This window comes from Ranitomeya imitator, chromosome 4 (genome assembly GCF_032444005.1).
Source record: "Ranitomeya imitator isolate aRanImi1 chromosome 4, aRanImi1.pri, whole genome shotgun sequence".
Classification (NCBI taxonomy): Eukaryota; Metazoa; Chordata; class Amphibia; order Anura; family Dendrobatidae; genus Ranitomeya; species Ranitomeya imitator.
Window position 1 is genome coordinate 652,082,845 of NC_091285.1, and position 72,089 is coordinate 652,154,933.

At 46.6% G+C, this 72,089-nt stretch overlaps 1 protein-coding gene across 1 annotated transcript; it reads right to left on the reverse strand.

The window, feature by feature from the left end:
• Positions 1-23,175: 23,175 nt before the first annotated feature.
• On the reverse strand, positions 23,176-31,307 carry NEFM (neurofilament medium chain). Its single transcript, XM_069767032.1, has 3 exons — positions 30,190-31,307; positions 29,376-29,500; positions 23,176-25,411 (listed from the first exon to the last, which is right to left on the reverse strand). Exons 1-3 carry the CDS (start codon positions 31,225-31,227, stop codon positions 23,719-23,721), a joined length of 2,856 nt encoding a protein of 951 aa, XP_069623133.1. The 5' UTR covers positions 31,228-31,307; the 3' UTR covers positions 23,176-23,718.
• Between the last annotated feature and the right edge of the window lie 40,782 nt (positions 31,308-72,089).

Genomic DNA, 72,089 nt, shown 5'->3' on the forward strand with positions numbered 1-72,089 from the left:
ATGCCAACATCATTGCTGAAGCCAGTAACCTCATCACCCCCTCTATCACCTGAGAAGAAAGCAGTTATGCATTTTTTTAACTTTCATACAATCCCTTTAATTGAGGAACAATGCAAACAAAAATCCCAAACGGTCCTCCGCTCTTTTCTTGATCTGCATGCTATCTCTCGGACCCATGGTTCAGTCAATTGTGATGGAGTATATTCTACAGATATATTATACCTTTAAAAAAATTAAATAACTAAAGGAAATATCACTATAAATAAATTCATAAATACAACTAGCAAATCAGAATTGAGAATGTGCTGTAGGAAGCTCCACTGCAGTGACGTGGAAATACTAATATTGTTATTTAGATTGTCAGGGTGGACAGCAGTGTAAGCAGCCTCTTCTTACCTCAGCACCCCTGGTATCTCCAGTATTAGATCAGATAGACAGGGTGGACAGCAGTGTGAGCAGCCTCTTCTTACCTCAGCACCCCTGGTATCTCCAGTATTAGATCAGATAGGGTGGACAGCAGTGTGAGCAGCCTCTTCTTACCTCAGCACCCCTGGTATCTCCAGTATTAGATCAGATAGACAGGATGGACAGCAGTGTGAGCAGCCTCTTCTTACCTCAGCACCCCTGGTATCTCCAGTATTAGATCAGATAGGGTGGACAGCAGTGTGAGCAGCATCTTCTTACCGCAGCACCTCTGGTATCTCCAGTATCAGATTAGATAGACAGGGTGGACAGCAGTGTGAGCAGCCTCTTCTTACCTCAGCACCCCTGGTATGTCCAGTATTAGATCAGATAGGGTGGACAGCAGTGTGAGCAGCCTCTTCTTACCTCAGCACCCCTGGTATCTCCAGCATTAGATCAGATAGACAGGATGGACAGCAGTGTGAGCAGCCTCTTCTTACCTCAGCACCCCTGGTATCTCCAGTATTAGATCAGATAGACAGGGTGGACAGCAGTGTGAGCAGCCTCTTCTTAACTCAGCACCCCTGGTGTCTCCAGTATTAGATCAGATAGACAGGGTGGACAGCAGTGTGAGCAGCCTCTTCTTACTTCAGCACCCCTGGTATCTCCAGTATTAGATCAGATAGACAGGATGGACAGCAGTGTGAGCAGCCTCTTCTTACCTCAGCACCCCTGGTATCTCCAGTATTAGATCAGATAGACAGGGTGGACAGCAGTGTGAGCAGCCTCTTCTTACCTCAGCACCCCTGGTATCTCCAGTATTAGATCATATACACAGGGTGGACAGCAGTGTGAGCAGCCTCTTCTTACCCCAGCACCCCTGGTATCTCCAGTATTAGATCATATACACAGGGTGGACAGCAGTGTAAGCAGCCTCTTCTTACCTCAGCACCCCTGGTATCCCCAGTATTAGATCAGATAGACAGGGTGGACAGCAGTGTGAGCAGCCTCTTCTTACCTCAGCACCCCTGGTATCTCCAGTATTAGATCAGATAGACAGGATGGACAGCAGTGTGAGCAGCCTCTTCTTACCTCAGCACCCCTGGTATCTCCAGTATTAGATCAGATAGACAGGGTGGACAGCAGTGTGAGCAGCCTCTTCTTACCTCAGCACCCCTGGTATCTCCAGTATTATATCAGATAGACAGGGTGGACAGCAGTGTGAGCAGCCTCTTCTTACCTCATCACCCCTGGTATCTCCAGTATTAGATCAGATAGACAGGGTGGACAGCAGTGTGAGCAGCCTCTTCTTACCTCAGCACCCCTGGTATCTCCAGTATTAGATCAGATAGGGTGGACAGCAGTGTGAGCAGCCTCTTCTTACCTCAGCACCCCTGGTATCTCCAGTATTAGATCAGATAGACAGGATGGACAGCAGTGTGAGCAGCCTCTTCTTACCTCAGCACCCCTGGTATCTCCAGTATTAGATCAGATAGGGTGGACAGCAGTGTGAGCAGCCTCTTCTTACCGCAGCACCTCTGGTATCTCCAGTATCAGATTAGATAGACAGGGTGGACAGCAGTGTGAGCAGCCTCTTCTTACCTCAGCACCCCTGGTATCTCCAATATTAGATCAGATAGGGTGGACAGCAGTGTGAGCAGCCTCTTCTTACCTCAGCACCCCTGGTATCTCCAGTATTAGATCAGATAGACAGGATGGACAGCAGTGTGAGCAGCCTCTTCTTACCTCAGCACCCCTGGTATCTCCAGTATTAGATCAGATAGACAGGGTGGACAGCAGTGTGAGCAGCCTCTTCTTAACTCAGCACCCCTGGTATCTCCAGTATTAGATCAGATAGACAGGGTGGACAGCAGTGTGAGCAGCCTCTTCTTACCTCAGCACCCCTGGTATCTCCAGTATTAGATCATATACACAGGGTGGACAGCAGTGTGAGCAGCCTCTTCTTACCCCAGCACCCCTGGTATCTCCAGTATTAGATCATATACACAGGGTGGACAGCAGTGTAAGCAGCCTCTTCTTACCTCAGCACCCCTGGTATCCCCAGTATTAGATCAGATAGACAGGGTGGACAGCAGTGTGAGCAGCCTCTTCTTACCTCAGCACCCCTGGTATCTCCAGTATTAGATCAGATAGACAGGATGGACAGCAGTGTGAGCAGCCTCTTCTTACCTCAGCACCCCTGGTATCTCCAGTATTAGATCAGATAGGGTGGACAGCAGTGTGAGCAGCCTCTTCTTACCTCAGCACCCCTGGTATCTCCAGTATTAGATCAGATAGGCAGGGTGGACAGCAGTGTGAGCAGCATCTTTCTTCCTCAGCACCCCTGGTATCTCCAGTATTAGATCAGATAGACAGGGTGGACAGCAGTGTGAGTAGCCTCTTCTTATCTCAGCACCCCTGGTATCTCCAGTATTAGATCAGATAGACAGGGTGGACAGCAGTGTGAGCAGCATCTTCCTTCCTCAACACCCCAGGTATCTCCCGTATTAGATCAGATAGGGTGGAGAGCAGTGTGAGCAGCAGCACCTCTGGAATCTCCAGTATTAGATCAGATAGACAGGGTGGACAGCAGTGTGAGCAGCCTCTTCTTACCTCAGCACCTCTGGTCTCTCCAGTATTAGCTCAGATAGACAGGGTGGACAGCAGTGTGAGAAGCCTCTTCTTACATCCACACACTTGGTATCTCCAGTATTAGATCAGATAGACAGGGAGGACAGCAGTATGTGCCTCTTCTTACCTCAGCACCACCAGTATCTCCAGTATTAGATCTGATAGACAGGGTGGACAGCAGTGTGAGCAGCCTCTTCTTACCTCAGCATTTCTGGTATCTCCAGTATTACAACAGATAGACAGGATAGACAGCAGTGAGAGCAGCCTCTTCTTACCTCAGCACCTCTGGTATCTCCACTATTACAACAGATAGAAAGGATGGACTGCAATGTGAGCAGACTCTTCTTACCTCAGCACCCCTGGTATCTCCAGTATTAGATTAGATAGACAGGTAGGACAGCAGTGTGAGCCGTCTTTTTTTTTACCTCAGCACCTTTGGTCTCTCCAGTATTAGATCAGATAGACAGGATGGACAGCAGTATGAGCAGCCTCTTCTTACCTTAGAACCACTGGTATCTCCAGTATTAGATCAGATGGACAGAGTGGACAGCAATGTGAGCAGCCTTTCTTTCCTCAGCACCTCTGGTATCTCCAGTAGAGTTGAGCGAATTTTATCGGGTCCCTTGTATCCGGGTTCCCTCTGCAGCTTATTCGATAAGCGATATAGCTTGCTGAATAAGCAGGGACCCAGTCAAATTTGCTCATCTCTAATCTCCAGTATTACATTAGATAGACAAGGAGGACAGCAGTGTGAGCAGCCTCTTCTTACCTCAGCACCTCTGGTATCTCTAGTATTAGATCAGATAGACAGGGTGGACAGTAGTGTGAGCAGCCTCTTCCTACCTCAGCACCTCTGGTATCTCCAGTATTAGATCAGATAGACAGGGTGGACAGCAGTGTGAGCAAGCTCTAATCAAAGTTTTTTTTTTATAATCAGCCTGATTCTCTCCGACGAGAGAATATCCGGCTGCCTGTACCTAGCAACCTACTTCTCCCCCTGAAAAAAAGAAGGCCAGCTCTCACTTCCTGATGAAAGTCCTCCCTAATATCTTTTATAGAAACAAAGACAAACCACTTTGGGGAAGAGAAACAAAGAGCTGCCTCCACTTCCTGATGAAAGACAAAGATCTGTCTCCACTTCCTAATGAAAGACAAAGACCTGGCCACACTTCCTGATGAAAGGCATCATTCCTGAGGAAAGAAAAAGACCCGGCTCTACTTCCCGATAAAAGGCAAAAACCTGCCTGCACTTCCTGGTGAAAGACAAAAATCCGCCCCACTTCATTATGAAATTCAAAGACTCTCCCCCACTTCCTGATGAAATACAAAGACGCACCCCCACTTCCTGATGAAATGCAAAGATGCGCCTCCACTTCCTGATGAAATACAAAGACCCGCCTCCACTTCCTGATGAAATACAAAGACCCGCCCCCACTTCCTGATGAAATACAAAGACTCGCCCCCACTTCCTGTTGAAAGAAAGACTCGCCCCCACTTCCTGATGAAATACAAAGACACGCCCCCTTCCTGATGAAATACAAAGACCCGCCCCCACTTCCTGATTAAAATACAAAGACTCGCCCCCACTTCCTGATGAAATACAAAGACGCGCCCCACTTCCTGATGAAATACAAAGACCCGCCCCCACTTCCTGATGAAATACAAAGACTCGCCCCCACTTCCTGATGAAATACAAAGACTCGCCCCCACTTCCTGATGAAAAACAAAGACTTGCCCCCACTTCCTGATGAAATACAAAGACACGCCCCACTTCCTGATGAAATACAAAGACCCGCCCCCACTTCCTGATGAAATACAAAGACTCGCCCCCACTTCCTGATGAAATACAAAGACTCGCCCCCACTTCCTGATGAAATACAAAGACTCGCCCCCACTTCCTGATGAAAAACAAAGACTTGCCCCCACTTCCTGATGAAATACAAAGACACGCCCCACTTCCTGATGAAATAAAAAGATGCGCCCCCACTTCCTGATGAAATACAAAGATGCACCTCCACTTCCTGATGAAATACAAAGACCCGACTCCACTTCCTGATGAAATACAAAGACCCGCCTCCACTTCCTGATGAAATACAAAGACCCGCCTCCACTTCCTGATGAAATACAAAGACCTGTCCCCACTTCCTAGTGAAAGACAAAGATCTGCCTGCACTTCCTGATGAAATACAAAGACTCGCCTCCACTTCCTGATGAAATACAAAGACTCGCCCCCACTTCCTGATGAAATACAAATATGCGCCCCCACTTCCTGATGAAATACAAAGATGCGCCTCCACTTCCTGATGAAATACAAAGACCCGCCTCCACTTCCTGATGAAATACAAAGACCCGCCGCCACTTCCTGATCAAATACAAAGACCCGCCCCCACTTCCTGATGAATTACAAAGACTCGCCCCCACTTCCTGATGAAATACAAAGACGCGCCCCCACTTCCTGATGAAATACCAAGACTCGCCCCCACTTCCTGATGAAATACAAAGACGCGCCCCACTTCCTGATGAAATACAAAGACTCGCCCCCACTTCCTGATGAAAGACAAAGACTTGCTCCCACTTCCTGATGAAATACAAAGACGCGCCCCCACTTCCTGATGAAATACAAAGACCCGCCTCCACTTCCTGATGAAATACAAAGACCCGCCTCCACTTCCTGATGAAATACAAAGACCTGTCCCCACTTCCTAGTGAAAGACAAAGATCTGCCTGCACTTCCTGATGAAATACAAAGACTCGCCTCCACTTCCTGATGAAATACAAAGACTCGCCCCCACTTCCTGATGAAATACAAATATGCGCCCCCACTTCCTGATGAAATACAAAGATGCGCCTCCACTTCCTGATGAAATACAAAGACCCGCCTCCACTTCCTGATGAAATACAAAGACCCGCCGCCACTTCCTGATCAAATACAAAGACCCGCCCCCACTTCCTGATGAAATACAAAGACTCGCCCCCGCTTCCTGATGAATTACAAAGACTCGCCCCCACTTCCTGATGAAATACAAAGACGCGCCCCCACTTCCTGATGAAATACCAAGACTCGCCCCCACTTCCTGATGAAATACAAAGACGCGCCCCACTTCCTGATGAAATACAAAGACTCGCCCCCACTTCCTGATGAAAGACAAAGACTTGCTCCCACTTCCTGATGAAATACAAAGACCAGACCACACTTCCTGATGAAATACAAAGACCCGCCCCCATTTCCTGATGAAATACAAAGATGCGCCCCCACTTCCTGATGAAATACAAAGGCCCTACTCCACTTCCTGATGAAATACAAAGACTCGCCCCCACTTCCTGATGAAATACAAAGACCTGACTCCACTTCCTGATGAAATGCAAAGACTCGCCTCCACTTCCTGATGAAATACCAAGACTCGCCCCCACTTCCTGATGAAATACAAAGACCCGACTCCACTTCCTGATGAAATACAAAGACTCGCCTCCACTTCCTGATGAAATTCAAAGACTCGCCCCCACTTCCTGATGAAATACAAATATGCGCCCCCACTTCCTGATGAAATACAAAGATGCGCCTCCACTTCCTGATGAAATACAAAGACCCGACTCCACTTCCTGATGAAATACAAAGACCCGCCTCCACTTCCTGATGAAATACAAAGACCCGCCCCCACTTCCTGATGAAATACAAAGACTCGCCCCCACTTCCTGATGAAATACAAAGATGCGCCTCCACTTCCTGATGAAATACAAAGACCCGACTCCACTTCCTGATGAAATACAAAGACCCGCCTCCACTTCCTGATGAAATACAAAGACCCGCCGCCACTTCCTGATGAAATACAAAGACCCGCCCCCACTTCCTGATGAAATACAAAGACTCGCCCCCACTTCCTGATGAAATACAAAGACTCGCCCCCACTTCCTGGTGAAATACAAAGACTCGCCCCCACTTCCTGATGAAATACAAAGACATGCCCCCACTTCCTGATGAAATACCAAGACTCGCCCCCACTTCCTGATGAAATACAAAGACGCGCCCCACTTCCTGATGAAATACAAAGACTCGCCCCCACTTCCTGATGAAAGACAAAGACTTGCTCCCACTTCCTGATGAAATACAAAGACCAGACCACACTTCCTGATGAAATACAAAGACCCGCCCCCACTTCCTGATGAAATACAAAGATGCGCCCCCACTTCCTGATGAAATACAAAGACCCGACTCCACTTCCTGATGAAATACAAAGACTCGCCCCCACTTCCTGATGAAATACAAAGATGCGCCCCCGCTTCCTGATGAAATACAAAGACCCGCCTCCACTTCCTGATGAAATACAAAGACCCGCCTCCACTTCCTGATGAAATACAAAGTCCTGTCCCCACTTCCTAGTGAAAGACAAAGATCTGCCTGCACTTCCTGATGAAAGACAAAGACCAGACCACACTTCCCGATGAAAGACAAAAACTTGCCTCCGCTTTCTGATGAAGGACGAAGACCTTCCCCCACATCTTTGAGAGACAAAAACCCACCTAAACCTCCTCCGATCTGTCTCAGCATCTGTGCTGCTAGAGATGGATTGTATTTGACAACAGGCAGCAGACAGGAAGTTTTACAGAAGGGAGACAAATAGTAATTGCATTTTGGACGGATTTTTTTAATTTTCTCAGGTGTAAAGGCGATATAATATATAAAAATATAAATAAAGTGATTCACAGATTGATTATTTAGCACATCATCTATCAAATTAGATCAAGTTGTCTCAATATATAGGGACCATTTAGCGAAAATTAGTTCAGGTATTTGAAAAGATTGCTGTATATAAAGTGCTCATTACTGCAGATATATAACGGCTTCCATGCGCACTCACAGATATATGGAAATGATCCAGTATTGTATTCTGGCATCTGAATGTGAGTTATCGTTATCAATTACCAGCTATTTTCTGCAGAGGTACGCTAAGACAGCCTGGCTGCAATGTCATTCAATGAATCTCTGACGAGACGTCCCCAGGGCGCCATTAAATGCCTATTACTGCCCCCTCCCAAATACAGTCTTGTCTCAAACATTTTCTATTCTTCACAAACTTTTCCGCTCCTGCATTTTTTTTTTTCGCTTTGTGGGCGCAGTTTAGTGATTCCAGATGTTTTTGCCTGATTTATCAGTTGCACCTTTTCTAAAAGTCTCAAAATTGGTCGCAACTCTACTCCAGTCGGACCCTGGGGTAGTTTTTGCCCGTCATAAAAAATACTCATCTTTCACGTCATATTAAAAAAGATGCAACTTTTTGCTAAAAATGGATCCAGTACTCCGAGTGACGCCCATTAAGCTGAGATATAAAGGCTAAGAATTACTAATCAATCGTCGGTTAATTGCTAGAGAATAAAGGCAGTGGATATAATAGAACGCTGAATAGAGATAGTATTCGGTTGCATCGCTGCGTCATAACATTTCGCATTGACCTTGCTACTGTTACCTGTAATATAATGCTTACTTCTGTGTGTATATATATATATATATATATATATATATATATATATATATATACTTATAGGTTTTTTTTTCTGGGTTAGTAAAGTAGTTTGGTCAACTCCCACTGTCTTCTCATTGCGTTGTTGCATCCAAACGACCTGCTTCCATGTATCTGATGAGCCCGGACTCGTTGCAGCATCTGAGATTCCGGCGGAGGTTGCATTGTTCTGGAGATGATGAGGTCAGCCTCCTCCTCCTCCTCCTTTCTCTGACATTGAGAATATTTCTGGATATATGACAGCAGATCTGCAGGGACCGCACCTCTCCTAATATCCAGACTGTGGGACGGCAGCCATATATTATCGCCGCGCTCTCCTCTTTTACATCGGCCTCGTCACTAGTTTTATATTTATGGTTGAAGGTGCAATATCACCAGACGCCGCTCTGCAGACATGAATGCTAATTGTTTTTCATTAACCATTTCCCGTCACACTTTTGATTTTTTTTCCTCCCCTTCTTCCATAGAGACATAACTTTTTCATCTTTCCGTCGACATAAAAGTACGAGACCTTGTTTTTTTGCAGGACGAGTTCTGAATCCCACCATTCCCTTTACCATATAACAAATGTATTTTCGCCATTTTTGGGGGGGGGGTGGGATGGAGAGGGGGCGGTTGTTATTTTGGCGTTCATTGTGTAACCAATATTATTCCCCAGAGCAGTACGGTTACGACGATATTAAACTTTTTATATATACGTATATCTACTATATAATTGTCTAAGGGTCACTTCCGTCTGTCTGTCTGTCTGTGACGGATATTCATTGGTCGCGGCCTCTGTCTGTCATGGAAATCCAAGTCGCTGATTGGTCGCGACAAAACAGCCACGACCAATCTGCGACGGACACAGTCCGGAAGAAAATGGCCGCTCCTTACTCCCCGCAGTCAGTGCCCGGCGCCCGCATACTCCCCTCCAGTCACCGCTCACACAGGGTTAATGCCGGCGGTAACGGACCGCGTTATGCCGCGGGTAACGCACTCCGTAACCACTGCTATTAACCCTGTGTGTCCCCAACTTTTTACTATTGATGCTGCCTATGTGGTATCAATAGTAAAAAAATGTAATGTTAAAAATAATAAAAAAAACTGCTATACTCACCCTCCGTAGTCCACCGAGCCGCACGCGCCTGCCGCCATCTTCCGCTCCCGGCGATGCATTGCGAAATTACCCAGAAGACTTATCGGTCTCGCGAGACCGCTAAGTCATCTGGGTAATTTCGCAATGCATCCTATGACGGTATATGGCGGCAGCGGCGCGCGTATCGCCGGAGCTTCGCTGGATCCCAGGGGTGAGTATATACGGTAACTATTTTTTATTTTAATTATTTTTTTAACAGGGATATGGTGCCCACACTGCTGTATACTACGTGGGCTGTGTAAGATACCGCATGGCTGCTATATACTACATAGGCAGTGTTATATACTATGTGGGCTGTGTTATGTACTGCGTGGGCTGTGCTATATATTACGTGGCCAGTGGCCACTGTTATATACTGCGTGGGCAGTGTTATATACTACGTGGCTGCTATATACTGCTCGGGCTGTGCTATATATTACGTGGCCAGTGTTATATACTGTGTGGCCTATGTTATATACTACGTCGCCTGTGTAATATACTGCTTGGCTGCTATATACTGCTTGGGCTGTGCTATATATTACGTGGCCAGTGTTATATACTGCATAGCCTATGTTAAATACTACGTCGCCTGTGTTATATACTGCGTGGTTGCTATATACTGCGTGGGCTGTGCTATATATTACGTGGCCAGTGTTATATACTGCCTGGCCTGTGTTATATACTGCGTGGCTGCTATATACATACATAAATACATATTCTAAAATACCCGATGCGTTAGAATCGGGCCACCATCTAGTATATACAGTATATATATATATATATATATATATATATATATATATATATATATAGTTTAGTGATGTAAAAAAATTCAGAACTTTATAAAAAATAATTGTTTTTTTGCCATTTTCTGAGAACCGTAATATTTTTTTAAAATTTTCTCCAGTGATGGCTCTGTATGAGGACTATATTTGTGTATTATTTTGGGGTACATAGATTTACTCTCTTTTTATTGCATTTTATTTATTTATTTGCATTAACCTAACGATCCCTGTGTGGCCTATTTAAAAAAAACAAACAAACAAAAAAAACCACAACATAATCAGGTTCCTCGCATTATGTTCTCATTCACTTTATGCAGTTAATAGCCCCCTGACGAAGCCGACGCGAAACGCGCGTTGGGGCTGTACTGTGTGATCGCGCTGCATCTGCTACATGGGTAAGGGGTCGTACCTAGGATAACAGGCTTATAGTAGTGACTATTAGGATATGTGATACTAGAGATGGTGGGAGTAAGGAGGTGGAAAAAAATCCCCACTCCCCTTGTTTCCTAGGGGGACTCTGGATCCCATTTATTAGTACAGATATGCACTAAGCATTTTATCTTTGATAGTGAGCAGGTGTGTGCGGTCACACAGGTCTGGTGCCAAGTGTTTCTTTAGCTGAGCATGTTTTATATTTCTGGCAATATTTTGTAAATAACAAATTTATATATGTTAAATAAAACTGACTTTTACCTTTGGTTAATTTGGGACTTGTACTCTGTTTCCTCTGGGTTTATGGTATATACTACATAGGCAGTGTTATATACTGTGTGGGCTGTGTTATGTACTGCGTGGGCTGTGCTATATATTACGTGGCCAGTGGCCACTGTTATATACTGCGTGGGCAGTGTTATATACTACGTGGCTGCTATATACTGCTCGGGCTGTGCTATATATTACGTGGCCAGTGTTATATACTGTGTGGCCTATGTTATATACTACGTCGCCTGTGTTATATACTGCTTGGCTGCTATATACTGCTTGGGCTGTGCTATATATTACGTGGCCAGTGTTATATACTGCATAGCCTATGTTAAATACTACGTCGCCTGTGTTATATACTGCGTGGTTGCTATATCCTTCGTGGGCTGTGCTATATATTACGTGGCCAGTGTTATATACTGCCTGGCCTGTATTATATACTGCGTGGCTGCTATATACATACATAAATACATATTCTAAAATACCCGATGCGTTAGAATCGGGCCACCATCTAGTATATACAGTATATATATATATATATATATAGTTTAGTGATGTAAAAAAATTCAGAACTTTATAAAAAAATAATTGTTTTTTTGCCATTTTCTGAGAACCATAATATTTTTTTTAAATTTTCTCCAGTGATGGCTCTGTATGAGGACTATATTTGTGTATTATTTTGGGGTACATAGATTTACTCTCTTTTTATTGCATTTTATTTATTTATTTGCATTAACCTAACGATCCCTGTGTGGCCTATTTAAAAAAAAACAAACAAACAAAAAAAAACACAACATAATCAGGTTCCTCGCATTATATTCTCATTCACTTTATGCAGTTAATAGCCCCCTGACGAAGCCGACGCGAAACGCGCGTTGGGGCTGTACTGTGTGATCGCGCTGCATCTGCTAAGGGGTAAGGGGTCATACCTAGGATAACAGGCTTATAGTAGAGACTATTAGGATATGTGATACTAGAGATGGTGGGAGTAAGGAGGTGGAAAAAAATCCCCCCTCCCCTTGTTTCCTAGGGGGACTCTGGATCCCATTTATTAGTACAGATATGCACTAAGCATTGTATCTTTGATAGTGAGCAGGTGTGTGCGGTCACACAAGTCTGGTGCCAAGTGTTTCTTTAGCTGAGCATGTTTTATATTTCTGGCAATATTTTGTAAATAACAAATTTATATATGTTAAATAAAACTGACTTTTACCTTTGGTTAATTTGGGACTTGTACTCTGTTTCCTCCGGGTTTATGGTATATACTACATAGGCAGTGTTATATACTATGTGGGCTGTGTTATGTACTGCGTGGGCTGTGCTATATATTACGTGGCCAGTGGCCACTGTTATATACTGCGTGGGCAGTGTTATATACTACGTGGCTGCTATATACTGCTCGGGCTGTGCTATATATTACGTGGCCAGTGTTATATACTGTGTGGCCTATGTTATATACTACGTCGCCTGTGTTATATACTGCTTGGCTGCTATATACTGCTTGGGCTGTGCTATATATTACGTGGCCAGTGTTATATACTGCATAGCCTATGTTATATACTACGTCGCCTGTGTTATATACTGCGTGGTTGCTATATACTGCGTGGGCTGTGCTATATATTACGTGGCCAGTGTTATATACTGCCTGGCCTGTGTTATATACTGCGTGGCTGCTATATACATACATAAATACATATTCTAAAATACCCGATGCGTTAGAATCGGGCCACCATCTAGTATATACAGTATATATATATATATAGTTTAGTGATGTAAAAAAATTCAGAACTTTATAAAAAATAATTGTTTTTTTGCCATTTTCTGAGAACCGTAATATTTTTTTAAAATTTTCTCCAGTGATGGCTCTGTCTGAGGACTATTTTTGTGTATTATTATGGGGTACATAGATTTACTCTCGTTTTATTGCATTTTATTTATTTATTTGCATTAACCTAACGATCCCTGTGTGGCCTATTTAAAAAAAACAAACAAACAAAAAAAAACACAACATAATCAGGTTCCTCGCATCATGTTCTCATTCACTTTATGCAGTTAATAGCCCCCTGTGTCTGTACTGTTACATACTTAGGCAGTTAACTGGTTCATGCAGCTTTACATGAACACCCGAGCCTTACACTATAGCTGGTCCGAATAACTAACGCAATTGTTACCATCCACCTCTCGTGTCTCCCCTTTTCCTCATAGTCTGTAAGCTTGCGAGCAGGGCCCTCATGCCTCCTGGTATCTGTTTTGAACTGTATTTCTGTTATGCTGTAATGTCTATTGTCTGTGCAAGTCCCCTCTATAATTTGTAAAGCGCTGCGGAATATGTTGGCGCTATATAAATAAAAATTATTATTATATTATTATTATTATTTTGATACGTGAAAATTTGTGTAGATGGCGATGAAAATCTTTCTTTTAGGATTCCTTCATTCACGTTTTTATAAAATTTGAGGAGGCTTCTGGCTGCCATGTGAAATTATGATCAAGTCATGAGGAGATGAAACACTGGGTTAATAATACTTAAATGTCAGAGATTGAAGTTGGCATTTAGGTGGTTAAAAAGCGATGAACAGAGCTAGCGCGACAAGTTGCTGATACAGGTGGGTGTCAGCTGTATAACGCAGCTGGCACATATTGTTTATGGAGCGGGCACAGCTCCTGAGCCCGCACCTGACATAGGTGGTACATGTCTGACACCTCTGATTGGTTGCTATGGGTAACAAAAACAGTCTACTTTTAAGCAGATGTGATAAATGAGGTCCTGAGTGGATGTCAGAGAACTTGTTCACTAGGCCTCGTTTTTAAAAACTTTGTTGCCCATGGCAACCAATCAGAGTTCAGCTTTCATTTTTACAAAGCAGTCAAATAAATGAAAGCTGTGCTCTGATTGGTTGCTATGGACAGCAAAGACGGTATTAGTTACAGATCTGGATAATACAATGATAGGCCTGGGCACACAGAACTACCAGGGCAGGCATTAAAGGTGTGCTGCCCCTCTGGTCACGGATCAATGTCCTAAAAAACCATTAAATTTACATTCTGAGAGTTTTTGGATAAAATTTCTGAAAATCTTAAAAAAAACCGTAATATGCCACCTTAAATTCCCCAGCGTCAACAAACAGCCAATAGGCTGCAGCTTATCATATCAATCATTCACACTAATCCGGCCAATAATCCTATTAAGGAACCCTCTAGTGAACTGTCTGAAATGGCTGATAAAAGAGAACGATAGACTGCATTCAAAGACGGGTCCACACATTGTGTATTTGGTGCAGATTTTCCTCACAAAATAGCTGCAGCATTTTACAGCACCTGCAAAATGGAAGACATTTAACTTAAAGGGGTTGTCCAGTGAAGACAAGTTATCACCTATCCACAGGATAGATGATATCTTACTGATCGGAAGGCAACCGAGATCGGGAGATCAAGAAATTGTTTAATCCCCGACTGGTAACTTTTATAACATGAACAAACAAGTAAGGATTGAATAGAGGAGTAGAAAGACAGGTATCCAGCAACCATACTGAATTAAAAAAGGGTTAATAAAAAGGAAGAAACACTCAGCCTTTGATTTTCGAGTTTGCCTCTAAGGACTTTAGTCAAGAGTCTAAGTTTCAAACTCTTTGTCAATAGTCTAAGTTTCAAGCTTTTAGTCAAGAGTCTAAGTTTCGAGCTCTTAGTCAAGAGTCTAAGTTTCAAACTCTTAGTCAAGAGTCTATGTTTCAAGCTCTTAGTCAAGAGTCTATGTTTCAACCTCTTAGTCACAAGTCTAAGTTTCAAGCTCTTGGTCAAGAGTCTAAGTTTCAAGCTCTTAGTCAAGCGTCTAAGATTCAAGCTCTTAGTCAAGGGTCTAAGTATGAGCTCTCAGTCAAGAGTCTAAGTTCCAAGCTCTTTAGTTAAGAGTCTAAGTTTCAAGCTCTTATGTTGTGAATTCTGTGGCTGAATTCACTCCTGTGGTCACAAGTGGTACTGCAGCTTCTGAGCTTCCTCCCTCAGGTGTTCTGGTGAGCTCGTTGGCTGCATTGTTATTTAACTCCGCCTGATTCTGTCTTCCTTGCTCCTTGTCAATGTTCCAGTGTTGGATCTGAGCTTTGGATCTTTCCTGTGGCCTGCTGCTCTGCTTAGATAAGTGCTTCTTTGCTTTTGTTGCTACTTTTTCTGTCCAGCTTGTCTTTTCGTTTTGCTGGAAGCTCTGAGACGCAAAGGGTGTACCGCCGTGCCGTTAGTTCGGCACGGTGGGTCTATTTTGCCCCCTTTGCGTGGTTTTTTGCTTTAGGGTTTTTTGTAGACTGCAAAGTTCTCTTTGCTATCCTCGCTCTATCTAGAATATCGGGCCTCACTTTGCTGAATCTATTTCATCCCTATGTTTTGTCTTTTCATCTTGCTAACAGTCATTATATGTGGGGGGCTGCCTTTTCCTTTGGGGTATTTCTCTGAGGCTAGTCAGGCTTGTATTTCTATCTTCAGGCTAGTCAGTTCCTCAGGCTGTGCCGAGTTGCATAGGTATTGTCAGGCGCAATCCACAGCTGCCTTTAGTTGTGTCTAGGATAGGTTCAGGTATTGCGGTCTACAGAGATTCCACGTCTCAGAGCTCGTTCTATTATTTTTGGGTTATTGTCAGATCACTGTATGTGCTCTGATTGCTGGCACACTGTGTCACTGGATTGCCTACATAACAGTACAAGGAGCCAACCTAATGATTCTCAATAGAGGGAAAAAGGAAGTTCTGACATCATTTTTTTTTCTCAGCTCTGTGTTCAGTCTTTTTTTTTCCCCTAGACATTTGGGTGTTTCAGGACACAGGTGTGGACATGGATATTCAGGGTCTGTGCTCTTCAATGGATAATCTCGTTACAAATGTACAAAGGATTCAAGATACTATTGATCAGAAATCTATGTTAGAACCAAGAATTCCTATTCCTGATTTGTTTTTTGGTGATAGAACTAAGTTTCTTAATTTCAAAAATAATTGTAAGCTATTTCTGGCCTTGAAACCTCATTCTTCTGGTAATCCTATTCAACAGGTTTTGATTATTATTTCTTTTTTGCGCGGCGACCCTCAGGACTGGGCATTTTCTCTTGCGCCAGGAGACCCTGCATTGAGTAATGTCAATGCATTTTTCCTGGCGCTCGGATTACTTTACGATGAGCCTAATTCAGTGGATCAGGCTGAGAAAAATTTGCTGGCTTTGTGCCAGGGTCAGGATGATATAGAAGTATATTGTCAGAAATTTAGGAAGTGGTCAGTACTCACTCTGTGGAATGAATCTGCGCTGGCAGCTTTGTTCAGAAAGGGTCTCTCTGAGGCTCTTAAGGATGTCATGGTGGGTTTTCCTATGCCTGCTGGTTTGAATGAGTCTATGTCTTTGGCCATTCAGATCGGTCGACGCTTGCGCGAGCGTAAATCTGTGCACCATTTGGCGGTATTGTCTAAGATTAAACCTGAGCCTATGCAGTGCGATAGGACTATGACCAGAGTTGAACGGCAAGAACACAGACGTCTGAATGGTCTGTGTTTCTACTGTGGTGATTCCACTCATGCTATTTCTGATTGTCCTAAGCGCACTAAGCGGTTCGATAGGTCTGCCGTCATTGGTACTGTACAGTCCAAATTCCTTCTGTCCATTACCTTGATATGCTCTTTGTCATCGTATTCTGTCATGGCGTTTGTGGATTCAGGCGCTGCCCTGAATCTGATGGATTTGGATTATGCTAAACGTTGTGGGTTTTTCTTGGAGCCTTTGCGGTGTCCTATTCCGTTGAGAGGAATTGATGCTACACCTTTGGCCAAGAATAAACCTCAGTACTGGACCCAGCTGACCATGTGCATGGCTCCTGCACATCAGGAAGTTATTCGCTTTCTGGTGCTACATAATCTGCATGATGTGGTCGTGTTGGGGTTGCCATGGCTGCAAACCCATAACCAGTATTGGATTGGAACTCTATGTCGGTATCCAGCTGGGGTTGTCAGGGGGTACATGGTGATGTTCCATTTTTGTCTATTTCGTCATCCACTCCTTCTGAGGTCCCAGAGTTCTTGTCTGATTATCAGGATGTATTTGAAGAGCCCAAGTCCGATGCCCTACCTCCGCATAGGGATTGTGATTGTGCTATCAATTTGATTCCTGGTAGTAAATTCCCTAAAGGTCGATTATTTAATTTATCCGTGCCTGAACACGCCGCTATGCGCAGTTATGTGAAGGAATCCCTGGAGAAGGGACATATTCGCCCATCGTCATCACCACTGGGAGCAGGGTTCTTCTTTGTAGCCAAGAAGGATGGTTCGCTGAGACCGTGTATTGATTACCGCCTTCTTAATAAGATCACTGTTAAATTTCAGTATCCCTTGCCATTGTTATCTGACTTGTTTGCTCGGATTAAGGGGGCTAGTTGGTTCACTAAGATAGATCTTCGTGGTGCGTATAATCTGGTGAGAATCAGGCAAGGAGATGAATGGAAAACTGCATTTAATACGCCCGAGGGTCATTTTGAGTATCTAGTGATGCCGTTCGGACTTGCCAATGCTCCATCTGTGTTTCAGTCTTTTATACATGACATCTTCCGTGAGTATCTGGATAAATTCCTGATTGTTTACTTGGATGACATTTTGATCTTCTCAGATGATTGGGACTCTCATGTGAAGCAGGTCAGAATGGTTTTCCAGGTCCTGCGTGCTAATTCCTTGTTTGTGAAGGGATCAAAGTGTCTCTTCGGTGTGCAGAAAGTTTCATTTTTGGGGTTCATCTTTTCCCCTTCTACTATCGAGATGGATCCGGTTAAGGTCCAAGCCATCCAGGATTGGACTCAGCCGACATCTCTGAAAAGTCTACAAAAATTCCTGGGCTTTGCTAATTTTTATCGTCACTTCATCTGTAATTTTTCTAGCATTGCCAAACCATTGACCGATTTGACCAAGAAGGGTGCTGATTTGGTTAATTGGTCTTCTGCTGCTGTGGAAGCTTTTCAGGAGTTGAAGCATCGTTTTTGTTCTGCCCCTGTGTTGTGTCAACCAGATGTTTCTCTTCCGTTCCAGGTCGAGGTTGATGCTTCTGAGATTGGAGCAGGGGCGGTTTTGTCACAGAGAGGTTCTGGTTGCTCAGTGTTGAAACCATGTGCTTTCTTTTCCAGGAAGTTTTCGGCTGCTGAGCGTAATTATGATGTGGGCAACCGAGAGTTGCTGGCCATGAAGTGGGCATTCGAGGAATGGCGTCATTGGCTTGAAGGAGCTAAGCATCGCGTGGTGGTATTGACTGATCATAAGAACCTTACTTATCTCGAGTCTGCCAAGCGCTTGAATCCTAGACAGGCCCGTTGGTCGCTGTTTTTTGCCCGCTTCGATTTTGTGATTTCGTACCTTCCGGGCTCAAAAAATGTGAAGGCGGATGCTCTGTCTAGGAGTTTTGTGCCCGACTCTCCGGGTTCATCTGAGCCGGCGAGTATCCTCAAGGAAGGAGTCATTGTGTCTGCCATCTCCCCTGATTTGCGGCGAGTGTTACAAAAATTTCAGGCGAATAAACCTGATCGTTGTCCGGTGGAGAAACTGTTCGTCCCTGATAGGTGGACTAGTAAAGTTATCTCTGAACTTCATTGTTCGGTGTTGGCTGGTCATCCTGGAATCTTTGGTACCAGAGAGTTAGTGGCTAGATCCTTCTGGTGGCCATCTCTGTCACGGGATGTACGTACTTTTGTGCAGTCCTGTGGGATTTGTGCTAGGGCTAAGCCCTACTGTTCACGTGCCAGTGGGTTGCTTTTGCCCTTGCCGGTCCCAAAGAGGCCTTGGACACATATTTCGATGGATTTCATTTCTGACCTTCCCGTTTCTCAAAAGATGTCAGTCATTTGGGTGGTCTGTGATCGCTTTTCTAAAATGGTCCATCTGGTGCCCTTGGTTAAATTGCCTTCCTCCTCTGATTTGGTGCCTTTGTTCTTCCAGCATGTGGTTCGTTTGCATGGCATTCCTGAGAATATTGTTTCTGACAGAGGTTCCCAGTTTGTTTCAAGGTTTTGGCGAGCCTTTTGTGGTAGGATGGGCATTGACCTATCTTTTTCCTCGGCTTTCCATCCTCAGACTAATGGCCAGACCGAACGAACCAATCAGACCTTGGAAACATATCTGAGATGTTTTGTTTCTGCTGACCAGGATGATTGGGTGTCCTTTTTGCCGTTGGCTGAGTTCGCCCTTAATAATCGGGCCAGCTCGGCTACCTTGGTCTCTCCATTTTTCTGCAATTCTGGGTTCCATCCTCGTTTCTCTTCAGGACAGGTTGAGTCTTCGGACTGTCCTGGTGTGGATTCTGTGGTGGACAGGTTGCAGCAGATCTGGACTCAGGTAGTGGACAATTTGACCTTGTCCCAGGAGAAGGCTCAACTTTTCGCTAATCGCAGACGCCGTGTGGGTCCCCGACTTCGTGTTGGGGATCTGGTTTGGTTATCTTCTCGTCATATTCCTATGAAGGTTTCCTCTCCTAAATTTAAACCTCGTTTTATTGGTCCGTATAGGATTTCTGAGATTCTCAATCCTGTGTCTTTTCGTCTGACCCTCCCAGACTCCTTTTCCATACATAATGTATTCCATAGGTCGTTGTTGCGGAGATACGTGGCACCTATGGTTCCATCTGTTGAGCCTCCTGCCCCGGTTTTGGTGGAGGGGGAATTGGAGTATATTGTGGAGAAAATTTTGGATTCTCGTGTTTCTAGACGGAAACTCCAGTATCTGGTTAAATGGAAGGGTTATGCTCAGGAAGATAATTCCTGGGTTTTTGCCTCTGATGTCCATGCTCCAGATCTTGTTCGTGCCTTTCATGTGGCTCATCCTGGTTGGCCTGGGGGCTCTGGTGAGGGTTCGGTGACCCCTCCTCAAGGGGGGGGTACTGTTGTGAATTCTGTGGCTGAATTCACTCCTGTGGTCACAAGTGGTACTGCAGCTTCTGAGCTTCCTCCCTCAGGTGTTCTGGTGAGCTCGTTGGCTGCTTTGTTATTTAACTCCGCCTGATTCTGTCTTCCTTGCTCCTTGTCAATGTTCCAGTGTTGGATCTGAGCTTTGGATCTTTCCTGTGGCCTGCTGCTCTGCTTAGATAAGTGCTTCTTTGCTTTTGTTGCTACTTTTTCTGTCCAGCTTGTCTTTTCGTTTTGCTGGAAGCTCTGAGACGCAAAGGGTGTACCGCCGTGCCGTTAGTTCGGCACGGTGGGTCTTTTTGCCCCCTTTGCATGGTTTTTTGCTTTAGGGTTTTTTGTAGACTGCATAACACTCTTAGTGAAGAGTCTAAGTTTCGAGGTCTTAGTAAGGAGTCTAAGTTTTGAGCTCTTAATCAAGAGTCTAAGTTTTGAGTTCTTTAGTCAAGAGTCTAAGTTTCCAGCTCTTAGTGAAGAGTCTAAGTTTCCAGCTCTTAGTGAAGAGTCTAAGTTTTGAGCTCTTTAGTTAAGGGTCTAAGTTTCCAGCTCTTAGTCAAGAGTATAAGTTTTGAGCTCTTAGTCAAGAGTCTACGTTTCCAGCTCTTAGTCAAGAATCTAAGTTTTGAGCTCTTAGTCAAGAGTATAAGTTTCAAGCTCTTAGTCAAGAGTCTACATTTCCAGCTCTTAGTCAAGACTAAAGAGTCTACGTTTCGAGCTCTTAGTCAGGAGTATAAGTTTCAAGTTCTTAGTCAAGAGTCTAAGTTTCCAGCTCTTAGTCAAGAGTCTACGTTTCGAGCTCTTAGTCAGGGTAGTCAAGTGTCTAAGAACCTTAGAGCTTGAAACGCGTAGGATGAGTATTTCCTCCCTTCCCCCCCCCCCCCTCTTTTTTGATTTTTTAAGAGAATTTAATAAATTATGATTTTATAAGTTTTATTTCTGTGGCTTCTGGATACCTGTCTTTCTGAACTGTCATATCTGTTACAAAATAGCTTGAGAAGTCGGACAACCAGCTGCTGCTTTATTCATTATCTATGTGCTGCTGGATCAGTGCAGTGCCTGGCAGTGCCATAAGGAATGAATCGATTTCAGTTTAGAAATCCAAATTTGCACAAAATCCTTCAGCTGTGAACCCAGGGGTGACAACCCCTGGCCATATGCTTTATTAGGTCCCATGGACAACACAGTGGAAGGGTTTCTTGCTTAGGACCCCCTCTAATCACTAGATCAAGAAAGAGCGAGAAATGGATGTGGGCTTGAGTTAGGGAAGACGGCTCCGATTAGATGGAATAATGGACACGAGTGCATTCTGTGTACTGTGCTGTGGAATGTGTCAGCCCTACATAAATATTGAGAAATATAGACCTTTTTTTTTTTTAAAAAAAAAGCCCCTTTAAGAAGTTTCCAATTAAAGGGGCAGCATCATGATGCATTAGGAAGCTATACGTATAATTCACCTCAAGATTTCAATTACTAGCACTATCTACCTGGAGAAAATCACTTTGTGGGCTTAACTATTATAGAGATTCACCCAGCTGTACTGGAGTCATTAACGTCTTGAGCAACATTTCATTTATCACTTAATTAATTTATCTGTTCAGATGGATCAATAACTTATGATATATTCATAAGGGGCAGGATTCGACAGTAGACAAGGGGGGAGAGATCCAAATACCAATATCCATGTAAAGAGGTCTTTACCCTTAAAGGAGTTTTCCCTCTAATACACATCTATAAATGATAGATATATGATGACTGGGGTCCCACTGTTGGGAGCCCCACTAATATTGAGAATGGGGGTCCCAGAATCCTCTGAATAGAGTGGCCGTGCGCATGTTTGACCACCGATCAATCACTTCTATGGTGAAAACCCCTTTAAAGAGGACTTATTACTTCCCATAGATTTTTTTCAACCTGGTTTAAATCCCGCTGTTCTGAATCCGACGATATCTCTATTTTGTTCCTGTGGCTCACCATTCCTGGGATATGGCCCCTTCTTTCATGTATATAAATCTAGCCTTTTTAGCCAAAAGGGTGTGATTATCAATTCTATTCTGTGGGCGTTTTCCTGAATATCACACCCACTTGGCTAAAAAGACTAGATTTATGTACATGGAAGAGAGGGTAATATCTCAGGAATGGAGAGTCGTAGGAACAAAAGAAAAACAATGCCGGATTCAGGAGAACAGGGGCTTTTATACCAAGTAAAAAAAATAATTACATATATATATGTATATATATATATATATATAAATATATATATATAGTTATATATATAGTTATGGCTACTGACAAGTCCCATTTAAAGACCTCCACTTATAAAGCACTTTGATCCACCGCTGTCCTACTGTTAGTCCCCAATTATTGGGCAAATAATACATCATGATATTGTAGGTGTAGATGGTGCTTTAAAGTCCTCATGTATTGGGTAAAAAAAATGATCCTGGAGTATGAGCATACTGGGGATTTTCACATTCTCATGATGTTGCAAAGACGTAATTTTCCCAGCATACTGGGGTGAAATCTGTGTTAAAGCCACAGCACAATCTGCAGTAAAATGCACACATGGTTGCAGTTTTTTCCACCTCATGTGAACGTAGCCCTAAAAATGTAGAAGGGTGTACATCTGCGCATCCATATTGTGGTATAGGGTCTTAAGTGGATGCCCACAGCAAACCTTTTGAAAGTCATACAAAACTCAATTTTACTGAAAGGGGTTCTCCTCTATCTTTATTTTAACAGATGTAGTGGGGACATGATTTTGTGACGCTAATGCATATGTTTTACAGGTTAGTTTTCCTCAGGATTGCACTGCTCTTCTATTCTCAGCATGACCACTGATGGAGGAGCATGTGACCAGACGCGCCCACTAGCTTCCTCCAATTGAAACACATCGCACAGGGAAAAGCTGTTTTTCGATTGGAGGAGGCTGGTGGGTGTGTCTGGTGAGTTGGAGGGGAAGACTAGAACTAAAAAGTATAGGAGGGAAACCTGTAATACTTATCTATTAGTAAGTGTCCCAAAATCATGTTCCCAACTCATATGTTAAAATATGGATCGAGGGGACCATTCCTTTAAATGGCAGTCATTTTTGCAACTCCAGTTTCAATAAGACACACGTCAAGGATTTCCAATATGACCTTTTATTGAGCAAGGTTTCTGCTTTGACATAAACTGACAGCAAGTTGTGTTAACTCATTCAGGTTCTCTCATGACCTGCAGTCTATTAATTGCACCAGTGAGGTAAACATCATTATAGGTTTCTTTTATTAAGGCGAGAAAACATCCGTTTCACGGTCCCCTCCCTCCCTCTTTGTTTTTTTGGCTCAGTTGGTTCTTTTGCATATTTTTGTCTCAGGACTCTCAAGGATCTGGAATCTGTACCCGGCCCCACGACAACTTAGGAAACCCTCATCTCTGGTCTTTCTTTGACAAATCATGCAGTAAATTGTATTTTTTTTTTAGTGAATTCCCCAAGTTGTGTGGGAGGGACACATCTCTAGCTTGCATGCATTTCCCCGCCCCCGAGTATTGCACAGGTAATAGTATCTGGAGCCCCCACCCCACGAGAGAACCCCCTTCCGCTATAAGCCCATTAGAAGCTGTCACTTGACATGCACTTTATCTTATGGCTTTTCAGTCCTGCTGCTTTGCTGGAAGTGCTAGGTCTTCACTTATTGTCAGCACCTTTAACTACTGCATGTGAAGTGACTTTTTCCACCTTCTTCGTGGACACGGATTTCTCCTGGACGGTTTCTTCGTGTTCCTCCACCTTCTGGGTGACTGTCACAGACTTGGTAATGTATTTGGTTCCGTCTTCACCTTCGCTGGTGGTGGTCTCAATCTTTTTGGTGATGACAACAGTTTGCTGGCTCTTGGTGCTGTCTTTGTCCTCTGAGGGGCTGTCATCGAGACCATTGGTGACTACACCTTTGTCCTCGCTCTCTTCTTGTACATCTCCATTTACTGCAGTGTCTTCCTTCCCGTCATCCCTGGGACTGCCTTCTTCTTCTTCTTCTGCTTCTTCTTCTTTGTCTTCTTCTTTTTCTGTTCCTACAGAAGCTGCCATAGATGCAGGGATGGCCTCCTCCACACTTTCTTCTGGAGACTCTGCCTTCTCCTCCTCGGCTTCAGCCTCTTTATCCTCTCCAGATTCTTCCTCAGCTTTATCTTCCCCAGTTTCTTCCTCATCTTTGGTTTCTTCTTCTTCTCCTCCCTCTTCTTTCTCCTCATCTGTTCCTGCTTTCTCCTCTTGTTGCTCTGAGCTTTCATCTACTGCTCCCTCTTCTTCCTCTACTCCTGCCTTTTCCTCTGCTTCTTCCTCTCCCTTCTCTTCTTCATCACCACCCTCCTTCTCCTCTTCTGCTTCCTTTTCTGTTTCTTCTACTTCTACCTTCTGCACTGCTGCTTTTACCCTTACAACCTTAGTCTCCACAAAAGGCTCCTCTACTACTTCTTCCTCTTGTGTCTCCTCAGTAGCCTCTTCCTCTGCCCCTTCTGCCTCCTGCTCACCTTCTGCCTCCTCTGTGTCCCCCTCTTCTCCTTCTTCCTTTCCAGCTTCTTCTTCTGCTTCTCCCTCTCCACCTTCTACCTCTGCTTCTTCTGCTCCTTCCTCTTCTCCCTCTTTCTCTCCTTCCTCCTCTCCCTCTTTCTCTCCCTCATCTTCTTCTTCCTTCTCACCTTCCTCTTCTTCTGTCTTTCCCTCCTCTTCTTCTCCTCCTTCTCCTTCCCCCTCCTCTTCGCCTTCCTCGGCTTTCACTTCTTCCTCCTGTTCTGCTTCCTCTTCTACTGTCTCTCCTTCCTCTTCACCTTCCTCTTTTTCCCCCTCTTCTTCTACCTCTTCCTCTGTCTTATCTCCTTCCTCTTCTTCCTCGCCCTTTTCTCCCTCCTCTGCTGCTTCTTCATCCCCCTTTTCCCCTTCTTCTTCCTCTGCTTCTTCTTCTTCTTTTTCCTCTCCCTCTTCCTCTTCCTCCCCCCCAGGGGCTGCTGCCTGTACAGTAGACTCTACAGCAGCTACAATCTCCTCTTCAACCTCATCTTCTACCTCCTCCTCTTCCTCTCCCTCTCCCTTTTCCTCCTCACCTTCTTCTGCCTCTTCCTCTTCTCCCTCCATAAGCCCTGATGCAAACTCTTCTGCCATCGCAGCCAATGCTGCCTCCATATCTGACCTTTCATCTTCCACTTTGGTTTCCTCAATGATCTCCTCCACAAACTTGTGCTGCACTTTGACTCTGGGAGGCTCCGCTCGAGTTTGCTGTACTCTGGAGGTTACTGTAACAGGTCCCTGTCTGTGTGGAGCTGATGGTCCTGAAGGGAGGCTGGAGAATGAGCAGAAGCGGGTTTCTTCTCCCTCAAGGAGTTTCCTGAGGAGCAAAGAAATGAATTGTTAAAACTACTACTTAAAGGGAAGGGGGTGTTGACTACTCAAACTAACATGGCTGTATAGGTCTTGGAACAACAATAAAAATGATACCCATTTTGTGGCACTCCTATGTGCCAGTGCTGAGATATTGAGCCATGAAGACACAAGGGAAGTGCATTTAGGGTGTGTCGGTTACTCCGAGTGCATTGACACGCCCCCAATGCACTTCCAGGCTAATTTACAAGTGTCTTTAAAGCTTGTTTGCTCAGCACTGGCAAAGGACCACTCCATATAAAACAGATCACCTGTTTATTCACGCCCCCTCGTGATTTACGTAATTCTGCTGGGATTTTAATAGAATCTTTTTTACATCCCTTACGCCAGTTACATTAAGTATTTTAAACATTGTCCCTTATTTGACAAGGGGGTGTGGCTTTCAGTGGAAAGGGGAATAGCCAAGTGAAGGGGCATGGCTTAAAATGAGTCAATGTGTGCTGAAAATTCAGGTGTAGATTTTTGGGCCCAAAGTAAGTCAACAGAAAAGTGATGTAAAGTTAGACAAAAGTGTCTAAATATACACCAACTTTATCCTCTTGCGTGAGCCACTATAATGTTTCATGCATCTGAAGACTGTGTAGGCTAACGTTAGACTGTGTAGGATTAGGAAATGTATCCCACTGTCACTATCTTTATCTAAAATGGTCTTTAACCCTTAAATAGTGTAAAGGGTTAAAAAAAGTAATAAATTCCTTTCCGGAGATATTGGCCATTTTATTTAGTGCTAATTTTTAGGGTTTTTGCAAGGAGGTGTGGCTTACAGGATCCTCTGGGGCGTGTCTTTAGGCTGCTCTGCATTCATACCTTGTTAGCCACACCCACATTATAAAGAGCATAAAACTTATCACTAAATGAATAGGTCGATATCTCTGGAACCGTATGGCGGATTAAAAAAATGCAAATAACTCAGGGGAGCAGTGGGAATAAAATAAGAGTAAAAAATTGCCACTTTTAACGTAGTGATGGTGACAGGTCCTCTTTAACGACTAGACGTGTCAGGAGATTAATAGACTTTCAACACTTACTATTTATTTCACTTAACATAAATCAATAGAAATTCATATTACAAATGTAGCAGAGCTGAGTCTTTCATTAGCTGACTAAAGAGTGAAGATAGGTCAGAGATAACACACTTGGGGGAAGACATATCGAGCTAAATGTGCCAGAATTCTGGCATAATTTGTGCCCCCAAAAATTGTCTTTCGTGACTTGTGCCATATTTATGATGTGTTTAAGACACATTTATGACTTTGTTTTAGGGGCATGGCCTCCATAGGTATGGGTAAAAGAAAAATAGAGGGTTAGGGGCATGGCCCCCATGGGTGTGGGTAAAAGAAAAATAGAGAGTTAGGGGCATGGCCTCCATGGGTGTGGGTAAAAGAAAAATAGAGGGCTAGGGGCACGGCCTCCATGGGTGTAAGTAAAGGAAAAATAGAGGGTTAGGGGCACGGCCTCCATGGGTGTGGGTAAAAGAAAAATAGAGGGTTAGGGGCACGGCCTCCATGGGTGTGGGTAAAAGAAAAATAGAGGGTTAGGGGCACGGCCTCCATGGGTGTGGGTAAAAGAAAAATAGAGGGTTAGGGGCACAGCCTCCATGGGTGTGGGTAAAAGAAAAATAGAGGGTTAGGGGCACGGCCTCCATGGGTGTGGGTAAAAGAAAAATAGAGGATTAGGGGCACTGCCTCCATGGGTGTGGGTAAAAGACAAATAGAGATTTAGGGGCACGGCCTCCGTGGGTGTAGGTAAAAGAAAAATAGAGGGTTAGGGGCATGGCCTCGATGGGTGTGGGTAAATGAAAAATAGAGAGTTAGGGGCACGGCCTCCATGGGTGTGGGTAAAAGAAAAATAGAGGGTTAGGGGCACGACCTCCATGGGTGTGGGTAAAAGAAAAATAGAGGGATAGGGGCACGGCCTCCATGGGTGTAGGTAAAAGAAAAACAGAGGGTTAGAGGCACGGCCTCCATGGGTGTGGGTAAAAGAAAAATAGAGGGTTAGGGGCACGGACTCCATGCGTGTGGGTAAAAGAAAAATAGAGGGTTAGGGGCACGGCCTCCATGGGTGTGGGTAAAAGAAAAATAGAGGGTTAGGGGCACGGCCTCCATGGGTGTGGGTAAAAGAAAAATAGAGGGTTAGGGGCACGGCCTCCATGGGTGTGGGTAAAAGAAAAATAAAGGGTTAGGGGCACGGCCTCCATGGGTGTGGGTTAAAGAAAAATAGAGGGATAGGGGCACGGCCTCCATGAATGTAGGTAAAAGAAAAACAGAGGGTTAGAGGCACAGCCTCCATGGGTGTGGGTAAAAGAAAAATAGAGAATTAGGGGCACGGCCTCCATGGGTGTGGGTAAAAGAAAAATAGAGGGTTGGGGGCACGGCCTCCACGGGTGTGGGTAAAAGAAAAATACAGGGTTAGGGGCACAGCCTCCATGGGTATGGTTGAAATAAAAATGTAAGGTGTAAACTTAGACTAGACAGTCTAAAAATTAGATTTGTTTATCAAAATGCACGAACCACTGCAATTTTAAGACTGTCTAGTCCAAGTTTGCCCTTTCTAAGAATTCATTTTTACAGCATTTTGTGTCCCCATGCTAATTCTGTCTACCCCTAAAAGAAGGTGTTGAAACTCTTTACCTCCATTTTCACAAAAATATAGGTACCCTAATTTGTTGGAAAAATGGTATTATATATTTTTTGGAACATTTGATCTCTCGTGGCAAGAACATGGCATCTGGGCTCAGATTTTTCCACTTTTTAATTTTTTTTTATATCGGTATCCTTATTGCATGCTATGCTAATACTGGGACATTACTGGTCTATTGGGATCTGTTGGGATCTGTTTCAGAGTTTCTAGCTTTAACCCTATTTCATGGTGTGATGATACTGGAGTGTTAGGTTCATATTTATCTATTTTTCAGACTTTCTTGCTAGATCCTTATTGCATGCTATGCTAATACTGGGATATTACTGGTTTATTGGACTCATATGTTACTGGTTTATTGAGCTCATGTGTTTCAGAGTTTCTAGCATTATCCCTATTTCATGATGTGATGATACTGGAGTGTTAGGTTCATAGTTTTCTATTTTTCAGACTTTCTTGCTACATCCTTTTTGCATGCTATGCTATTACTGGGATATTACTGATTTATTGGGATCATGTGTTACTGATTTATTGGGCTCATACGTTTCAGAGTTTCTAGCATTAACCCTATTCATGATGTGATGATAATTGGAGTGTTAGGTTCATAGTTTTCTATTTTTCAGACTTTCTTGCTACATCCTTTTTGCATGCTATGCTATTACTGGGATATTACTGGTTTATTGGGATCATGTGTTACTGATTTATTGGGCTCATAAGTTTCAGAGTGTCTAGCATTAACCCTATTCATGATGGGTTGATACTGGAGTGTTGGGTTCATATTTATCTATTTTTCAGACTTTCTTGCTAGATCCTTATTACATGCTATTCTAATACTGGGATATTACTGGTTTATTGGACTCATATGTTACTGGTTTATTGAGCTCATATGTTTCAGAGTTTCTAGCAATAACTCTATTTCATGCTATGATGATACTGGTGTGTTGGGCTCATATTTTTCTGACTTTTGTGCTATAGCCTTTTTGCATGCTATTCTAATACTGGGATATTACTGGTTCATTGGACTCATATGTTACTGGTTTATTGAGCTCATGTGTTTCAGAGTTTCTAGCATTAACCCTATGTCATGGTGTGATGATTCTGGTGTATTGAACATATATTTTTCGGACTTTCTGGCAATGTCCCTATTGCACGCTGCATGATTGGATGTCCTTGCTTCCAGTTTCCCTCCCACTCTCTTGGATGTGAAAGTTTTCTCATCCTGCTGCTGCAGTCTCTGCAGTGCTATTAATATTCTGCTGGCTCTGCCCTTGTACCTGTATGCAGCAATTTCTATATCCAGAGCCATTTTGACATTGAGAAGATCTTGGTATTCTCTCAGGTGACGGGACATCTCCCATTTCGTTCCTCGCAGCTCGTTGTCCAGCTGTTGGATGGTTTCCTACAGAAGGAATAAAACCCATGGAATTAAGACTCAGGAGAGGATTATTTTGCGCTGATCTGTCGTACGACCTACAGTGACATCTATCTGGTCCTGTGGTCACATTGCAGCAGCTGTAGACCCAGGCACTGTCATATTGCACCACGCACGGAGCCACACCTCCTGGATTAGACCCCTAATTGCACAAACTCACTGCAGCAAAATCTAAACAGGGCACTTATTTATTCTGTCCCACTAGGATACATATCACGGAGACCCTCCACACCCCCACCCCATACCTACAGACATGCATTGTCATTGCACCACACCCTCCACAAGCAGCAGCCACACTGCGTCACACTACCCCCCCACAAGGAATCACACTAACTGCACCACACCCCCTACACGTGTTACTGCAGAACTTGCAAACCCATTGCCAAAACTATGTCACCCTCATCACATTGGACACACCCATAGGGAATCCCACCCGGGACCCTGGAGGGATCTGTGCATCTGATGAGTACAAGGTGAGTGGTTGTTACCTTAATCTATGGAGATGACCATGTTACAGGTTCATATAGTTGAGACATTTATCTGTAGATCCAGTAACGTGATGTTAATATTAATATGTGCCACCACCATAGATATCACCATGGACAGCTCCATTCTATAGCCCCAATTCCCAATTTCTGGTAAACGGTTTCACTTACCTGGTAACTGGTCAAGTCATTGTTGTGTCTCTCCTCGATATCATTCAACTGTCTCTCCAGTGACTCTTTGGTTCCTTTTACGGACTCCAGCTCTACAGTTTTGCTGTGTAGTTGCCTTCTGTATTCGGCTAGCTCCTCTTTGGCAGATCTGATCGCTTCTTTGTTCTGTTCTGCAGCTTCTGTTAGCTTGGCATACCTATTTTTAAAGACCTCCTCTGTCTGGACCATGTTGTTGTTGGAGTGACCCTCTAGCTGAGATCGGATTTCCCTTAAGGCAGAGGCCAAATCTGTCTTCTGGAAGTCCTTCCTCTCTACAGTGATGTGGGAGGCCTGGATTTGGGCTAGCAGCTCACCGACTTCTTCTTCATGGTTGTTTTTGAGGAAGGCAATCTCTTCTTGCAGAGACTGGACCTTCTTGTCCAACTCCACCTTTATCAAGGACGTGTCATCGATGTCCTTCTTCATCGCCCTGATAGTGGCCTCTGCGTCGTCCCTAATCCTGAGCTCTTCTTCATACCTGTCTTTCAGCCTCTGGAGGTCTTCCTCAAGGTGTTCAGAGTCTAAAAGAACCTGCGCCTTGTCATGGTTGACATGTTCCAAGTTAGACCTCAACTCTCTCAGCTCTTGTTCGTAGATCTCACCCAACTGGCTGTATCCGCTCTGCTTTTGCCTTAGGGCCTGAATTTCTGCTTCAATTTCCTTGTTCTGTTGCTCCAGGTAGTGGACTTTTTCGATGTAACCAGCAAAACGATCATTGAGTCCTTGTAGTTGCTCCTTTTCGCTCGATCGTACTTGCTTGAAGTCTCCATTGTAGCCGGATGACTGACTAAGATCCAAACTGTCACTGGAGCTGAACCCTCTGGGCGCTGCTAGGTTGCTCCTCTTATAGGAGGAGGAGATGGTGCTAGGGGTGCTTCTGGACCAGCTTTGAGACCTGAAACCGCTGGATGGGGAACTGCTTGTCCTTGAATAGCTGGTCCTGATCTCCGCCATCCTCCTATAAGAGGGGCTACCTAATGTTTCCAGAGAGTAGCTCATGCTGGAAGACTTTCTAGTGTGTGTGTGGCTCACAGCGCAGGATTTGCTCTCGCCTGCTCTTTATATATCCAGGGAAGATCAGCTAACACGGCAGGAACCGGCTCTCTGCTCCCTGATTGATCTGCTGTAGGGTGGGAGTGGTGCTTCTGGCCCTACACGTGGGGCGAGCTTTCCTTGCTTTAATGTGCTGCCTACCCCTCCCCCCTTTCAGTGTGCAGCAGAGAGCTGTTCTGGAAGGTGCTCAGAGGAAGAAATCTTCAATCCAGCCGTTCAACAACCAGAGGGAACCAAAGAATTGCCATTACTATTCATAGGGGCGCTATCTCCTCGTACAATCCGTGCCGTTAAACGTTTAGCGGTCATATACTTTTATATGCACATTGCATATTGACTAGCATACGGGTAGATGAATATTCCATATATTTCTGTAAGCAAATCTGCAAACACTGTCTGTCCCTACTGTACTGCGTGATCCAGACTCAACATGACTGTTTGCATGCTGCCCTTGTCATAGTCAATGACAGGGTTCAGCACCACGGACAGCGGCTACTGAAAACTGCATTGTCTGAGCATTGCAGGGGTCCTTCAGTGCAATCTGTTACACATGGCAGCTATTGATCTGAAACCACTGCAGCACATTCACCGACATTCCTAAAATGAGCAGTGGGGGTCCTCAACAGAGATGTCATAGGTATAAATCTGTGTTCTTCTGTACCCCACCCATGTGCTGTCACTCAGAACACCGGAGTCATGAAGCCATGTGTTCTTCTGTACTCCACCCATGTGCAGTCACTCAGTACACCGGTGTCATGAAGCCATGTGTTCTTCTGTACCTCACCCATGTGCAGTCACTCAGTACACCGGTGTCATGAAGCCATGTGTTCTTCTGTACCCCACCCATGTGCAGTCACTCAGTACACCGGTGTCATGAAGCCATGTGTTCTTCTGTACCCCACCCATGTGCAGTCACTCAGTACAGCGGTGTCATGAAGCCATGTGTTCTTCTGTACCCCACCCATGTGCAGTCACTCAGTACAGCGGTGTCATGAAGCCATGTGTTCTTCTGTACCCCACCCATGTGCAGTCACTCAGTACACCGGTGTCATGAAGTCATGTGTTCTTCTGTACCCCACCCATGTGCAGTCACTCAGTACACCGGTGTCATGAAGCCATGTGTTCTTCTGTACCCCACCCATGTGCAGTCACTCAGTACAGCGGTGTCATGAAGTCATGTGTTCTTCTGTACCCCACCCATGTGCAGTCACTCAGTACACCGGTGTCATGAAGTCATGTGTTCTTCTGTACCCCACCCATGTGCAGTCACTCAGTACACCGGTGTCATGAAGCCATGTGTTCTTCTGTACCCCACCCATGTGCAGTCACTCAGTACAGCGGTGTCATGAAGCCATGTGTTCTTCTGTACCCCCACCCATGTGCAGTCACTCAGAGCACCGGTGTCATGAAGTCATGTGTTCTTCTGTACCCCACCCATGTGCAGTCACTCAGTACACCGGTGTCATGAAGCCATGTGTTCTTCTGTACCCCCACCCATGTGCAGTCACTCAGTACACCGGTGTCATGAAGCCATGTGTTCTTCTGTACCCCCACCCATGTGCAGTCACTCAGTACAGCGGTGCCATGAACCATGTGTTCTTCTGTACCCCACCCATGTGCAGTCACTCAGTACACCGGTGTCATGAAGCCATGTGTTCTTCTGTACCCCACCCATGTGCAGTCACTCAGTACACCGGTGTCATGAAGCCATGTGTTCTTCTGTCCACCACCCATGTGCAGTCACTCAGTACACCGGTGTCATGAACCATGTGTTCTTCTGTACCCCACCCATGTGCAGTCACTCAGTACACCGGTGTCATGAAGCCATGTGTTCTTCTGTACCCCCACCCATGTGCAGTCACTCAGTACAACGGTGTCATGAACCATGTGTTCTTCTGTACCCCACCCATGTGTAGTCACTCAGTACAGCGGTGTCATGAAGCCATGTGTTCTTCTGTACCCCCACCCATGTGTAGTCAGTCAGTACACCAGTGTCATGAAGCCATGTGTTCTTCTGTACCCCACCCATGTGCAGTCACTCAGTACACCGGTGTCATGAAGCCACGTGTTCTTCTGTACCCCACCCATGTGCAGTCACTCAGTACAGCGGTGTCATGAAGCCATGTGTTCTTCTGTACCCCCACCCATGTGCAGTCACTCAGTACACCGGTGTCATGAAGCCATGTGTTCTTCTGTACCCCCACCCATGTGTAGTCAGTCAGTACACCAGTGTCATGAAGCCATGTGTTCTTCTGTACCCCCACCCATGTGTAGTCAGTCAGTACAGCGGTGTCATGAAGCCATGTGTTCTTCTGTACCCCCACCCATGTGTAGTCACTCAGTACACCGGTGTCATGAAGCCATGTGTTCTTCTGTACCCCACCCATGTGCAGTCACTGAGTACACCGGTGTCATGAAGCCACGTGTTCTTCTGTACCCCACCCATGTGCAGTCACTCAGTACAGCGGTGTCATGAACCATGTGTTCTTCTGTACCCCACCCATGTGCAGTCACTCAGTACACCGGAGTCATGAAGCCATGTGTTCTTCTGTACCCCACCCATGTGCAGTCACTCAGTACACCGGTGTCATGAAGCCATGTGTTCTTCTGTACCCCCACCCATGTGCAGTCACTCAGTGCACCGGTGTCATAAAGCCATGTGTTCTTCTGTACCCCACCCATGTGCAGTCACTCAGTACACCGGTGTCATGAAGCCATGTGTTCTTCTGTACCCCACCCATGTGCAGTCACTCAGTACACCGGTGGCATGAAGCCATGTGTTCTTCTGTACCCCCACCCATGTGCAGTCACTCAGTACACCGGAGTCATGAAGCCATGTGTTCTTCTGTACCCCCACCCATGTGCAGTCACTCAGTACACCGGTGTCATGAAGCCATGTGTTCTTCTGTACCCCACCCATGTGCAGTCACTCAGTACACCGGTGTCATGAAGTCATGTGTTCTTCTGTACCCCACCCATGTGCAGTCACTCAGTACACCGGTGTCATGAAGCCATGTGTTCTTCTGTACCCCCACCCATGTGCAGTCACTCAGTACACCGGTGTCATGAAGCCATGTGTTCTTCTGTACCCCCACCCATGTGCAGTCACTGAGTACACCGGTGTCATGAAGCCATGTGTTCTTCTGTACCCCACCCATGTGCAGTCACTCAGTGCACCGGTGTCATGAAGCCATGTGTTCTTCTGTACCCCCACCCATGTGCAGTCACTCAGTACACCGGTGTCATGAAGCCATGTGTTCTTCTGTACCCCACCCATGTGCAGTCACTCAGTACACCGGTGTCATGAAGCCATGTGTTTTTCTGTACCCCCACCCATGTGCAGTCACCCAGTACACCGGTGTCATGAAGCCATGTGTTCTTCTGTACCCCCACCCATGTGCAGTCACTGAGTACACCGGTGTCATGAAGCCATGTGTTCTTCTGTACCCCACCCATGTGCAGTCACTCAGTACACCGGTGTCATGAAGTCATGTGTTCTTCTGTACCCCACCCATGTGCAGTCACTCAGTACACCGGTGTCATGAAGCCATGTGTTCTTCTGTACCCCACCCATGTGCAGTCACTCAGTACACCGGTGTCATGAAGTCATGTGTTCTTCTGTACCCCCACCCATGTGTAGTCACTCAGTACACCGGTGTCATGAAGCCATGTGTTCTTCTGTACCCCCACCCATGTGCAGTCACTCAGTACACCGGTGTCATGAAGCCATGTGTTCTTCTGTACCCCACCCATGTGCAGTCACTCAGTACACCGGTGTCATGAAGCCATGTGTTCTTCTGTACCCCCACCCATGTGCAGTCACTCAGTACACCGGTGTCATGAAGCCATGTGTTCTTCTGTACCCCCACCCATGTGCAGTCACTCAGTACACCTGTGTCATGAACCATGTGTTTTTCTGTACCCCACCCATGTGCAGTCACTCAGTGCAGCGGTGTCATGAAGCCATGTGTTCTTCTGTACCCCCACCCATGTGCAGTCACTCAGTGCACCGGTGTCATGAACCATGTGTTTTTCTGTACCCCACCCATGTGCAGTCACTCAGTGCACCGGTGTCATGAAGCCATGTGTTCTTCTGTACCCCACCCATGTGCAATCACTCAGTACACCGGTGTCATGAAGCCATGTGTTCTTCTGTACCCCACCCATGTGCCGTCACTCAGAGCACCGGTGTCATGAAGCCATGTGTTCTTCTGTACCCCCACCCATGTGCAGTCACTTAGTACAGCGGTGTCATGAAGCCATGTGTTCTTCTGTACCCCACCCATGTGCAGTCACTCAGTGCAGCGGTGTCATGAAGCCATGTGTTCTTCTGTACCCCCACCCATGTGCAGTCACTCAGTGCACCGGTGTCATGAACCATGTGTTTTTCTGTACCCCACCCATGTGCAGTCACTCAGTGCACCGGTGTCATGAAGCCATGTGTTCTTCTGTACCCCACCCATGTGCAATCACTCAGTACACCGGTGTCATGAAGCCATGCGTTCTTCTGTACCCCACCCATGTGCCGTCACTCAGAGCACCGGTGTCATGAAGCCATGTGTTCTTCTGTACCCCACCCATGTGCAGTCACTTAGTACAGCGGTGTCATGAAGCCATGTGTTCTTCTGTACCCCACCCATGTGCAGTCACTCAGTACACCGGTGTCATGAACCATGTGTTTTTCTGTACCCCACCCATGTGCAGTCACTCAGTGCAGCGGTGTCATGAAGCCATGTGTTCTTCTGTACCCCACCCATGTGCAGTCACTCAGTGCACCGGTGTCATGAAGCCATGTGTTTTTCTGTACCCCACCCATGTGCAGTCACTCAGTGCACCGGTGTCATGAAGCCATGTGTTCTTCTGTACCCCACCCATGTGCAGTCACTCAGTACACCGGTGTCATGAAGCCATGTGTTCTTCTGTACCTCCACCTCCACCGCCAATATTCAAAAAGGGCTCTAAAAGTGAACCTGGAAATTATAGGCCAGTAAGTCTAACCTCTATTGTTGGTAAAATATTTGAAGGGTTTCTGAGGGATGTTATTCTGGATTATCTCAATGAGAATAACTGTGTAACTCCATATCAGCATGGGTTTATGAGAAATCGCTCCTGTCAAACCAATCTAATCAGTTTTTATGAAGAGGTAAGCTATAGGCTGGACCACGGTGAGTCATTGGACGTGGTATATCTCGATTTTTCCAAAGCGTTTGATACCGTGCCGCACAAGAGGTTGGTACACAAAATGAGAATGCTTGGTCTGGGGGAAAATGTGTGTAAATGGGTTAGTAACTGGCTTAGTGATAGAAAGCAGAGGGTGGTTATAAATGGTATAGTCTCTAACTGGGTCGCTGTGACCAGTGGGCTACCGCAGGGGTCAGTATTGGGACCTGTTCTCTTCAACATATTCATTAATGATCTGGTAGAAGATTTACACAGTAAAATATCGATTTTTGCAGATGATACAAAACTATGTAAAGCAGTCAATACAAGAGAAGATAGTATTCTGCTACAGATGGATCTAGATAAGTTGGAAACTTGGGCTGAAAGGTGGCAGATGAGGTTTAACAATGATAAATGTAAGGTTATACACATGGGAAGAAGGAATCAATATCACCATTACACACTGAATGGGAAACCACTGGGTAAATCTGACAGGGAGAAGGACTTGGGGATCCTAGTTAATGATAAACTTACCTGGAGCAGCCAGTGCCAGGCAGCAGCTGCCAAGGCAAACAGGATCATGGGGTGCATTAAAAGAGGTCTGGATACACATGATGAGAGCATAATATTGCCTCTGTACAAATCCCTAGTTAGACCGCACATGGAGTACTGTGTCCAGTTTTGGGCACCGGAGCTCAGGAAGGATATAATGGAACTAGAGAGAGTACAAAGGAGGGCAACAAAATTAATAAAGGGGATGGGAGAACTACAATACCTAGATAGATTAGCGAAATTAGGATTATTTAGTCTAGAAAAAAGACGACTGAGGGGCGATCTAATAACCATGTATAAGTATATAAGGGGACAATACAAATATCTCGCTGAGGATCTGTTTATACCAAGGAAGGTGACGGGCACAAGGGGGCATTCTTTGCGTCTGGAGGAGAGAAGGTTTTTCTACCAACATAGAAGAGGATTCTTTACTGTTAGGGCAGTGAGAATCTGGAATTGCTTGCCTGAGGAGGTGGTGATGGCGAACTCAGTCGAGGGGTTCAAGAGAGGTCTGGATGTCTTCCTGGAGCAGAACAATATTGTATCATACAATTATTAGGTTCTGTAGAAGGACGTAAATCTGGGGATTTATTATGATGGAATATAGGCTGAACTGGATGGACAAATGTCTTTTTTCGGCCTTACTAACTATGTTACTATGTTACTATGTTACCTTTGTGCAGTTATCAGTATACACCTGTGTTATGAAGCCATGTTCTTCTGCACCCCCACCCATGTGTAGCCACCCAGTAGACTGGTGTTTTCTTCCGCACCCTCACTTATGTACATTTCTGTAGTATAAGGATGTCATGAAGCTATATGTCTATATATATTCTTCTGTACCCACACCCATATGCACTGTTCAAGGTCATGAAGCCATATATTCTTCTACATCCTCACCCATGTGCAGTCACCCAGTAGACAGGTGGTGTGAAGCCACATGTTCTTCTTCACTCGTACCCATGTGCAATCACCCAGTACACCAGTGTCATGAAGTCATGTGTGGTTTTGAACCTCACTCATTTCGCAGTACACTGCTGTCACAAAGCCCCTTATCGTTATATTACCTGTCTCCTTCATAATTGTTATGCAACCTAAAATTATTGTGTATAGTGATGCTCAGAACTGTCTTTTACATCTGGTGACTCAAGAAAAGCTCATAGTAACTCTTCACTTGTCACAATCCATGACATAATTTCCATAGCTCAAGTATTTCAGCACATTTTACGCAGAGTTCGCCTAAAACACAATTTTACATTACAAAAAGTTTACGTTCTGTTCTGTTAGCAACCATGTAGGGTTTAAAGTAGGCTAACAGCTGTGTAGGTGTCCGCTCCCGGAAGCATTACTTTATCTAACGTAAGTCTTATCTCTAAGTGTGCAGAGACATCATACTTGCGCGTTTGATTTTAGCTGATGTTTTATAAGCTCCACTTACAGGTCAGCCATTAGCATTAGTGGCCGGGGCACGCTACTGCATTAACATAGGTTTTCTATGCCATTTGTGTAGCGTCTTTTATAGCATTAACTGCCGGGGCACGCTACTACATTAGCGTAGTTTTTCTATGGCGTTTGTGTAGCATTGTTTAGAGTATTAATGGCCGGGGCACGCTACTACATTAGCGTAGTTTTTCTATGGCGTTTGTGTAGCATTGTTTAGAGTATTAATGGCCGGGGCACGCTACTGCATTAGCGTAGTTTTTCTATGGCGTTTGTGTAGCATTGTTTAGAGTATTAATGGCCGGGGCATGCTACTACATTAGCGTAGTTTTTCTATGGCGTTTGTGTAGCATTGTTTAGAGTGTTAATGGCCGGGGCACGCTACTACATTAGCGTAGTTTTTCTATGGCGTTTGTGTAGCATTGTTTAGAGTATTAATGGCCGGGGCATGCTACTACATTAGCGTAGTATTTCTATGGCATTTGTGTAGCATTGTTTAGAGTATTAGTGGCTGGGGCACGCTACTACATTAGCGTAGTTTTTCTATGGCGTTTGTGTAGCATTGTTTAGAGTATTAATGGCCGGGGCACGCTACTACATTAGCGTAGTTTTTCTATGGTGGTTTTGTAGCATTGTTTAGAGTGTTAATGGCCGGGGCACGCTACTACATTAGCGTAGTTTTTCTATGGCATTTGTGTAGCATTGTTTAGAGTATTAATGGTCGGGGCATGCTACTACATTAGCGTAGTTTTTCTATGGCGTTTGTGTAGCATTGTTTAGAGTGTTAATGGCCGGGGCACGCTACTACATTAGCGTAGTTTTTCTATGGCGTTTGTGTAGCATTGTTTAGAGTATTAATGGCCGGGGCATGCTACTACATTAGCGTAGTATTTCTATGGCATTTGTGTAGCATTGTTTAGAGTATTAGTGGCTGGGGCACGCTACTACATTAGCGTAGTTTTTCTATGGCGTTTGTGTAGCATTGTTTAGAGTATTAATGGCCGGGGCACGCTACTACATTAGCGTAGTTTTTCTATGGTGGTTTTGTAGCATTGTTTAGAGTGTTAATGGCCGGGGCACGCTACTACATTAGCGTAGTTTTTCTATGGCATTTGTGTAGCATTGTTTAGAGTATTAATGGTCGGGGCATGCTACTACATTAGCGTAGTTTTTCTATGGCATTTGTGTAGCATTGTTTAGAGTATTAATGGCCGGGGCACGCTACTACATTAGCGTAGTTTTTCTATGGCGTTTGTGTAGCATTGTTTAGAGTATTAATGGCCGGGGCATGCTACTGCATTAGCGTAGTTTTTCTATGGTGGTTTTGTAGCATTGTTTAGAGTATTAATGGCCGGGGCATGCTACTACATTAGCGTTGTTTTTCTATGGCGTTTGTGTAGCATTGTTTAGAGTATTAATGGCCGGGGTACGCTACTACATTAGCGTAGTTTTTCTATGGCGTTTGTGTAGCATTGTTTAGAGTATTAATGGCCGGGGCATGCTACTACATTAGCGTAGTTTTTCTATGGCGTTTGTGTAGCATTGTTTAGAGTATTAATGGCCGGGGCACGCTACTACATTAGCGTAGTTTTTCTATGGCGTTTGTGTAGCATTGTTTAGAGTATTAATGGCCGGGGCACGCTACTACATTAGCGTAGTTTTTCTATGGCGTTTGTGTAGCATTGTTTAGAGTATTAATGGCCGGGGCACGCTACTACATTAGCGTAGTTTTTCTATGGCGTTTGTGTAGCATTGTTTAGAGTATTAATGGCCGGGGCATGCTACTGCATTAGCGTAGTTTTTCTATGGTGGTTTTGTAGCATTGTTTAGAGTATTAATGGCCGGGGCATGCTACTACATTAGCGTAGTTTTTCTATGGTGTTTTTGTAGCATTGTTTAGAGTATTAATGGCCGGGACACGCTACTGCATTAGCGTAGTTTTCTATGGTGTTTTGTAGCATCGTTTAAAGTATTAACTGCTGGGGCATGCTACTGCATTAGCGTAGTTTTTCTATGCCATTTGTGTAGCGTCGTTGAAAGGTTTAACATGTGCTATGTAGTTAGAATTACTTGGATTTTCCACTTAACAAAACAACTGGACCCCAAAATACTATTGTCACGATATGGTATGAAATATCATAAGTAGTCCTCTTGCTAGCCTGCGTGGGCTAAGCCCCCCTTCTTGGAGTGATACTGCAAATTCCTGGCTTTCCTTCTCAGAGAGTGTGGGGGTTAGGAGAGCCAAAAGGAATTTACGACCGGCATTTCCTGTGTAAGCTCTTGTTCAGCTATAAGTGAAGTAGAAACTTCGAGGATCCATGAAAGATTGTTTGTTTAGTTTTTGTTAGATATTAGGCAAGCGATTTAAGCTAGACATACGAAAATATATATTCTTATTCTCACTCGGTGTACCTACCCATTCCCCGAAACACGGGCTTCTAACTCCGTCTGGTAAAGAAGTAGGGTTTTCTCTGTAAATATGTATCCCAGATAGGACATATTTGATCTCATTAGAATGCTCACGTTAATCCGAGATGAATGAGGAGTATGTTAGGACTCTGACATGTTTTGTAGTGAAGTTATAGAAATCAGAGAAAATAGTTTAAAGTTTAGGCAGAATGTAGAGAGAGGAGGGTCTGGATAAGCCAGCCTTTCTGTGATGTCACAGCCTTAATGTTTTAAGTGTCTGGCAGGCTCTGAGGAGTCATCTTTCTGCTTGATTTCTTGTCTTCTCCTGGAAGAGCCCTGCACACGTCCAAATGAGCTGGGACGTATGGTTGCCTGCAATGCTTTGAACATGTGAGTGATACTTTTCTCATTTAATCCTTGTTTATTTCATAATTACCCTTGTACATATTTGCAATTGTCTCATTTGTAACATCTTTATAAAATATTTTTGATAAAGCACTGCCTAATTATTTTTTATGGGATATAATATTTAATATTAGTTCGTTCATCCTGTTCTAAACTTACCCTGTCTTCTGAAGGGAAATACGCTACTGTGTTGGGTTAGCTTCGGACCCGTTTAATCGAAGCTGGTGGCAGTGACACCGATAGTGTGCAGACTTTTGGGTTATGGTGTAGCGGCTGCGGCATTAATAATTATTGTTCCTGCCTGAGTGGGAGTAGTTATCGCGTCGCTGCAGCGTGCCCAATAGCCAGTACATAGCAGGCAGCCTTTCTGGCGACTAATTACCCAGGGTGCAGTACCTAATCTGACCTGAGAGTAAGGGGGCGCCAGAGAGCTGCAAGTGTTAAGTGGAACTGTAAGCGGGATATATATAAATCCCTGCAGTTCGTGGTATATAGAAAAGCAGTGCGATACCTAGAATAAGCCCCTGCTGTAAACTAAGAGGTCAATAGCCTTGTGTGTGGTTTTTCATCACATCGTGGAGTGGAGGGATAACTAAGATAAGCCCCCCTGCACATGTGATAGCCGTCTGTTGGCCTAAAGTCACCTCAATCCGTGACGTAGGGGTGACGGTCACGGTGGGACTCCTGACCAATTGGTGACAGCGGTCAGGGGAATCGTGACAATTGGTGGCAAGGCGGTGGGATATCTTAGAGCATTAGTAATTTGGTTTGAGTAATCATTCCTCTCACTAAAAACTTGCAGAAAGTTCTTGCGAGGACTCTGCGCAAATAAGTTTGGAGAACGAACTCAGTGTTTTATTAGTCTTGAGACAATTGTGTACGGGTAATTATCCCCTCCCTTTCTCTTCGTTTTTCTATCCTATCTTTTATTTGGCAACCATGGTTGTGCGGGGAGAAACCTTCTACGAGCAGCAGACGATAGACACCCTTGTTGCCTTATGCAAGTCACAGCACATTGACTTTGCGGGCAAAAACAAAGCCCAACTGGTCGCAGTTCTGGTGCAATGGGAAGCCGACCAAGCCAGGTCACAGAGCCCAGAGGCCGCAGAAGCCAGCACCAGCGAACGTGGTGCTGCAGCAGAGGTCCAACCACTGAATGCTGGCCCTGTTAGCAATCCGGGCGAATTGGACCCCCACCTGCAGGCGGCCTTGAAAGAATTCCCCACTGACGACCATTAGGGACGTCGGCAGCTGATTCAGCAATACCGGCAGGAGGCCCAGGCCCAGCAAGCCGAGAGAGAGGCCCGAGCTGAGAGAGAGGCCCGAGCCGAGCGGGAGGCTGAGCGAGCTGAGCGGGAGGCTGAGAGAGCCGAGCGCCAAGCCCAGCGAGAACATGAACTGGAGATGCTCCGGCTGGGGGGGATGCCCTCCACCGCCCAGAGATGTGAGCCCAGCAGCGCTCAGATACCTAAGCCCCGGCCCGATCACTTTCCTGTTATGGAGAAGGACGGAGACTTGGACACTTTTCTGCGGGCCTTTGAGAAAGCCTGCAGACAGTACCGGCTGCCTACAGATGAATGGGCACGATACCTGACACCAGGGCTGAGAGGTAAAGCTCTGGAGGCGTTTGCTGCCCTCCCTCAAGAACAAGATGGTGACTATGAGGCCATCAAGCAGGCTCTGATAGCCAAGTACCAGCTTACACCCGAGGTGTACCGTAGAAAGTTCCGGACCCTCCAACGTGGCCCACACGACAGTTACAGTGATGTGGTGCATGGACTGGGGACCCACTTTGACCAGTGGACCCAAGGACTGTCAGTGACCACCTTTGCACAGCTGCGAGACCTGATGATCAAAGACCAGTTCTTTCATCTTTGCCCAGCTGAGGTGCGACAGTTCGTGATGGACAGAGAACCCAAAGACGTGACGAAAGCAGCGCAGATTGCCGATGCCTATGAGGCCAACCGTAGATCGGAAGTGGGGAAGCCAGTCACCACCAGCTGGAGAGGGGGTAAGCCTGCATCCAACGCCAGTACCCCTGCCAGCCAGCACACCAGAGGTCCTGGCCCTGTGGCCAACAACACCAGACCTACCACCGAACCTCGCCAGTGTTACTACTGCAAGCGGCCTGGGCATATCAGTACCTTCTGTCCAGACAGGCCGAAGAACCCCCCAGCCAAGGCCCCAGGGCCTAATGCAGCGGTTCTTTTGGTGGGTGGTGTGGTTGGGAGGGTGTGTGACAACGTACAGCCCGTCACTGTGTGGGGCCATGTTGCTACAGGCCTCAAGGACACAGGGGCTGAACGAACCCTCATCCGACCCGAACTGGCGGCCCCTGAAGAAATCATTCCGGGGAAAACCCTAACTGTCACTGGGATTGGGGGCATCAGCTGTCCCTTACCGATGGCCCAGGTTTTTATTGATTGGGGTGCCGGGAGCGGGGTGAAGGAAGTGGGGCTGTCTGATAATTTGCCCACTGATGTTTTGTTGGGGACTGATTTGGGGAGGTTGGTTGCCCACTACGTCCCTGATACCCCTCCCCAATCTACTAATGAGGGTAAAGTTAACCCTGATGATGATGATGATGATGGGAAATCGCATGTGTTACCTGACCATGCTTTATCTTGTAATGATGCATCTATTAACCATTTTTTTCCTAGGATTGATGGTGAAATTGTTGTACCGGTGCCAGCTGAACCTGATAATGATTTTTCTGTGAAGGTTAATGTGTCCATAGGTACAGGCGTGCCCAGCCACGTCGCTCTGCGGAGTGAGACGGCTGAGGAACCCCTAACAGAGGCGAGTGTCGGTGCTACAGGAAATGGGGAGATGCATGGGAACCGTGAGGAAGGTGATGCCATGAAAGTGACCAGTGCCACCGAGGAAGGTAACTGGCCCATAAGTAGCACTGCCCCTGGAGTGTTGTGGGTGGATGGGGAGGTAGAGCCCATAGCAGCGCCGGCTGATGGTGCTTTAGAAATCCCCGGGGAGACAGCCTACGTAGCTGCTGTCACCCGCAGTCAGAGTGCCCGGAACGCAGATAACTGTCGGCCTTCCGGACCCTCCTCAGTCATTACTGTGACTGAACCAGAGGTGGACCCAGAGCAGGTCCAAGAGGGTTCCCGTGGGGAAGGGACCCTGACGTCGCTTCTGGCTTCCCCTAGCCAGGAGTTTCAGGCCGCTCTGCACACAGATGCGAGCCTAGAGAGTTTGAGACAACTCGCCGGGACGCGCTTCTCCGAGACTGATAAGGAGAAGGTGTTCTGGGAACAAGGAAGGTTGTACCGGGAGACAGTACCCGGAGAATCACAAAAGGAGTGGTTGAGGGAAAGACAGCTGGTCGTCCCACAGCAATTCCGGGGTGAGTTGTTGCGGATTGCCCATGAGATCCCGCTAGCTGGACACTTGGGGATCAGCAAAACTAAGGCCCGGCTGTCTCAACACTTCTATTGGCCTAAGATGGGGACAGATGTGTCAAACTACTGCCGCTCCTGTATCACTTGTCAAAGAGTGGGGAAGGCGGGGCCTGCTCTTAAGGCTCCTCTGATCCCTTTACCAGTGATAGAGGAACCTTTCCAGAGGATCGCGGTGGACATTGTGGGCCCGCTGGCCGTCCCCAGCAGCTCTGGAAAGCAATATATCCTTACTGTGGTAGACTACGCTACCCGGTACCCAGAGGCAGTAGCTCTGTCGTCAACTAGGGCAGATAAGGTGGCGGATGCCCTGTTGGCTATCTTTTCACGTGTAGGGTTTCCCAGGGAAATGCTTACTGATCAAGGGACCCAATTTATGTCTCGCCTAATGGAGGCTCTCTGTAAGAGAATGCAGGTGAAGCACCTGGTATCGAGTGCGTATCACCCACAGACCAATGGCCTGTGTGAACGCTTCAATGGTACCCTCAAACAGATGCTACGCATGCTGGTTGAGACTCAAGGGCGCGACTGGGAGCGGTACCTCCCACACCTGCTGTTCGCTTACCAAGAGGTTCCGCAGGCCTCGACGGGGTTCTCCCCCTTCGAGTTCCTGTACGGCAGGCGAGTCCAGGGACCCCTTGGGTTGGTAAGAGAATCCTGGGAAGAGGAGCCGAACCCTTCTGAAGTGTCCCTAGTGGAGTATGTCATGTGCTTCCGTGACAAGATGCAGACCTTGACGCAGTTGGTGCATGACAACATGATGCAGGCTCAGGCTGATCAGAAACACTGGTACGACCAGAACGCCCGGGAGCGGACCTACCACGTGGGTCAAAAGGTGTGGGTGCTGGTCCCCGTACCAACGGATAAGCTTCAGGCAGCCTGGGAGGGCCCGTACGTCGTCCACCAACAGCTCAACCCGGTCACGTACGTGGTCACGCTTGACCACACTCGGGGTAGGCGAAAGGCCTTTCACCTCAACATGATGAAAGCTCATCACGAACATGAACCTTTCGTCCTACCGGTCTGCAGCTTGCCCGAAGACGGGGAGGAAGACACCCTCCTGGACATGCTGGCCCAAGCCAAGGCCAATGGGTCCATTGAGGACGTGGAGGTAAGCGCCTCGTTAACTGAATCCCAGCGGTTGCAGTTGCAAACCACACTGGAACCCTTCCGGGTCGTGTTCTCCAACTGACCTGGGAGGACTCAGCTAGCAGTCCACGAGGTGGACACCGGGAATCACGCCCCACTACGGCGAACACCCTATCGAATCTCTGACCAGGTGCAGCAGACTATGCGCCAAGAGATCGATGAGATGTTACAGCTGGGGGTGATTCGACGGTCAAAGAGCGCGTGGGCATCACCTGTAGTTCTCGTGCCAAAGAAGGACCGGACCACCCGGTTCTGCGTGGACTACAGGAGGCTCAACGCCATCACAGCCTCGGATGCGCACCCAATGCCGCGCATCGAGGAGCTGCTTGAGAAGTTAGCTGGCGCAGATTACCTAACAATAATGGATCTGAGTCGAGGATACTGGCAGATTCCCCTGAGCCCCGAGGCGCAGGAAAAGTCCGCCTTTATCACACCCTTTGGACTGTACGAGTCCACGGTCATGCCCTTCAGCATGAAGAATGCCCCTGCCACTTTCCAGATGGTCAACCTCCTGCTTCAGGGACTGGAGAAGTACGCCGTGGCGTACTTGGATGACATTGCCATCTTCAGTTCCTCCTGGGAGGAACACCTGCAGCATCTCGAGGAGGTGCTCAGGCGAATCCATCAAGCAGGACTGACTATCAAGCCGGGAAAGTGTCAGATGGGCATGAGGGAGGTTCACTACCTGGGGCACCGGGTAGGCGGGAACACCCTGAAGCCAGAGCCTGACAAAGTGGGAGTGATCGTGAACTGGCCCACTCCCGTGACCAAGAAACAGGTGATGTCCTTCTTGGACACTGCAGGGTACTATAGGCGCTTCGTACAGCACTATAGTAGCCTGGCAAAACCTTTGACGGACCTCACCAGGAAGAAGCTACCCCACATCGTCAACTGGACAGATGGCTGTGAGGGGGCCTTCCAGGCGTTGAAAACCACACTGTGCAATGCCCCTGTGTTGAAAGCAGTCGACAGCAGTCGACCGTACTTGGTGCAGACCGACGCCAGCGAGTTTGGCCTTGGTGCTGTGCTCAGCCAGGTTGACTCGGAGGACCAAGAGCACCCCGTGTTATACCTGAGCCGTAAACTTTTGCCGAGGGAAGTGGCCTACTCCACAATCGAGAAGGAGTGCCTGGCCATAGTCTGGGCCCTGCAGCGCTTGCAGCCCTACTTGTACGGTCGCCCCTTCACTGTGGTGACCGACCACGACCCTCTGCGCTGGCTAAACGCCATGTGTGGAACCAACGGCAGGTTGCTACGCTGGAGCCTTGCCCTTCAGCAGTTTGACTTCACCATTGAACACAAAACGGGCAGGGAGCATTGAAATGCAGATGGACTCTCCTGCCAGGGCGAACCTACTGAGGTGCCCATGGAGGCATACCGTGGGGTACTGCCTCCCTAGCGCACACCAAAAGGGGGAGGTGTCACGATATGGTATGAAATATCATAAGTAGTTCTCTTGCTAGCCTGCGTGGGCTAAGTCCACCTTCTTGGAGTGATTCTGCAAATTTCTGGCTTTCCTTCTCAGAGAGTGTGGGGGTTAGGAGAGCCAAAAGGAATTTACGACCGGCATTTCCTGTGTAAGCTCTTGTTCAGCTATAAGTGAAGTAGAAACTTCGAGGATCCATGAAAGATTCTTTGTTTAGTTTTTGTTAGATATTAGGCAAGCGATTTAAGCTAGACATACGAAAATATATATTCATATTCTCACTCGGTGTACCTACCCATTCCCCGAAACACGGGCTTCTAACTCCGTCTGGTAAAGAAGTAGGGTTTTCTCTGTAAATATGTATCCCAGATAGGACATATTTGATCTCATTAGAATGCTCACGTTAATCCGAGATGAATGAGGAGTATGTTAGGACTCTGACATGTTTTGTAGTGAAGTTATAGAAATCAGAGAAAATAGTTTAAAGTTTAGGCAGAATGTAGAGAGAGGAGGGTCTGGATAAGCCAGCCTTTCTGTGATGTCACAGCCTTAATGTTTTAAGTGTCTGGCAGGCTCTGAGGAGTCATCTTTCTGCTTGATTTCTTGTCTTCTCCTGGAAGAGCCCTGCACACGTCCAAATGAGCTGGGACGTATGGTTGCCTGCAATGCTTTGAACATGTGAGTGATACTTTTCTCATTTAATCCCTGTTTATTTCATAATTACCCTTGTACATATTTGCAATTGTCTCATTTGTAACATCTTTATAAAATATTTTTGATAAAGCACTGCCTAATTATTTTTATGGGATATAATATTTAATATTAGTTCGTTCATCCTGTTCTAAACTTACCCTGTCTTCTGAAGGGAAATACGCTACTGTGTTGGGTTAGCTTCGGACCCGTTTAATCGAAGCTGGTGGCAGTGTTACCGATAGTGTGCAGACTTTTGGGTTATGGTGTAGCGGCTGCGGCGTTAATAATTATTGTTCCTGCCTGAGTGGGAGTAGTTATCGCGTCGCTGCAGCGTGCCCAATAGCCAGTACATAGCAGGCAGCCTTTCTGGTGACTAATTACCCAGGGTGCAGTACCTAATCTGACCTGAGAGTAAGGGGGCGCCAGAGAGCTGCAAGTGTTAAGTGGAACTGTAAGCGGGATATATATAAATCCCTGCAGTTCGTGGTATATAGAAAAGCAGTGGGATACCTAGAATAAGCCCCTGCTGTAAACTAAGAGGTCAATAGCCTTGTGTGTGGTTTTTCATCACATCGTGAAGTGGAGGGATAACTAAGATAAGCCCCCCTGCACATGTGATAGCCGTCTGTTGGCCTAAAGTCACCTCAATCTGTGACGTAGGGGTGACGGTCACGGTGGGACTCCTGACCAATTGGTGACAGCGGTCAGGGGAATCGTGACAATTGGTGGCAAGGCGGTGGGATATCTTAGAGCATTAGTGATTTGGTTTGAGTAATCATTCCTCTCACTAAAAACTTGCAGAAAGTTCTTGCGAGGACTCTGCGCAAATAAGTTTGGAGAACGAACTCAGTGTTTTATTAGTCTTGAGACAATTGTGTACGGGTGATTATCCCCTCCCTTTCTCTTCGTTTTTCTATCCTATCTTTTATTTGGCAACCATGGTTGTGCGGGGAGAAACCTTCTACGAGCAGCAGACGAGAGACACCCTTGTTGCCTTATGCAAGTCACAGCACATTGACTTTGCGGGCAAAAACAAAGCCCAACTGGTCGCAGTTCTTGTGCAATGGGAAGCCGACCAAGCCAGGTCACAGAGCCCAGAGGCCGCAGAAGCCAGCACCAGCGAACGTGGTGCTGCAGCAGAGGTCCAACCACTGAATGCTGGCCCTGTTAGCAATCCGGGCGAATTGGACCCCCACCTGCAGGCGGCCTTGAAAGAATTCCCCACTGACGACCATGAGGGACGTCGGCAGCTGATTCAGCAATACCGGCAGGAGGCCCAGGCCCAGCAAGCCGAGAGAGAGGCCCGAGCTGAGAGAGAGGCCCGAGCCGAGCGGGAGGCTGAGGGAGCTGAGCGGGAGGCTGAGAGAGCCGAGCGCCAAGCCCAGCGAGAACATGAACTGGAGATGCTCCGGCTGGGGGGGGATGCCCTCCACCGCCCAGAGATGTGAGCCCAGCAGCGCTCAGATACCTAAGCCCCGGCCCGATCACTTTCCTGTTATGGAGAAGGACGGAGACTTGGACACTTTTCTGCGGGCCTTTGAGAAAGCCTGCAGACAGTACCGGCTGCCTACAGATGAATGGGCACGATACCTGACACCAGGGCTGAGAGGTAAAGCTCTGGAGGCGTTTGCTGCCCTCCCTCAAGAACAAGATGGTGACTATGAGGCCATCAAGCAGGCTCTGATAGCCAAGTACCAGCTTACACCCGAGGTGTACCGTAGAAAGTTCCGGACCCTCCAACGTGGCCCACACGACAGTTACAGTGATGTGGTGCATGGACTGGGGACCCACTTTGACCAGTGGACCCAAGGACTGTCAGTGACCACCTTTGCACAGCTGCGAGACCTGATGATCAAAGACCAGTTCTTTCATCTTTGCCCAGCTGAGGTGCGACAGTTCGTGATGGACAGAGAACCCAAAGACGTGACGAAAGCAGCGCAGATTGCCGATGCCTATGAGGCCAACCGTAGATCGGAAGTGCGGAAGCCAGTCACCACCAGCTGGAGAGGGGGTAAGCCTGCATCCAACGCCAGTACCCCTGCCAGCCAGCACACCAGAGGTCCTGGCCCTGTGGCCAACAACACCAGACCTACCACCGAACCTCGCCAGTGTTACTACTGCAAGCGGCCTGGGCATATCAGTACCTTCTGTCCAGACAGGCCGAAGAACCCCCCAGCCAAGGCCCCAGGGCCTAATGCAGCGGTTCTTTTGGTGGGTGGTGTGGTTGTGAGGGTGTGACAACGTACAGCCCGTCACTGTGGGGGGCCATGTTGCTACAGGCCTCAAGGACACAGGGGCTGAACGAACCCTCATCCGACCCGAACTGGCGGCCCCTGAAGAAATCATTCCGGGGAAAACCCTAACTGTCACTGGGATTGGGGGCATCAGCTGTCCCTTACTGATGGCCCGGGTTTTTATTGATTGGGGTGTCGGGAGCGGGGTGAAGGAAGTGGGGCTGTCTGATAATTTGCCCACTGATGTTTTGTTGGGGACTGATTTGGGGAGGTTGGTTGCCCACTACGTCCCTGACACCCCTCCCCAATCTACTAATGAGGGTAAAGTTAACCCTGATGATGATGATGGGAAATCGCATGTGTTACCTGACCATGCTTTATCTTGTAATGATGCATCTATTAACCATTTTTTTCCTAGGATTGATGGTGAAATTGTTGTACCTGTGCCAGCTGAACCTGATAATGATTTTTCTGTGAAGGTTAATGTGTCCATAGGTACAGGCGTGCCCAGCCACGTCGCTCTGCGGAGTGAGACGGCTGAGGAACCCCTAACAGAGGCGAGTGTCGGTGCTACAGGAAATGGGGAGATGCATGGGAACCGTGAGGAAGGTGATGCCATGAAAGTGACCAGTGCCACCGAGGAAGGTAATTGGCCCATAAGTAGCACTGCCCCTGGAGTGTTGGGGGTGGATGGGGAGGTAGAGCCCATAGCAGCGCCGGCTGATGGTGCTTTAGAAATCCCCGGGGAGACAGCCTACGTAGCTGCTGTCACCCGCAGTCAGAGTGCCCGGAACGCAGATAACTGTCGGCCTTCCGGACCCTCCTCAGTCATTACTGTGACTGAACCAGAGGTGGACCCAGAGCAGGTCCAAGAGGGTTCCCGTGGGGAAGGGACCCTGACGTCGCTTCTGGCTTCCCCTAGCCAGGAGTTTCAGGCCGCTCTGCACACAGATGCGAGCCTAGAGAGTTTGAGACAACTCGCCGGGACGCGCTTCTCCGAGACTGATAAGGAGAAGGTGTTCTGGGAACAAGGAAGGTTGTACCGGGAGACAGTACCCGGAGAATCACAAAAGGAGTGGTTGAGGGAAAGACAGCTGGTCGTCCCACAGCAATTCCGGGGTGAGTTGTTGCGGATTGCCCATGAGATCCCGCTAGCTGGACACTTGGAGATCAGCAAAACTAAGGCCCGGCTGTCTCAACACTTCTATTGGCCTAAGATGGGGACAGATGTGTCAAACTACTGCCGCTCCTGTATCACTTGTCAAAGAGTGGGGAAGGCGGGGCCTGCTCTTAAGGCTCCCCTGATCCCTTTACCAGTGATAGAGGAACCTTTCCAGAGGATCGCGGTGGACATTGTGGGCCCGCTGGCCGTCCCCAGCAGCTCTGGAAAGCAATATATCCTTACTGTGGTAGACTACGCTACCCGGTACCCAGAGGCAGTAGCTCTGTCGTCAACTAGGGCAGATAAGGTGGCGGATGCCCTGTTGGCTATCTTTTCACGTGTAGGGTTTCCCAGGGAAATGCTCACTGATCAAGGGACCCAATTTATGTCTCGCCTAATGGAGGCTCTCTGTAAGAGAATGCAGGTGAAGCACCTGGTATCGAGTGCGTATCACCCACAGACCAATGGCCTGTGTGAACGCTTCAATGGTACCCTCAAACAGATGCTACGCATGCTGGTTGAGACTCAAGGGCGCGACTGGGAGCGGTACCTCCCACACCTGCTGTTCGCTTACCAAGAGGTTCCGCAGGCCTCGACGGGGTTCTCCCCCTTCGAGTTCCTGTACGGCAGGCGAGTCCAGGGACCCCTTGGGTTGGTAAGAGAATCCTGGGAAGAGGAGCCGAACCCTTCTGAAGTGTCCCTAGTGGAGTATGTCATGTGCTTCCGTGACAAGATGCAGACCTTGACGCAGTTGGTGCATGACAACATGATGCAGGCTCAGGCTGATCAGAAACACTGGTACGACCAGAACGCCCGGGAGCGGACCTACCACGTGGGTCAAAAGGTGTGGGTGCTGGTCCCCGTACCAACGGATAAGCTTCAGGCAGCCTGGGAGGGCCCGTACGTCGTCCACCAACAGCTCAACCCGGTCACGTACGTGGTCACGCTTGACCACACTCGGGGTACGCGAAAGGCCTTTCACGTCAACATGATGAAAGCTCATCACGAACGTGAACCTTTCGTCCTACGGGTCTGCAGCTTGCCCGAAGACGGGGAGGAAGACACCCTCCTGGACATGCTGGCCCAAGCCAAGGCCAATGGGTCCATTGAGGACGTGGAGGTAAGCGCCTCGTTAACTGAATCCCAGCGGTTGCAGTTGCAAACCACACTGGAACCCTTCCGGGTCGTGTTCTCCAACCGACCTGGGAGGACTCAGCTAGCAGTCCACGAGGTGGACACCGGGAATCACGCCCCACTACGGCGAACACCCTATCGAATCTCTGACCAGGTGCAGCAGACTATGCGCCAAGAGATCGATGAGATGTTACAGCTGGGGGTGATTCGACGGTCAAAGAGCGCGTGGGCATCACCTGTAGTTCTCGTGCCAAAGAAGGACTGGACCACCCGGTTCTGCGTGGACTACAGGGGGCTCAACGCCATCACAGCCTCGGATGCGCACCCAATGCCGCACATCGAGGAGCTGCTTGAGAAGTTAGCTGGCGCAGATTACCTAACAATAATGGATCTGAGTCGAGGATACTGGCAGATTCCCCTGAGCCCCGAGGCGCAGGAAAAGTCCGCCTTTATCACACCCTTTGGACTGTACGAGTCCACGGTCATGCCCTTCGGCATGAATCATGCCCCTGCCACTTTCCAGCGGATGGTCAACCTCCTGCTTCAGGGACTGGAGAAGTACGCCGTGGCGTACTTGGATGACATTGCCATCTTCAGTTCCTCCTGGGAGGAACACCTGCAGCATCTCAAGGAGGTGCTCAGGCGATTCCATCAAGCAGGACTGACTATCAAGCCGGGAAAGTGTCAGATGGGCATGAGGGAGGTTCACTACCTGGGGCACCGGGTAGGCGGGAACACCCTGAAGCCAGAGCCTGACAAAGTGGGAGTGATCGTGAACTGGCCCACTCCCGTGACCAAGAAACAGGTGATGTCCTTCTTGGACACTGCAGGGTACTATAGGCGCTTCGTACAGCACTATAGTAGCCTGGCAAAACCTTTGACGGACCTCACCAGGAAGAAGCTACCCCACATCGTCAACTGGACAGATGGCTGTGAGGGGGCCTTCCAGGCGTTGAAAACCGCACTGTGCAACGCCCCTGTGTTGAAAGCAGTCGACAGCAGTCGACCGTACTTGGTGCAGACCGACGCCAGCGAGTTTGGCCTTGGTGCTGTGCTCAGCCAGGTTGTTGTCTCGGAGGACCAAGAGCACCCCGTGTTATACCTGAGCCGTAAACTTTTGCCGAGGGAAGTGGCCTACTCCACAATCGAGAAGGAGTGCCTGGCCATAGTCTGGGCCCTGCAGCGCTTGCAGCCCTACTTGTACGGTCGCCCCTTCACTGTGGTGACCGACCACGACCCTCTGCGCTGGCTAAACGCCATGTGTGGAACCAACGGCAGGTTGCTACGCTGGAGCCTTGCCCTTCAGCAGTTTGACTTCACCATTGAACACAAAACGGGCAGGGAGCATTGAAATGCAGATGGACTCTCCTGCCAGGGCGAACCTACTGAGGTGCCCATGGAGGCATACCGTGGGGTACTGCCTCCCTAGCGCACACCAAAAGGGGGAGGTGTCACGATATGGTATGAAATATCATAAGTAGTTCTCTTGCTAGCCTGCGTGGGCTAAGCCCCCCTTCTTGGAGTGATACTGCAAATTCCTGGCTTTCCTTCTCAGAGAGTGTGGGGGTTAGGAGAGCCAAAAGGAATTTACGACCGGCATTTCTTGTGTAAGCTCTTGTTCAGCTATAAGTGAAGTAGAAACTTCGAGGATCCATGAAAGATTCTTTGTTTAGTTTTTGTTAGATATTAGGCAAGCGATTTAAGCTAGACATACGAAAATATATATTCTTATTCTCACTCGGTGTACCTACCCATTCCCCGAAACACGGGCTTCTAACTCCATCTGGTAAAGAAGTAGGGTTTTCTCTGTAAATATGTATCCCAGATAGGACATATTTGATCTCATTAGAATGCTCACGTTAATCCGAGATGAATGAGGAGTATGTTAGGACTCTGACATGTTTTGTAGTGAAGTTATAGAAATCAGAGAAAATAGTTTAAAGTTTAGGCAGAATGTAGAGAGAGGAGGGTCTGGATAAGCCAGCCTTTCTGTGATGTCACAGCCTTAATGTTTTAAGTGTCTGGCAGGCTCTGAGGAGTCATCTTTCTGCTTGATTTCTTGTCTTCTCCTGGAAGAGCCCTGCACACGTCCAAATGAGCTGGGACGTATGGTTGCCTGCAATGCTTTGAACATGTGAGTGATACTTTTCTCATTTAATCCCTGTTTATTTCATAATTACCCTTGTACATATTTGCAATTGTCTCATTTGTAACATCTTTATAAAATATTTTTGATAAAGCACTGCCTAATTATTTTTATGGGATATAATATTTAATATTAGTTCGTTCATCCTGTTCTAAACTTACCCTGTCTTCTGAAGGGAAATACGCTACTGTGTTGGGTTAGCTTCGGACCCGTTTAATCGAAGCTGGTGGCAGTGATACCGATAGTGTGCAGACTTTTGGGTTATGGTGTAGCGGCTGCGGCGTTAATAATTATTGTTCCTGCCTGAGTGGGAGTAGTTATCGCGTCGCTGCAGCGTGCCCAATAGCCAGTACATAGCAGGCAGCCTTTCTGGCGACTAATTACCCAGGGTGCAGTACCTAATCTGACCTGAGAGTAAGGGGGCGCCAGAGAGCTGCAAGTGTTAAGTGGAACTGTAAGCGGGATATATATAAATCCCTGCAGTTCGTGGTATATAGAAAAGCAGTGGGATACCTAGAATAAGCCCCTGCTGTAAACTAAGAGGTCAATAGCCTTGTGTGTGGTTTTTCATCACATCGTGGAGTGGAGGGATAACTAAGATAAGCCCCCCTGCACATGTGATAGCCGTCTGTTGGCCTAAAGTCACCTCAATCCGTGACGTAGGGGTGACGGTCACGATGGGACTCCTGACCAATTGGTGACAGCGGTCAGGGGAATCGTGACAGCTATTATATACCTAAAATACCCAACTGAGCACGTACTCACGCTCCCTGGGGTCCGGCGTCGGCTCCCCGCCATTAGTTTCACTGTTTTGTTCTGCATCAGTCACTTTACATCAAGAGCACTCGTCGTCACTGCTGCAGCCAAACACTGAGCTCAGTAGTTCATGCCATCTGGTTGATTGGCAGCAGCTATGATTGCGCTGTTGCCAGGACATCACTATCGCAGTCAAAACACCAAGACCCGGGTTGAAGACGGTGTTGCACCCGAGGAGGGAGATTACCGGCTATGCTATTTTAGGTACACATGAGTGTTTGGGGTCCACTTTTCTGAAAGCTTAGTAAACCCACTTAGTTCATAGACGGATATTTGATATTCTGAGGCTTCATTTATTAGCCAAGGCAAATGGTCAGACACAGCATCTCTGGCTCCGGAGGACTTAAATAACCTGTCCTGTTGTGAATTCTGTGGCTGAATTCACTCCTGTGGTCACAAGTGGTACTGCAGCTTCTGAGCTTCCTCCCTCAGGTGTTCTGGTGAGCTCGTTAATTGCTTCATTACTTAACTCCGCCTGATGCTGCTATCCTTGCTCCTTGTCAATGTTTCAGTGTTGGATCTGAGCTTCTCCTGATTGTTCCTGTGACCTGCTGCTCTGTATAGCTAAGTGCTTTTTGCTTTTTTGTTGCTTTTTTTCTGTCCAGCTTGTCTTTTGTTTTGCTGGAAGCTCTGAGACGCAAAGGGTGTACCGCCGTGCCGTTAGTTCGGCACGGTGGTTTTTTTTTGCCCCCTTTGCGTGGTTTTGCTTTAGGGTTTTTTGTAGACTGCAAAGTTCGCTTTACTGTCCTCGCTCTGTCCTAGAATATCGGGCCCCACTTTGCTGAATCTATTTCATCCCTACGTTTTGTCTTTTCATCTTACTCACAGTCATTATATGTGGGGGGCTGCCTTTTCCTTTGGGGAATTTCTCTGGGGCAAGTCAGGCCTATTTTTCTATCTTCAGGCTAGCTAGTTTCTTAGGCTGTGCCGAGTTGCCTAGGTAGTTGTTAGGCGCAATCCACAGCCGCTTTTAGTTGTGTTTAGGATAGGATCAGGTGTGCAGTCTACAGAGTTTCCACGTCTCAGAGCTCGTTCTTGTATTTTTGGGTATTTGTCAGATCACTGTGTGCGCTCTGATCGCTAAGCACACTGTGTTTCTGGATTGCCTTCATAACACCTGTCATTAGCAAACATAACAGTACAAGGAGCCCAACTAATGATTCTCAATAGAGGGAAAGAAAAAGTTCTGACATCATTTTTTTTTTTTTCTGCTCTGTGTTCACTTTTTTTTTTCCCCCTAGACATTTGGGTGATTCTGGACACAGGTGTGGACATGGATATTCAGGGTCTGTGCTCTTCAATGGATAATCTCGTTATAAATGTACAAAAAATTCAAGATACTATTGATCAGAAATCTATGTTAGAACCAAGAATTCCTATTCCTGATTTGTTTTTTGGAGATAGAACTAAGTTTCTAAGTTTCAAAAATAATTGTAAGCTATTTCTGGCCTTGAAACCTCATTCTTCTGGTAATCCTATTCAACAGGTTTTGATTATTATTTCTTTTTTGCGCGGCGACCCTCAAGACTGGGCATTTTCTCTTGCGCCAGGAGACCCTGCATTGAGTAGTGTCGATGCGTTTTTCCTGGCGCTCGGATTGCTGTACGATGAGCCTAATTCAGTGGATCAGGCTGAGAAAAATTTGCTGGCTTTGTGCCAGGGTCAGGATGATATAGAAGTATATTGTCAGAAATTTAGGAAATGGTCAGTACTCACTCAGTGGAATGAATCTGCGCTGGCAGCTTTGTTCAGAAAGGGTCTCTCTGAGGCTCTTAAGGATGTCATGGTGGGATTTCCTATGCCTGCTGGTTTGAATGAGTCTTTGTCTTTGGCCATTCAGATCGGTCGACGCTTGCGCGAGCGTAAATCTGTGCACCATTTGGCGGTACTGCCTGAGGTTAAACCTGAGCCTATGCAGTGCGATAGGACTATGACTAGAGTTGAACGGCAGGAATACAGACGTCTGAATGGTCTGTGTTTCTACTGTGGTGATTCCACTCATGCTATTTCTGATTGTCCTAAGCGCACTAAGCGGTCCGCTAGGTCTGCCGTCATTGGTACTGTACAGTCCAAATTCCTTCTGTCCATTACCTTGATATGCTCTTTGTCGTCGTTTTCTGTCATGGCGTTTGTGGATTCGGGCGCTGCCCTGAATCTGATGGATTTGGATTATGCTAAACGTTGTGGGTTTTTCTTGGAGCCTTTGCGGTGTCCTATTCCATTGAGAGGAATTGATGCTACACCTTTGGCCAAGAATAAACCTCAATACTGGGCCCAGCTGACCATGTGCATGGCTCCTGCACATCAGGAAGTTATTCGCTTTCTGGTGTTGCATAATCTGCATGATGTGGTCGTGTTGGTGTTGCCATGGCTACAAACCCATAATCCAGTATTGGATTGGAATTCCATGTCGGTATCCAGCTGGGGTTGTCAGGGGGTACATGGTGATGTTCCATTTTTGTCGATTTCGTCATCCACCCCTTCTGAGGTCCCAGAGTTCTTGTCTGATTATCAGGATGTATTTGAAGAGCCCAAGTCCGATGCTCTACCTCCGCATAGGGATTGTGATTGTGCTATCAATTTGATTCCTGGTAGTAAATTCCCTAAAGGTCGATTATTTAATTTATCCGTGCCCGAACACGCCGCTATGCGCAGTTATGTGAAGGAATCCCTGGAGAAGGGACATATTCGCCCATCGTCATCACCACTGGGAGCAGGGTTCTTCTTTGTAGCCAAGAAAGATGGTTCGCTGAGACCGTGTATTGATTACCGCCTTCTTAATAAGATCACTGTTAAATTTCAGTATCCCTTGCCATTGTTATCTGACTTGTTAGCTCGGATTAAGGGGGCTAGTTGGTTCACTAAGATAGATCTTCGTGGTGCGTATAATCTGGTGAGAATCAGGCAAGGAGATGAATGGAAAACTGCATTCAATACGCCCGAGGGTCATTTTGAGTATCTAGTGATGCCGTTCGGACTTGCCAATGCTCCATCTGTGTTTCAGTCTTTTATGCATGACATCTTCCGTGAGTATCTGGATAAATTCCTGATTGTTTACTTGGATGACATTTTGATCTTCTCAGATGATTGGGAGTCTCATGTGAAGCAGGTCAGAATGGTTTTTCAGGTCCTGCGTGCTAACTCTTTGTTTGTGAAGGGATCAAAGTGTCTCTTCGGTGTGCAGAAAGTTTCATTTTTGGGGTTCATCTTTACCCCTTCTACTATCGAGATGGATCCAGTTAAGGTCCAAGCCATCCAGGATTGGATTCAGCCGACATCTCTGAAAAGTCTGCAAAAGTTCCTGGGCTTTGCTAATTTTTATCGTCGCTTCATCTGTAATTTTTCTAGCATTGCCAAACCATTGACCGATTTGACCAAGAAGGGTGCTGATTTGGTTAATTGGTCTTCTGCTGCTGTGGAAGCTTTTCAGGAGTTGAAGCGTCGTTTTTGTTCTGCCCCTGTGTTGTGTCAGCCAGATGTTTCTCTTCCGTTCCAGGTCGAGGTTGATGCTTCTGAGATTGGAGCAGGGGCGGTTTTGTCACAGAGAGGTTCTGATTGCTCAGTGATGAAACCATGTGCTTTCTTTTCCAGGAAGTTTTCGCCCGCTGAGCGTAATTATGATGTGGGCAATCGAGAGTTGCTGGCCATGAAGTGGGCATTCGAGGAGTGGCGTCATTGGCTTGAAGGAGCTAAGCATCGCGTGGTGGTATTGACTGATCATAAGAACTTGACTTATCTCGAGTCTGCCAAGCGCTTGAATCCTAGACAGGCCCGTTGGTCGTTATTTTTTGCCCGCTTCGACTTTGTGATTTCGTACCTTCCGGGCTCTAAAAATGTGAAGGCGGATGCTCTGTCTAGGAGTTTTGTGCCCGACTCTCCGGGTTTATCTGAGCCAGCGGGTATCCTCAAGGAAGGAGTCATTGTGTCTGCCATCTCCCCTGATTTGCGGCGGGTGCTGCAAAAATTTCAGGCGAATAAACCTGATCGTTGTCCAGCAGAGAAACTGTTCGTCCCTGATAGGTGGACTAATAAACTTATCTCTGAACTTCATTGTTCGGTGTTGGCTGGTCATCCTGGAATCTTTGGTACCAGAGAGTTAGTGGCTAGATCCTTCTGGTGGCCATCTCTGTCACGGGATGTACGTACTTTTGTGCAGTCCTGTGGGATTTGTGCTAGGGCTAAGCCCTGCTGTTCTCGTGCCAGTGGGTTGCTTTTGCCCTTGCCGGTCCCAAAGAGGCCTTGGACACATATTTCGATGGATTTCATTTCTGACCTTCCCGTTTCTCAAAAGATGTCAGTCATTTGGGTGGTCTGTGATCGCTTTTCTAAAATGGTCCATCTGGTGCCCTTGGCTAAATTGCCTTCCTCCTCTGATTTGGTACCTTTGTTCTTTCAGCATGTGGTTCGGTTGCATGGCATTCCTGAGAATATTGTTTCTGACAGAGGTTCCCAGTTTGTTTCAAGGTTTTGGCGAGCCTTTTGTGGTAGGATGGGCATTGACCTATCCTTTTCCTCGGCTTTCCATCCTCAGACTAATGGCCAGACCGAACGAACCAATCAGACCTTGGAAACATATCTGAGATGTTTTGTTTCTGCAGACCAGGATGATTGGGTGTCCTTTTTGCCGTTGGCTGAGTTCGCCCTTAATAATCGGGCCAGCTCGGCTACCTTGGTTTCTCCATTTTTTTGCAATTCTGGGTTCCATCCTCGTTTCTCTTCAGGACAGGTTGAGTCTTCGGACTGTCCTGGTGTGGATTCTGTGGTGGATAGGTTGCAGCAGATCTGGACTCAGGTAGTGGACAATTTGATCTTGTCCCAGGAGAAAGCTCAACTTTTCGCTAATCGCAGACGCCGTGTGGGTCCCCGACTTCGTGTTGGGGATCTGGTTTGGTTATCTTCTCGTCATATTCCTATGAAGGTTTCCTCTCCTAAATTTAAACCTCGTTTTATTGGTCCGTATAGGATTTCTGAGGTTCTCAATCCTGTGTCTTTTCGTTTGACCCTCCCAGACTCCTTTTCCATACATAATGTATTCCATAGGTCGTTGTTGCGGAGATACGTGGCACCTATGGTTCCATCTGTTGAGCCTCCTGCCCCGATTTTGGTGGAGGGGGAATTGGAGTATATTGTGGAGAAGATTTTGGATTCTCGTGTTTCTAGACGGAAACTCCAGTATCTGGTTAAATGGAAGGGTTATGCTCAGGAAGATAATTCCTGGGTTTTTGCCTCTGATGTTCATGCTTCCGATCTTGTTCGTGCCTTTCATGCGGCTCATCCTGGTCGGCCTGGGGGCTCTGGTGAGGGTTCGGTGACCCCTCCTCAAGGGGGGTTACTGTTGTGAATTCTGTGGCTGAATTCACTCCTGTGGTCACAAGTGGTACTGCAGCTTCTGAGCTTCCTCCCTCAGGTGTTCTGGTGAGCTCGTTAACTGCTTCATTACTTAACTCCGCCTGATGCTGCTATCCTTGCTCCTTGTCAATGTTTCAGTGTTGGATCTGAGCTTCTCCTGATTGTTCCTGTGACCTGCTGCTCTGTATAGCTAAGTGCTTTTTGCTTTTTTGTTGCTTTTTTTCTGTCCAGCTTGTCTTTTGTTTTGCTGGAAGCTCTGAGACGCAAAGGGTGTACCGCCGTGCCGTTAGTTCGGCACGGTGGTTTTTTTTTGCCCCCTTTGCGTGGTTTTGCTTTAGGGTTTTTTGTAGACTGCAAAGTTCGCTTTACTGTCCTCGCTCTGTCCTAGAATATCGGGCCCCACTTTGCTGAATCTATTTCATCCCTACGTTTTGTCTTTTCATCTTACTCACAGTCATTATATGTGGGGGGCTGCCTTTTCCTTTGGGGAATTTCTCTGGGGCAAGTCAGGCCTATTTTTCTATCTTCAGGCTAGCTAGTTTCTTAGGCTGTGCCGAGTTGCCTAGGTAGTTGTTAGGCGCAATCCACAGCCGCTTTTAGTTGTGTTTAGGATAGGATCAGGTGTGCAGTCTACAGAGTTTCCACGTCTCAGAGCTCGTTCTTGTATTTTTGGGTATTTGTCAGATCACTGTGTGCGCTCTGATCGCTAAGCATACTGTGTTTCTGGATTGCCTTCATAACACCTGTCATTAGCAAACATAACACTGTCCATTGATTGTAGTGATAACGCTGTAATTCTTCATTTCTACTGTGGTGGCGCTATGGAGCATATGAGTACTTTCCCAGAGATGATACCTTAATGCTGGGGTTCGGAACAACAAGGTACTTCATGTTGTTAATTTTTAAGAGACCCTGGTAACAAAAATGTAGTGCCCAAAACAGATAATCGCACTAAGCAACTATTAAATGATAGTTTACTCCCTCAAGTTTTTAAATTACTCCAAGCAGCGACAGGATTTTAGAAGTTGAAATACCTAGGAGTCCAGTAGGCGGTCCTTCTGAGTGAATGATAAAAAATGCGAGACATCCAGCTGTGGAGACTCGAACCATAGTTTTCGAGCACGCCGAAGTCACTCATTTAGCACCCGAGCATGATCCGATGACACCTTATCCCAGCATGTTTGCTCATCCCTGAAAAATAGCTGTCAATCACTGATTAGGACCGCCCACTGGACTCCTAGGCCCAGAATGAGCCTATAATACATAACGTTAATCATATACACATTTAATATTAAAGCGAAGATGCACAATCTAATGACCACACACTCCATCTTCGGCTATTAGCTTACGAGCAGGTGAATGTGACGTTTACCTGGTTGTACCTGACTAGTCCCCTAGTGGCTGATGATGAAAGCTTTCTAGATCTCCCAGATTACCGCATCGGTTCCTTACCTTGCTGCCTCTATGGCTGTGGTCTGGTGTCTGGGATTTATTCTGCAGTCCATGAATATACAGGAGGCATTATACACATGAGCTCTGCTAAAAAGCTGATGGAATGAAATGTCGTAACATAAAAGCAGAGTGAAATAAAGTAAGGGGGGAAAAAAATCATTCGTGACGCCAGTGCTCACCGTAGACGGCTCATCAGGTGACTCACCTCTTTTTATGGCATCTTACAGGCAGTAGTAAAGTAATGAAATAATGCAATCATCATTTATCCTAAAAGGGGATGTCCAGTTGTTTGTTCAAATATTTTGTAAAAAGCCCAAATGTCTACAGTATTAGGCATACGTCGGTTACCAGGTCTTCTTAGAGTAAAATAGCGTCATTACCATTAAGGTCTCATTTTTTGGCATTCTGGAATGCTGTCAAAATAATCCCCAATCCACTCTACAGATCCCAAAAAATACTTTTTATTATACCGAGAGTTGACGCGATCCGGTCTGATGGGCGTCTCAGGTCTTGATCCGATGCCTCCTACTTTCAATATTTCGCTATCCTCCTTCCCTGCTTCCTGAGGATGACACGTTGTCAGGGGAATACTACAACAGAGCGGGGGCAGAAGAGCACAGCGCCTAATTTCATGAACTCCTGCACTGATTAGAAGTACTTCGCCATCTTATTAAACAGTGCAGTTTTTTTTTCCTTGCTGGCAATGCAAGGGTTAATATTTTCAGTTGAAGCTTCTGGAGCTTTCCTGTCTCTGCTGTTCTGTGTTTGCCACTCCCCCTCTGCTTTAGATATACAGTGGGGAAAAAAGTATTTAGTCAGCCACCAATTGTGCAAGTTCTCCCACTTAAAAAGATGAGAGAGGCCTGTAATTGACATCATAGGTAGACCACAACTATGAGAGTCAAAATGAGAAAACAAATCCAGAAAATCACCTTGTCTGGTTTGGCAAGATTTATTTTGCAAATTATGGTGGAAAATAAGTTTTTGGTCATTAACAAAAATTCATCTTAATATTTTGTTATATATCCTTTGTTGGCAATGACAGAGGTCAAACGTTTTCTGTAAGTCTTCGCAAGGTTGGCACACACTGTTAGTGGTATGTTGGCCTATTCCTCCATGCAGATCTCCTCTAGAGCAGTGATCTTTTGGGTATGTCGTTGGGCAACATGGACTTTCAACTCCCTCCAAAGGTTTTCTATGGGGGTGACATCTGGAGACTGACTAGGCCACTCCAGGATCTTCATATGTTTCTTACAAAGCCACTCCTTCATTGCCCTGGCGGTGTGCTTGGGATATTATCATGCTGAAAGACCCATCCACGTTTCATCTTCAATGCCCTTGCTGATGGAAGGAGGTTTGCCCTCAAAATCTCACAATACATGGCCCCATTCATTCTTTCATGTACACGGATCAGTCGTCCTGGTCCCTTTCAGAGAAACATCCCCAAAGCATGATGTTGCCACCCCCATGCTTCACAGTAGGTATGGTGTTCTTTAGATGCAACTCAGCATTCTGTCTCCTCCAAACACGACAAGTTTTGTTTCTACCAAACAGTTCTTCTTTGGTTTCATCAGACCATATGACATTCTCCCAATACTCTTCTGGATAATCTGAATGCTCTCTAGCAAACTTCAGACGGGCCCGGACATGTACTGGCTTAAGCAGGGGGACACGTCTGGCACTGCAGGATCTGAGTCCCTGGCGGTGTAGTGTGTTACTGATAGTAGCCTTTGTTTGGGTGGTCCCAGCTCTATGCAGGTCATTCACTATGTCCCCCCATGTGGTTCTGGGATTTTTGATCACCGTTCTTGTTATCATTTTGACCCCATGGGGTGAGATCTTGCGTGGAGCCACAGATCGAGGGAGATTACCAGTGGTCTTGTATGTCTTCCATTTTCTTATTATTGCATACCAAGCAGCTTGCCTATTGCAGACTCAGTCTTCCCAGCTGGGTGCAGGGCTACAATTTTGTTTCTGGTGTCCTTCAACAGCTCTTCACCATAGTGGAGTTTGGAGTCAGACTGTTTGAGGTTGTGGACAGGTGTCATTTATACTGATTACAAGTTCAAACAGGCGCTGTTAATACAGGTAATGGGTGGAGGACAGAGGAGCCTCTTAAAGAAGTTACAGGTCTGTGAAAGCCAGGAATCCTGCATGTTTTTAGATGACCAAATACTTATTTTCCACTATATTTTGCAAAATAAATCTTGCCCAATCAGACAAGGTGATTTTCTGGATTTGTTTTCTCATTTTGACTCTCATGGTTGTAGTCTACCAATGATGTCAATTACAGGCCTCTCTCATCTTTTTAAGTAGGAGAACTTGCACGATTGGTGGCTGACTAAAACATTTCCCCACTGTATGCTTGCCTCTGGCACTTTGGAATTGCCAGAGTTAGTTCTTACTGCCTGATTTAGAGTCGGAGGTATAGATCATGGTTAGAGTTGGAGATTTGTTCAGGAGATTGTTGCTTGAAATTTTGTTTGTGTGCATATCCTTATACTTTCCTATTTGTTTTCTCCTTCCTTTAACTCCCCTATTGTTTGGTGTGAATATTTTGTATGGTTAGTATTGTCATTTATCCCTGTCTGTCTTCCCCTGTTTGTCTGGTTAGTGTGTTTCTATACACTTCGGCTTCTCACTTCCCTGTTATGAACAGGTAATTCAGAACCACAATGGACCTGGATATTCAGAGCACACAAAGTGACCTGACAATTACCAAATACATAGGACGAGCTCTGAGACGTGGGAACTCTGCTGACCGCAATCCCTAATCCTATCCAACCACACTAGAGGTAGCCGTGGAGCGCTCCTGACCAGTCCTATGCGCCTCGAGCACAGCCTGAGAAACTAGCTAGCCCTAAGAAAGAAAAATAAGCCTAGCTTGCCTCAGAGAAATACCCCAAAGGAAAAGGCAGCCCCCCACATATAATGACTGTGAGTTGAGATGAAAATACAAACGCAGAGATGAAATAGATTTAGCAAAGTGAGGCCCAACTTACTGAACAGACCGAAGATAGGAAAGATTGCTTTGCGGTCAACACAAAACCCTACAAACAACCACGCAGAGGGGGCAAAAAGACCCTCCGCACCGACTAACGGTACGGAGGTGCTCCCTCTGCGTCCCAGAGCTTCCAGCAAGCAAGAAAAACCAATATAGCAAGCTGGACAGAAAAAATAGCAACCAAAAATAACACAAGCAAAACTTAGCTTATGCAGGATAGACAGGCCACAGGAACGATCCAGGAGAAAGCAAGACCAATACTAGAACATTGACTGGAGGCCAGGATCAAAGCACTAGGTGGAGTTAAATAGAGCAGCACCTAACGACTTAACCTCATCACCTGAGGAAGGAAACTCAGAAGCCACAGTACCACTCTCATCCACCAAAGGAAGCTCATAGACAGAATCAGCCGAAGTACCACTCACGACCACAGGAGGGAGCTTGGCCACAGAATTCACAACAGTACCCCCCCCTTGAGGAGGGGTCACCGAACCCTCACCAGAGCCCCCAGGCCGACCAGGATGAGCCACATGAAAGGCACGAACCAGATCGGCAGCATGGACATCAGAGGCAAAGACCCAGGAATTATCTTCCTGACCATAACCTTTCCACTTAACCAGATACTGGAGTTTCCGTCTCGAAACACGAGAATCCAAAATCTTCTCCACTATATACTCCAACTCCCCTTCAACCAAAACCGGAGCAGGAGGATCAATAGATGGAACCACAGGTGCCACGTATCTCCGCAACAATGACCTATGGAACACGTTATGGATGGAAAAAGAAGCTGGAAGAGTCAAACGAAAAGACACAGGATTAAGAACCTCAGAAATCCTATATGGACCAATGAAACGAGACTTAAACTTAGGAGAGGAAACCTTCATAGGAATATAACGAGATGACAACCAAACCAAATCCCCAACACGAAGTCGGGGACCCACACAGTGCCTGCGGTTAGCGAAACGTTGAGCCTTCTCTTGGGACAAAGTCAAGTTGTCCACTACATGAGTCCAAATCTGCTGCAACCTATCCACCACAGTATCCACACCAGGACAGTCCGAAGACTCAACCTGCCCTGAAGAGAAACGAGGGTGGAACCCAGAATTGCAGAAAAACGGCAAAACCAAAGTAGCCGAGCTGGCCCGATTATTAAGGGCGAACTCAGCCAAAGGCAAAAAGGACACCCAATCATCCTGATCAGCAGAAACAAAACATCTCAGATATGTTTCCAAGGTCTGATTGGTTCGTTCAGTCTGGCCATTTGTCTGAGGATGGAAAGCCGAGGAAAAAGACAAATCAATGCCCATCCTAGCACAAAAGGCTTGCCAAAACCTCGAAACAAACTGGGAACCTCTGTCAGAAACGATGTTCTCTGGAATGCCATGCAAACGAACCACATGCTGGAAAAACAATGGCACCAAATCAGAGGAGGAAGGCAATTTAGACAAGGGCACCAAATGGACCATCTTAGAGAAGCGATCACAAACCACCCAAATGATCGACATTCTTTGAGAGACGGGGAGATCCGAAAAAAAATCCATAGAGATATGTGTCCAAGGCCTCTTTGGGACCGGCAAGGGCAAAAGCAACCCACTGGCACGAGAACAGCAGGGCTTAGCCCGAGCACAAATCCCACAGGACTGCACGAAAGAACGCACATCCCGCGACAGAGACGGCCACCAAAAGGATCTAGCCACCAAATCTCTGGTACCAAAGATTCCAGGATGACCAGCCAACACCGAACAATGAACCTCAGAGATAACTTTATTCGTCCACCTATCAGGGACAAACAGTTTCTCTGCTGGGCAACGGTCAGGTCTATTAGCCTGAAATTTTTGCAGCACCCGCCGCAAATCAGGGGAGATGGCAGACAAAATTACCCCCTCTTTGAGAACACCCGCCGGCTCAGGCAAACCCGGAGAATGGGGCACAAAACTCCTAGACAGGGCATCCGCCTTCACATTTTTAGAGCCCGGAAGGTATGAAACCACAAAGTCAAAACGGGAGAAAAACAGCGACCAACGAGCCTGTCTAGGATTCAACCGTTTGGCAGACTCGAGATAAGTCAAGTTCTTGTGATCAGTCAAGACCACCACGCGATGCTTAGCTCCTTCAAGCCAATGACGCCACTCCTCGAATGCCCACTTCATGGCTAGCAACTCTCGATTGCCAACATCATAATTTCGCTCAGCAGGCGAAAATTTCCTGGAAAAGAAGGCGCATGGTTTCATCACCGAGCAATCAGAACTTCTCTGCGACAAAACAGCCCCTGCTCCAATTTCAGAAGCATCAACCTCGACCTGGAACGGAAGCGAAACATCTGGTTGGCACAACACAGGGGCAGAAGAAAAACGACGCTTCAACTCCTGAAAAGCTTCCACAGCAGCAGAAGACCAATTGACCACATCAGCACCCTTCTTGGTTAAATCAGTCAACGGTTTAGCAATACTAGAAAAATTATTGATGAAGCGACGATAAAAATTAGCAAAGCCCAGGAACTTCTGCAGACTCTTCAGAGATGTTGGCTGAGTCCAATCATAAATGGCCTGAACTTTAACAGGGTCCATCTCGATAGTAGAAGGAGAAAAAATGAACCCCAAAAATGAAACCTTCTGAACACCAAAGAGACACTTTGACCCCTTCACAAACAAAGAATTAGCACGCAGGACCTGGAACACCATTCTGACCTGCTTCACATGAGACTCCCAATCATCCGAGAAGACCAAAATATCATCCAAGTATACAATCAGGAATTTATCCAGGTACTCTCGGAAGATGTCATGCATAAAGGACTGAAACACTGATGGAGCATTAGAAAGCCCGAATGGCATAACCAGGTACTCAAAATGGCCTTCGGGCGTATTAAATGCTGTTTTCCATTCATCGCCCCGTTTAATACGCACAAGATTATATGCACCACGAAGATCTATCTTGGTGAACCGAGCAAACAAATCAGACAGCAGCGGCAAGGGGTACTGAAATTTGACCGTAATTTTATTTAGAAGGCGGTAATCAATACAAGGTCTCAGCGAACCATCCTTCTTGGCCACAAAAAAGAACCCCGCTCCCAATGGCGACTATGACGGGCGAATATGACCCTTCTCCAAAGACTCCTTCACGTAACTCCGCATAGGGCGTGCTCAGGTACAGATAAATTTAACAGTCGACCCTTAGGAAACTTACTACCAGGAATCAAATCGATAGCCCAATCACAATCCCTATGCGGAGGTAGGGCATTGGACTTGGGCTCATCGAATACATTCCGGTAATCAGACAAGAACTCTGGGACCTCAGAAGGGGTGGATGATGATATAGACAGAAATGGAACATCACCATGTACCCCCTGACAACCCCAGCTGGACACAGACATTGATTTCCAATCTAATACTGGGTTATGGACTTGTAGCCATGGCAACCCCAACACGACCACATCATGCAGATTATGCAACACCAGAAAGCGAATATCCTCCTGGTGCGCAGGAGCCATGCACATGGTCAGCTGGGTCCAATACTGAGGCTTATTCTTGGCCAAAGGCATAGCATCAATTCCTCTCAATGGAATAGGACACTGCAAGGGCTCCAAGACAAACCCACAGCGCCTAGCAAACTCCAAGTCCATCAAATTCAGGGCAGCGCCTGAATCCACAAATGCCATGACAGAAGAGGAAGACAAAGAGCAGATCAAAGTAACGGACAAAAGAAATTTCGACTGTACCGTACCAATGGTGGCAGACCTAGCGAACCGCTTAGTGCGCTTAGGACAATCGGAGATAGCATGAGTGGAATCACCACAGTAGAAACACAGCCCATTCTGACGTCTGTGTTCTTGCCGTTCAACTCTGGTCAAAGTCCTATCGCACTGCATAGGCTCAGGTTTATGCTCAGATAATACCGCCAAATGGTGCACAGATTTACGCTCACGCAAGCGTCGACCGATCTGAATGGCCAAAGACATAGACTCATTCAGACCAGCAGGCATAGGAAATCCCACCATGACATCCTTAAGGGCTTCAGAGAGACCATGTCATGGTGGGATTTCCTATGCCTGCTGGTCTGAATGAGTCTATGTCTTTGGCCATTCAGATCGGTCGACGCTTGCGTGAGCGTAAATCTGTGCACCATTTGGCGGTATTATCTGAGCATAAACCTGAGCCTATGCAGTGCGATAGGACTTTGACCAGAGTTGAACGGCAAGAACACAGACGTCAGAATGGGCTGTGTTTCTACTGTGGTGATTCCACTCATGCTATCTCTGATTGTCCTAAGCGCACTAAGCGGTTCGCTAGGTCTGCCACCATTGGTACGGTACAGTCAAAATTTATTTTGTCCGTTACCTTGATCTGCTCTTTGTCATCTTATTCTGTCATGGCATTTGTGGATTCAGGCGCTGCCCTGAATTTGATGGACTTGGAGTATGCTAGGCGTTGTGGGTTTTTCTTGGAGCCCTTGCAGTGTCCTATTCCATTGAGAGGAATTGATGCTACGCCTTTGGCCAAGAATAAGCCTCAGTACTGGACCCAGCTGACCATGTGCATGGCTCCTGCACATCAGGAGGTTATTCGCTTTCTGGTGTTGCATAATCTGCATGATGTGGTCGTGTTGGGGTTGCCATGGCTACAAGTCCATAATCCAGTGTTAGATTGGAAATCCATGTCTGTGTCCAGCTGGGGTTGTCAGGGGGTACATGGTGATGTTCCATTTCTGTCTATCTCATCATCCACCCCTTCTGAGGTCCCAGAGTTCTTGTCTGATTACCGGGATGTATTCGATGAACCCAAGTCCAATGCCCTACCTCCGCATAGGGATTGTGATTGTGCTATCGATTTGATTCCTGGTAGTAAGTTTCCTAAGGGTCGACTGTTTAATTTATCTGTACCTGAGCACGCCGCTATGCGGAGTTACGTGAAGGAGTCATTGGAGAAGGGTCATATTCGCCCGTCATCGTCGCCATTGGGAGCGGGGTTCTTTTTTGTGGCCAAGAAGGATGGTTCGCTGAGACCTTGTATTGATTACCGCCTTCTAAATAAGATCACGGTTAAATTTCAGTACCCCTTGCCGCTGTTATCTGATTTGTTTGCTCTGATTAAGGGGGCTAGTTGGTTCACCAAGATAGATCTTCGTGGTGCATATAATCTTGTGCGTATTAAGCGAGGCGATGAATGGAAAACTGCATTTAATACGCCCGAGGGCCATTTTGAGTACCTTGTGATGCCATTCGGACTTGCCAATGCTCCATCAGTGTTTCAGTCCTTTATGCATGACATCTTCCGAGAGTACCTGGATAAATTCCTGATTGTATATTTGGATGATATTTTGATCTTCTCGGATGATTGGGAGTCACATGTGAAGCTGGTCAGAACGGTGTTTCAGGTCCTGCGTGCTAATTCTTTGTTTGTGAAGGGATCAAAGTGTCTCTTTGGTGTTCAGAAGGTTTCATTTTTGGGGTTCATTTTTTCCCCTTCTACTAACGAGATGGACCCTGTTAAGGTCCAAGCCATCCATGATTGGACTCAGCCGACATCTCTGAAAAGTCTGCAAAAGTTCCTGGGCTTTGCTAATTTTTATCGTCGCTTCATCTGCAATTTTTCTAGTATTGCTAAACCATTGACCGATTTGACCAAGAAAGGTGCTGATGTGGTCAATTGGTCTTCTGCTGCTGTGGAAGCTTTTCAAGAGTTGAAGCGTCGTTTTTCTTCTGCCCCTGTGTTGTGTCAACCAGATGTTTCGCTTCCATTCCAGGTCGAGGTTGATGCTTCTGAGATTGGAGCAGGGGCTGTTTTGTCGCAGAGAAGTTCTGATTGCTCGGTGATGAAACCATGCGCCTTCTTTTCCAGGAAGTTTTCGCCTGCTGAGCGAAGTTATGATGTTGGCAATCGAGAGTTGCTGGCCATGAAGTGGGCATTCGAGGAGTGGCGTCATTGGCTTGAAGGAGCTAAGCATCGCGTGGTGGTCTTGACTGATCATAAGAACTTGACTTATCTCGAGTCTGCCAAGCGATTGAATCCTAGACAGGCTCGTTGGTCGCTGTTTTTCTCCCGTTTTAACTTTGTGATTTCGTACCTTCCGGGCTCTTAAAATGTGAAGGCGGATGCCCTGTCTAGGAGTTTTGTGCCCGACTCCCCGGGTTTATCTGAGCCGGCGGGTATTCTCAAAGAGGGAGTAATTGTGTCTGCCATCTCCCCTGATTTGCGGCGGGTGCTGCAAAATTTCAGGCTAATAAACCTGATCGTTGCCCAGCGGAGAAACTGTTTGTCCCTGATAGATGGTCAAATAAAGTTATCTCTGAGGTTCATTGTTCGGTGTTGGCTGGTCATCCTGGAATCTTTGGTACCAGAGAGTTAGTGGCTAGATCCTTTTGGTGGCCATCTCTGTCGCGGGATGTGCGTTCTTTTGTGCAGTCCTGTGGGATTTGTGCTCGGGCTAAGCCCTGCTGTTCTCGTGCCAGTGGGTTGCTTTTGCCCTTGCCGGTCCTGAAGAGGCCTTGGACACATATCTCTATAGATTCTATTTCAGATCTTCCCGTCTCTCAAAAAATGTCAGTCATTTGGGTGGTTTGTGATCGCTTCTCTAAGATGGTCCATTTGGTGCCCTTGTCTAAATTACCTTCCTCCTCTGATTTGGTGCCATTGTTCTTCCAGCATGTGGTTCGTTTACATGGCATTCCAGAGAATATCGTTTCTGACAGAGGTTCCCAGTTTGTTTCGAGGTTTTGGCGAGCCTTTTGTGCTAGGATGGGCATTGACTTGTCTTTTTCCTCGGCTTTCCATCCTCAGACTAATGGCCAGACCGAACGAACCAATCAGACCTTGGAAACATATCTGAGATGCTTTGTTTCTGCTGATCAGGATGACTGGGTGTCCTTTT

Coding starts and splice junctions, on each gene's coding strand:
- NEFM (XM_069767032.1), bottom strand. CDS start 31,227: ATGAGCTACTCTCTGGAAACATTAGGTAGCCCCTCTTATAGGAGGATG. Junction 29,501..30,189: donor ATGACTTGACCAGTTACCAG/GTAAGTGAAACC, acceptor TTCCTTCTGTAG/GAAACCATCCAACAGCTGGA. Junction 25,412..29,375: donor ATAGAAATTGCTGCATACAG/GTACAAGGGCAG, acceptor TTTGCTCCTCAG/GAAACTCCTTGAGGGAGAAG.